The 72089-nt window shown below is 33.8% G+C and overlaps 3 protein-coding genes and 1 long non-coding RNA gene across 5 annotated transcripts in view; all 4 read right to left on the minus strand.

Moving 5' to 3' along the window:
- Positions 1-17079: 17079 nt before the first annotated feature.
- On the minus strand, positions 17080-17557 carry LOC142229688 (uncharacterized). The gene is made up of 2 exons (XR_012720462.1): positions 17335-17557; positions 17080-17272 (listed from the first exon to the last, which is right to left on the minus strand). It is a non-coding gene; the product is annotated as an uncharacterized LOC142229688 (long non-coding RNA).
- Positions 17558-30013: 12456 nt separating this feature from the next.
- LOC142229038 (uncharacterized) lies at positions 30014-49399 on the minus strand. 2 transcript variants are annotated; one of them, XM_075299574.1, is made up of 6 exons: positions 49056-49399; positions 48376-48988; positions 35937-36366; positions 35698-35876; positions 30401-30555; positions 30014-30308 (listed from the first exon to the last, which is right to left on the minus strand). In XM_075299574.1, the coding sequence occupies exons 1-6, from the start codon at positions 49234-49236 to the stop codon at positions 30133-30135; spliced, it is 1734 nt and encodes a 577-aa protein (XP_075155689.1). In that variant the 5' UTR covers positions 49237-49399; the 3' UTR covers positions 30014-30132. The 2 variants fall into 2 exon arrangements, with proteins under 2 accessions (XP_075155689.1, XP_075155690.1); XM_075299575.1 differs by having other exon boundaries at positions 30175-30308; positions 30371-30555.
- A 9563-nt stretch (positions 49400-58962) lies between these two features.
- lobo (coiled-coil domain-containing protein lost boys) overlaps positions 58963-72089 on the minus strand; it is a 103966-nt gene continuing 90839 nt past the window's right edge. Inside the window, exon 9 of the mRNA XM_075299669.1 lies at positions 58963-59207. Coding sequence (XP_075155784.1) covers positions 59187-59207 — 21 coding nt within the window. The 3' untranslated portion in view covers positions 58963-59186. The remainder of the gene's footprint in view (positions 59208-72089) is intronic.
- On the minus strand, positions 60515-65084 carry LOC142228881 (uncharacterized). Its single transcript, XM_075299416.1, has 4 exons — positions 64574-65084; positions 64454-64516; positions 62887-63147; positions 60515-60564 (listed from the first exon to the last, which is right to left on the minus strand). Exons 1-4 carry the CDS (start codon positions 65082-65084, stop codon positions 60515-60517), a joined length of 885 nt encoding a protein of 294 aa, XP_075155531.1.

Below are 72089 nucleotides of genomic sequence, written 5' to 3' on the forward strand. Positions count from 1 at the left end.
CTTGTCCATCCAATTTGGAGCCATCAGTGTAGAAATCTATATATTCTTTATTCCCCGGGGTCTGTGTGCACCACGCCTCACTGTTGGGGATTAGAGTCTCAAACTTTTTGTCGAAAAGTGGACTCGCCAAAGTGTAATCCACTACGTTAGGCACATCTGGCATTGTTTTGAGGACAGAACTGTGACCGTAACCTTTTTCCGACCACAGCGATACCTCGCGCAACCGCACAGCCGTTGTTGCAGCTGACTGTTTGGCCAAAATGTCTAAAGGCAATAGATGCAGCACGACATTAAGGGAATTTGTTCCTGTCTTGCTGAATGCGCCTGAAATACACAAACACGCCATACGCTGAACTTTATCTAAACAAGTCGGTTTCTGAAGTGCCGGCCACCAGACAACAACACCATACACCCAGAGAAGGAATATGATCACCTCAAACATGTTTTAAGAGCAAAATGTTATTTTTGGGTGGTGATCATGTAACATGGTTTTCGCAACCATGTTATTTTCTCGGAAATCATGTATCTGATTTCGGCAAGTAGGTAATATTTGACGAGAAAATAACATTTTATTGACAAACATGTTACATGGTCACCATACAAAAATAACATTTTGCTCTTGAAACATGTTTGAGGTGATCATATTCCTTCTCTGAGTGTATAGCATTATAGGTCTAACCACTGCCGTGTATAGCCAATGCACAATTTTTGGTTTCAGTCCCCACTTTTTTCCTATTGCCTTTTTGCACGAGTACAAAGCTACAGTTGCCTTTCTCGCCCTTTCTTCAATATTAAGCTTAAAGTTCAGCTTCCTGTCCAAAATAACGCCAAGGTATTTTGCACATTCACCAAAGGGAATTTCAATACCCCTAAGGAAATAGGCCTAACCGTGGGAGTTTTGCGATCGTTGCAGTACATGACTAATTCTGTCTTTGCAGGATTTACCCCAAGACCATTGTCTTTCGCCCATTTCTCAGTCATCCGGAGGGCCCTCTGAATAATATCTCTGATTGTGGATGGGAATTTTCCCCCGACTGCCAGAGCCACATCATCTGCGTATGCCACCACTTTTATCCTTTCTTTTTCTAGAGTAACCAGAAGGCTATTTATAGCAACATTCCAAAGAAGAGGTGATAGAACTCCTCCTTGGGGAGTGCCTCTGTTCACATACCTTTGTATGTTTGCTTGACCTAGTGTGGCTGAAATACGTCTCTTCATTAGCAGTTCGTCTAACAGCCTGAGTATACATGGATCAACATTCAGAGTTGTCAGTCCATTTAATATCGAGCTCGGATGGACATTATTGAACGCCCCTTCGATGTCTAGAAACGCCACGATTGTGTATTCTTTGACAGATAGTGAGCTCTCAATAAAGCTGACTAGTTCATGTAGTGCGGTCTCAGTAGACCTGCCCTTCGAGTATGCATGCTGTCCTTTCGAGAACAACCTTGAATCGATGCTAGTTCTAAGATAAATATCTATCATCCTCTCCAGAGTCTTAAGTAGGAATGAGGATAAGCTGATTGGTCGGAAATCCTTCGCCCTCGAGTGAGAGGCTTTTCCCGCTTTAGGTATGAAAACGACTTTTGTTTCCCTCCACTTTCCTGGGATATATGATAAGTTGATACATCCTTTATATATCACTGACAACCAGGGGATAATTTTGTCAGTTACAGCTTGTAACTCCGCCGGAGTAATTCCATCAGGTCCGGGGGATTTGAATGGTCCAAAGCTATTTAGCGCCCATCTTTTTCTAGTTTCCGATACAATTTCCTCGACAGGAAACGACCGCTGAGCAACTGTGGCACCGCCAGTACATGGTTCAACCGTCTGATTTCCAGGAAAATGTGTGTCCAATAGTACCTCCAGCGTCTCCTCACTGGACGTTGTCCAATTTCCCTCCGATGTTTTAATGAAACCTGGAGCGGAGTTGGTGGATGCTAGAACCTTCCGTAGTCTGGAAGCCTCGGACGTATTCTCAATACTGCTGCAGTAGTCATTCCAAGAGTTATGCTGAGCCTTTCTCAGTTCTCGCTTGTATCCTCTCAGATTCCTCTTGTAAGCGTCCCAGTCCTCAGGGGCTCTGGTGGACTTTGCCTTGTTAAAGAGCTTCCTGCAGGATTTCCTCATATTACTTAATTCCGTAGACCACCATGGTGGTCGATGTTTCCCCCTTGGCTTTCCTCTAGGGCATGCAGCTTTCAGTGAGATGTTGAAGGCCTTAGTAATCCGCTCCACTGCGTGTTCGATATCTTGCACATTTCTCATATTTGTCTCTGTTATTTCCGGTATCATCATATTGAACGATTCCCTATACCTATTCCAGTCAGCTTTCCTAACATTTGGCGAAAATATGGTCTTGGTGATATGAACATCAAATTTGAAACTGATGTAGCGATGATCTGAGAAGCTGTGTTCACTTAAAACATGCCACTCAGATATCATTTCATTCAGTTCTTGCGAGGCCAAGGTGATGTCCAAAACCTCTTGCCTGTTTTTAGTGACAAAGGTTGGGCCATCTCCCTTGTTGCAAACTACCAGATTAGTACGCAAAATAAACTCTATTAGCGACTCTCCCCTTGCATTAGTATCACTACTTCCCCATATACTATGATGCGCATTCGCATCGCATCCCATAATGAGTTTCGTCTTTGTTTTCAGTGACTCCTCAACTAAGGTCTTAACGGCACATGGAGGCATCTCCCTGTCATGTCCCATATAGACCGAAGATACCCAATATTTGCATTTGGCTATTTCTAAATTGGCAACGACAGTGTCTGCATTGCACATTGAAGGAAGCAGAAACAAGTTAAGCTCGTTTTTAGCAATTATACAGGCTCGAATTACATCATTACCAGTATACTGCAATAGTTTGTACCCCGGAGTACTTAATTCACATATTTTGTTTCTATAAACATATGGTTCTTGAATAAGAACTATGTCTATGTCCCCTTTCATCAGGAGAACTTTTAAGGCAGCACATGCAGCCTTACAATGATGAAGATTTATCTGGAGGATCCGTAGGACCATCGAGATTTTCAACAACCGTCACATCAGCCGCTTCGATCGAGTCATCAAGAATGTCCTCTTCAGAGATATCGGTGACTCTCGCAATAACCATAGGTTCGACCTTGGTGAGTTCTGAGGCAATAGAAGCCTCCTCACGCATACGGTATCTATCCATGTCTTCAACTTTGGTATCTCCCTCGACTTCGCAAGAGGATCCGCTTACTTCACTTGCAACCCATGCAATTCTCCTATCGGACGTTCGCCATCATAACAGCCTTCTCACGCATTAAGAGCTTACAGGTAGCCAGAGGCACACCAACAGATTCTACTTCCCCTGGAATATGCCTTGTTAACTAATCCGCTTCGCAGTTCCCCGGAATGTCCCTGCTTAGCTATCTCATTGAGAGATTTGCAGCAGTCGATGGCGATGGAGTTAAGGAACACAGAGTCCAAGGATTTTGAGTATATACATACAAAAAAAATAAAAAATGAATTTGTACATAAATTTGTACATTTTTAAAAATTTATGGACTTTTTCATAATAAATATGCACACTTACATAATATATTATTTTCGTAAATACTTGTTGTGAAATAATGAATTTTTAATAATATATATGAACGGTTTCATAAAATTAATGAAACTTTACTTAATATATATAAAAAATACTGGTTTTCTCTTAGCGTGAGAGAGCCACAACATAGAGTTACTCTCATATGTAAAAATACAAGCATATAATATGAGAAAAAAGGAAACATAACGTTTTGAAGGCAATACGTGTGTTTAAGTTCTTCAGTACGGTTTAAGTCGCCGTCGCGATTCGAAGATTATTTATTGCTGTAAAACAGATAAGACAGATATTAAATGGAAGCGTTGGCGATCATAAGTAATATAAAATATGATAAAATTATGTTCTTTACTGGCTGGACTTGCGATTTTTCGTAAATGGGTTGATACATTTTGACCAATTATGCAGGCATGAAGAATCAGGGGAAAATCTAAAAGAAAAGTTACATGTAATGCATGACGTTTTTAGTAAATATTATGTAAAAGTATATATTTTTCAATGACGAAAAATATGTATACTTCATTTATAATATTAAAAACTCCATTCATATTATGTACACATTCTTGGTACACCCTCACAAAAAATCGCTTCTGTAACATATACTCCCAAACATATTTTGCTTCAAGCATATACATTTTTGGGTATTGCCCAAACATTTATATGTTTGATCTCTACCAATATATAATTTGTTTGAAAGCATATTGGTCTAAACAATATATGTTTGGGTAGTCTAAGTTCCAAACATTTTGTATTTTTGCATCCAAATTCAATAATGTTGTCTTCCAAAAAACAATATGTTATTATGTGACCATATAATATGTTTGGAAGCATTTTGCACCCAAAAATATTATATGCTTAAAAAAAATCTCCCAAACAATATTGTGCGCAAAATTTTATTTATTTATTTATATATTTATAATCATAATGAATTATGAAAATAAACAGGTAATATAGATGCTAACAACATAGGTTTTCGACCTGAATGCTCAAAATTTTGTTTCTGCCCAATTGTATATTCCCCGACATCTTTCTCACTTCCACGAGATTTTTTAGTTCTTAGCACCTTTTTCTGTAATACAAACATTGTAGAAGAAATTATTCAATTGTATGATTTTTTTTTATTTTAATTTTACCTTTTGCCGGACGGGGATTCGAACAGCGGACCACACAGTTTGTAAGGATCAAAGAAGTAGCTGATCAATTGCCCAAGGAAAAATAAAATGTTAATTTTGTAATAACAAGCAACAACCACCAACTTAATTCAATATCGCTCCCTGTTAAATAGCGCTCCAAGCTACTAAACACATATATGTTTATAGGCTATTTCTAAATTAATATATGTTTGCATCCACGCATATTATATTTACAAACATTTTATGTCCCAAACATAATATGTTCTAACATATTAACATATATGTCCCAAACATGTTATGCTAGTTTATGAACATTATATGCTTGCACTCAAAAATATTGTGTTTAAAAATTTGTGTTCCAAACATTATATATAGCCAAACATATGAAAAACAGTCTTTTTCATCCGTGTAATTGAAAACCTGTATTTTTTATTTTATGAATTGTTTTCATATAATTTATGAATTCCGTGTTTCGAAAATTTTTGTGAACACTATTCATAAAATAAATGTACTATTTTTTTGTGTGCACACAAAAAATAAAATATGAATTTGTACATAAAGTGGTACATTTTTAAAAATTTATGGACTCTTCCATAAAATAGATGTACGTTTACGTAATATATTTTTGCGTAAATACTTGTTATTAAATTATTTACTTTTTAATAATGTACATGGACTCTTTCATACAATGCATGACACTTTACATAACATGCCAACATACTGGTTTTCTCTTAGCGTGAGAGAGCCACAACATAGTGTTACTCTCATATGTATACAATACAAGCATACCATACCAAAAAACAGAAAAACAACATTTTTGAAGGTAACACGTGTCTTTAATGTTTTTGTTCAGTCCAGTTTGGGTCTCCGTCGTAATCAGAACCCAGCATTATTAAAAATTAATAACCACTTATTAATTGGCATCGCTTCGGATTACATTTACATACGCATGTCGTAGGAGGAAAGTACTTTTCCCCAGGCATACTTTCGGCCATAAAATAAGTAGTGCATTTAAAGCATATAATCACCTAATATGTAATGACTTATTCGTAGATACACCAAAGCTTGCAAAATAGCCACTTATTGTCTCAGGCAACCAAATCTCGAAAATATTGATTTCTATCGCCGATTACAATGGATCAAAATATGGCGAGTGGTGCTGTAATAGGAGAACTACTTGAATAGAAACGAATATTGTATAAATAAACAAAAATGCTAATAAATAATCTAAATAAGATTACACTCAAATTAATTTCACACTTAAAATAGAACTAAATGTAGGTTGTTTAAGGTAGTTGGATTCGTGAATTACGATATAATATATCCAATAGCCAATTCACATAAGGTTCGAAATCTACTAAAAGTGGATTTTGAGTCTCTTTTTTATAAGGCAAATGGCATTTGAAATTTAGTTTAAGCGCATTCCGGAAGTGTAATGTGAAAGAGGTATAAGAAAGCATTTATTTAAAACATAATATGATAATGTCATTAAACACAATTATTATGAAATATTTGTGAAAAAATCTTAACGGAAAAATCTTCAGAATTACCGTTACATTACATATTATTTTTGATTTTTTATGTAAGTGCTCGATTATGTGAATAATTATATTAACTACAACTGCCTAAAAATTTGAGAATAACAATTACCGAGAAGTATTTATTTTTGTCATTACAAGTTAGTCATTATAACTCGCCGCAATGTAATGCAACGTGTAATGACAGCTTTACTCCTCGTAATGTCAATTGTAATGAGATGTGGTTACCTACACGCTCACAAAAAATCGCTTCTGTAACATATACTCCCAAACATATTTTGCTTCAAGCATATACATTTTTGGCTATTGCCCAAACATTTATATGTTTGATCTCTTCCAATATATAATATGTTTGAAAGCATATTGGTCTAAACAATATATGTTTGGGTAGTCAATTTCCAAACATTTTGTATTTTTGCATCCAAATTCAATAATGTTGTCTTCCAAAAAACAATATGTTATTATGTGAACATATAATATGTTTGGAAGCATTTTGCACCCAAAAATATTATATGCTTAAAAAAAATTCTCCCAAACAATATTGTGCTCAAAATTTTATTTATTTATTTATATATTTACAATCATAATGAATTATGAAAATAAACAGGTAATATAGGTGCTAACAACATAGGTTTTCGACCTGAATGCTCAAAATTTTGTTTCTGCCCAATTGTATATTCCCCCACATCTTTCTCACTTCCACGAAATTTTTTAGTTCTTAGCACCTTTTTCTGTAATACAAACATTGTATAAGAAATTATTCAATTGTATGATTTTTTTATTTATTTTAATTTTACCTTTTGCCGGACGGGGATTCGAACAGCGGACCACACAGTTTGTAAGGATCAAAGAAGTAGCTGATCAATTGCCCAAGGAAAAATAAAATGTTAATTTTGTAATAACAAGCAACAACCACCAACTTAATTCAATATCGCTCCCTGTTAAATAGCGCTCCAAGCTACTAAACACATATATGTTTATAGGCTATTTCTAAATTAATATATGTTTGAATCCAAGCATATTATATTTAAAAACATTTTATGTCCCAAACATAATATGTTCTAACATATTAACATATATGTCCCAAACATGTTATGCTAGTTTATGAACATTATATGCTTGCACTCAAAAATATTGTGTTTAAAAATTTGTGTTCCAAACATATAATGTTTATAGCCAAACATATGAAAAACAGTCTGTTTCATCCGTGTAGTTTTTGCTGGGGAAGATTATTTATTACTGGAAAGGTTGATGAAATAAGACAACATAAACGACGCTTCAGTTGCTCATGTTTATAAGTAAAATAAAATACTACACAATTATGGTTTTTGTTGTGGGACTTTAATGGTTTGTTTTAAATGTATGGGCCTATTATATATTCTAACAATTAAGGCAAACAAAATTCAAAAGAAAAAAGGAAAAGTTACATTTAATGTATGACGTTTTTAATATGTATTATGTAAAAGTTTTTTCAGTATCGAAAAATATGTTGGATTCATTTATAATATACACATTTTCACATATATAATGGATTCATTCGCAGTCATTCAAAACCAGTATTTTTTAAATTATGAACATTTTTCTAACAAATTATGAATGCCGTGTTTGGAAAATTTTTGGGAACAGTATTAATAAAATAAATGTATTATGGTTTTGTGTGTAGGAATCCCATCAGGCCCTGGCAAAATAGACATTTTATCTTGTCAATATTACTCAGCACACAGTATTAGGAGATAAAAAAAGGAGTTGAGAACCTACACTCAAAAAAATTTGAACTCTCTATTTCATTAAAGCCAAATTAACTTTGTTTTAGTTCATGGAATTATTATGTTTGCAGAAAGTTTCCTTTACTCTAATAATTTTTTGCGCACGTTAGTTAACTTAACTAAAAAACTGGAAAAAATTATACACAAATTAAGCATAAATAAAGATTTACTAAATTCGTATTTCCCACCAAATAGATCTTTATTTCTTTAAATTTGTAAATTTTACTACAAATGCCTGTATCATGAACTTCGTATGTCACTAAAGACATTCTTGCAATTTTTAACTCCAATTTTTTCCTTCAAACTACAAAATTTTCTTTAACAAGTGAAAAAATTAATTATGTCTAAAAAATTTTCTTGGATTTGTCGAAAAATATTTACTTATTTTTGTGATATCGGCGTGATACCATCGGTTGTAATACTGTTTAGTTAAAATTTACTTAAAATATTCAAAATTTTCTAAAATTACCCAAAAGTTTTCTTCCTGGTGGGTTCACTATTTTTTCAGTGTAACCTAACATTTATCACAATGGACTGAATAGTCTAAGTGAGCCTGATACATCGGGCTGCCAACTAACCTAAGGAGTTGAGAATGTCGAATATTCCATCCACGGCAGATGACCCATCAAATCGATGATTTGAGTGCTCGAAAATGCAGTCGTTTTAGGCAATATTTGAGAGCTCGCATTGTCGTGACGAAGGTTGATGACAATCGACTGATATTTACTTTCGGGCTCATATCAAGGCCGTAGCCAGGATTTTAATTCGGGGGGGGGGGGGGGGTTCAACTTTAAAAAAAAATATTCATATAATCTCATGTGTAAAAAATTTTATTTATGCATAGGTATGTATACAATATTTTTATACCCACCACCATAGAATGGTACTGAAATTTTGCACAAACTCGTCTTTTGTCTGCAGGCAGGTCAAGTTAGAAGATGGGCTATATCGGTCCAGGTTTTGATATAGTCCCCATATAAACCGACCTCTCGATTTGGGGTCTTGGGCTTATAGAAATCGTAATTTTTATCCAATTTGCCTGAAATTTGAAACCTGGAGGTATTTTATGACCATAAAGAGGTGTGCCAAAAATATTTTGGTATAGCCCCCATATAGACCGATCTCCCGATTTTACTTCTTGGGCTTATAGAAACCGCAGTTTTTATTCAATTTACATGAAATTGGAAATTTAGAGGTATTGTAGGACCTCAAATACGTGTGCCAAAAATTGTGAGTATCGATCCATATTTTGGTATAGCCCCCATATAGACCGATCTTCCGATTTTACTTCTTGGGATTATAGAAACCGCAGTTTTTATTCAATTTACCTGAAATTGGAAATCTAGAGGTATTGTAGGACCACAAATACGTGTGCCACAAATTGTGAGTATCGGTCCATGTTTTGGTATGGTCTCCAATAAAACGACCTCCCGATTTGGGGTCTTGGGCTTATAGAAACCGTAGTTTTTATCCAATTTGTCTGAAATTGGAAATCTAGAAGTATTTTAGGACCATAAAGAGGTGTGCCGAAAATGGTGAGTATCGGTCCATATTTTGGTATAGCCCCCATATAGACCGATTTCAAGATTTTACTTCTTGGGCTTCTAAAATCCGAAGTTTTTATCTTATTTGCCTGAAATCTAGAGGTATTTTCGGGTCAATAAGAGGTGTGCCGAAAACGGTGAGTATCGGTCCATATTTTGGTATAGCCCCCATAAGAACGATCTCCCGATTTAACTCCTTGGGTTTCTAGAAACCGTAGTTTTTATCTGATTTGCCTGAAATTGTAAATGTTCTGGTATTTTAAGCTCACAAAAACGTGTATCGGATTAAGTTTTTATCGGTCCATTTGGTAATGCCTCCATATAGACCGACTTCACTTCTTGAGGGTGCAGAAGGCGCACTGATCATGAAAATTGCTTGAAACTCAATGTAAAATTTCCAAATTTTACTTCTACAGATTTAAGATTTCAAATCAAGACTTTATTTTATAATTTTCTTGTACACTTACAAGAGATGTTAATGATTCCTTTAAAACTCAAACAAAAATGGTTCTTATAAATCCAGAATCTGATATAGTCCTCATAGGTGAAATCTTTAAATTTATCTTCGGGAATATCCTCAAGTCCTCAAGCCCTCCTGAAATTTCAAAGGAAACCGTAATATTTGGTTCATGGTGGTGGTGGTTCACCTCATAGGTGAAATCTTTAAATTTATCTTCGGGAATATCCTCAAGTCCTCAAGCTCTCCTGAAATTTCAAAGGAAACCGTAATATTTGGTTCATGGTGGTGGGTATTTATGATTCGGCCCGGCCGAACTTAGTGCTGTATATACTTGTTATAATATTAAATTGAGCCGACGGGCTTTTTGGGCAGCAAATAAATCAATGACTTCTTCAGTCGGCACATTTATTCGGCGATGAACCGACATTAATGCTAATCCTTTGAGTCTACTCTCGCTAGTCGAATTTCTAAGATACGTCTTTAATCTCTTCATTGTTGAAAATGAACGTTCGGATGAGCACGTAGTAACTGCAGGGATGGAAAATGCAGTACTATAGTACTTTTTTCAAACCTTTTTCAGTACCGTAGAACCCCCGCGAATGATTTTGTACCTTTTGTGTAGACATTTTTGAGTCGATATCAGATTTATGGTACAATAGCTTTGACAAAATATTTTAATATTTTGAGAATGTCTTTATCAACCTTATTTGCTAATAGTCTTTTACAAATATGGCAAAACAGACATGTTCATGTGGGAAGAAAATCTCGATTTTGTAAGAGACATAGTCAAAAACAGGATTTTATTGAACTTCAAGAAAGTTTTAGTCGAAAAAAGAATGCGATTCTATATAATCGATTTTTTATTTTATTTATTTTTATTTTTTTATTTTGTAAATTTTATTTCAATTGAAAATTTTGTAAAAATTTTATTTCTATAGGAAATTTTTGCAAAATTTTATTTCTATAGAAAATTTTGTCAAAATTTTATTTTCTTTAAAATTCAGTCTCTTGGCAATAATCTTCCAGTGAAATTTTTGTTGAAATTTAGTAAAAAGTACCTTTCCGCTCAAAAAATACCTTTTTTGTACTTTCTTAAAAATTGTATTTTCCATCCCTGAGTAACTGCCAAAGTGACCAAAATTTTTAAAAGAATATGCACGTTTGGAAAAATCTCTTTATTGCTACCATCGCGGATTTAGGCAGGTTCTTTTCGCAGGTTTTGCGCCATTTCATTTACACATGTGTGTTTGGCTGTTTCGTTGTTGTTGCTATGGCCAAACAAAGCGAGTCATGTTCACAAAAAGAACAACAAACACACATAAAAAGCAGAAATACATTTTCAAAAAATGAAATTTGTGGTGCGAGAACAAAAATCGTCGTTTGACGGGCTTTTCAACTAGTATTCTATGATTTGTGCAAGTTTTATAGGCAAGCGTTTTTCAAAATAAAACCTCCAGCTTTTCTTCAACATCTTCGATAAGATTTTTCTATGCAGCTAAAAATATATATTTATTTATATAAAAATATTCATTCATTTCGGGGGGGTTTGATCCCCCTCATCCCCCCCCCCTGAATACGGCCTTGGCTGAAATCCACGTAAATGAAAGCGATAACCTGTCAAGATGCCATAGTAGTTTTTGTAAGCACGGCTGTCGTATTTTTGGAGCATTTCTTTCGACCAATCGACACGAGTCATTTTTTGAGCGATTGACAAATTTTTAACATTCAAACGTTCATGCAATATTGAATGTACACAGAAAAACATTTCCGTAGTTAAACTAACGTTAAATTTAACTTATTTTTATTGGAAAAAAAATTATTTGCTTGTAGTTAAATTTTATTATTTTTATCGAAATTTTCCACAGCTTAATGAACTCTTACTTTTTTTAAGTATATCTCAAACATTTTATGAACTAAACGTGAGTATAAAGTTCAATGACCGTACACATAAGTTCAATATGAACTAAAACAAATGAAAATTTTCGTACGATTCCCAAAAATAGAAAGAATGAACTACTGTATGGTTAAAATGGTCATGATTTGGCGCCAATGATTTTCTTCTTTACTTTTAGTTAATTTTTTCTTCTATGAGATTATGTAATTTCGTGAACTGCAGTTAAAAAGTACAACAGGGCATTAAAATTTCCTGGTTTTAACAACGCTTTGTGGAAATTTTAAAATGTGGAGTAAAATTTAGTTCAATTTTCGTGCGTGGTAGTTCATTCTTCCCATAAAACAGTTCACTTTTTTTCGGTGTAACATATGCTGGCCCACTAATGCCTAAGATAGTCACAATCTCACTATAGGTCACATGACGATCTTGCAAATCAGTTGGGGCACAGCATCAATGGTTTCCGGGACAATAACTGTTTTTGGACGAACGTGGAGTGAATAACGATCTCGGTTGAATTTACCATACATTGAAAAATCAGGTCCAAAGAAGATAAATTACAGAATTAAAGGAAAAGTAAATATCTTTTTATTTTTAATTAAAAGCAAATTTTCTGCAAGCACAGGCAATTTGTTATACAGTAATCCCTCGATTTACGTCGTGATTGGTTCCGGAATTTGACGACGTTAATCCAAACGACGTAAACCGAATTAAAAATTGCTCATAGTTACTCCTAAGTCCATTTATGTATGTATGTGCGTGTACATAAGAAAAAACTTCAAAAATAAAGGTAATTTAGTAATTTCGGTAAGAATTTCAGAAAACATGTTTCGATTCCATCATTATCGTTGATACTTATTTTACATATGGAAGGCGTTTCTCATAAAGTGGGCAAAAAATCGACGACGTAAATCGAATGGTGACGTAAATCGAAGTTTGATGGAACAAACAATTTGACGACGTAAATCGAAACAACGTAAATCGAGACGACGTAAATCGAGGGATTACTGTAAAACTTATGATGAAAGTTCTTTACCCATTGCTTTTTGTGAATAAAAACTATGGAGTAATTAGTCTAAGTATTATTTTAACACGCTTGTTGTCTATAGTTGCCCACTGCTCATTTTTTGCATAAACGTTAACAGTTTTTAGTTTAATTTTCTTATTTTTTCGAAATTTACCACTGCCCAATGCAAATTTTCTTATCTCAAGTATGTTTTACACATTTTATGAAGTAACCGTACGATTTGTTTTTCGTACGATTCTCAAAAATATGCTCAAAATGGTCATGGTTTAATGCCAATGATTTTTTCTTTTTCTTTATTTAATTTTTGAGAAGGGAGGTAATTATTTTTTCCCTTTCTTTAACAACGCATTGTAGAAATCTCAAAATTGGAGTAAAATTTAAGTCAATTTTCGCACGATTTTTCCCATACAACAGTTTACTTTTTTCTGTGCACGATACTTACGTCAAAATTAAATTCAGTATCTCTGTTAACAAACCGCCATTTGTTCCAAATGGATTAACTGCGTTTTCGCATATAGTACGCAGTAAACATGCATGGCCATTCATTGAAAAACTGAAAGGAAAATAATAATTATTGAAAATTGAAATTATATCATACGAGTATATAGATTTAAATAAAATTTCTTGAGAAAAATATACTCAGTGTTATCATAATGGACTTAATGCACTCAAAACAAAGTGAACTAAAGCCAATTTAACTTTATTTTAGTTCATCGAAGTGTTATTGTGTTTGGAGAAAGTTTCCTTTTCTCCAAAACTTTTTTTCTTACGTTAGTTAAATGAACTAAAAACGTAAAAAAATACACAAACGAAGCATAGAAATTTGTTACATTCGTACTTCTAACAAAATAGTTCATTGTTTCTTTACAATTGCAAAAAAAATAAATAAAAATAAAAAATAATAAAAAATAAAAAATAAACACAAAAAAATAAAATATGAATTTGTACATAAATTTGTACATTTTTATAAATTTATGGACTGTTGCATAAAAAATGTGTACACTTACATAAGGTATTGTTTTTATAAATACTTGTTATGAAATTATGAATTTTTTAATAATACATAGAGACGGTTTCATAAAATTAATGAAATTTTACTTAATATATCAAAAAAATACTGGTTTTCTCTTAGCGTGAGAGAAGCCACAACATAACATAGAGTTACTCTCATATGTATACAATTAAAGCATATAATACGAGACAAAAAAAAACGAAACATAACGTTTTGAAGGTAACACGTGTATTTGATGTGTATGAGTTTTTTCAGTACAGTTTGAGTCGTCGTCGCGATTCGAAGATCTTTTATTGCTGTAACAAAAATTGACGAAAAACAATATTAACTGGAAGCGTTGGTGCTCATGTTTATCAAGAATATAAAATATTATAAAATTATGTTCTTTGCTGGCTGAACTTTATTGCTGGTTTTAATAAATGGGCTCATACATTTTGACCAATTATGCAGGCATTAAGAATCAGGGGAAAAATGTAAAAAAAAAATACATATAATTCATGACGTTTTTAGTATATATTATGTAAAATTACATATTTTTCAATGAGTAAAATACTTATACTTCATTTATAATATTAAAAATTCCATTCATATTATGTACACATTCATAGTCAATGAAAACCTGTATTTTTTATTTTATGAATTGTTTTCATATAATTTATGAATCCCGTGTTTGGAAAATTTTTGTGAACACTATTCATAAAATAAATGTATTATTTTTTTGTGTATACAATTGCGCCCATCTTGAACTTCGTATGACACTAAAGACATTCTTGCAATTTTGAACTCCAATTTTTTTTTAACAAGTGAAAAAATTAATTATGTCTAATAATTTACAGAGAACATGCGGGGAGGTTGTGAAATTAATATAGATTACCTGATTGTTTTTTGATATTTGGAAGGGGAAGGTTCCATTCCTTTGCCCCACTTTTTAAAAATTAAGCTTAAATTCTCCGACATTCTTAAATGTTTGGGTGTCACCTAAACAAACATTCATTGCTTCATTTTCCTAAATATCCCTATTTACTTAAAGTTTACAGAAAACGTGGGGGAAGGTTGGGAAAATAATATAGAGGACTTGCGTTTTTGGTAAGTAAGTTCTGCCCGATTTTGTTTTTTTTTGCGTTTTGTTCGCCCGTAACCATTGTATGTTACGAGGGCTTTATCTTCTTCCTTAACCTCAAAGAAAAAAAGTAATCAATCCACCAAAAGAATAAAATCCGTATTCATGTAAATTTCGGAAAAAACTTCAAATCCTTTGAAATTTTTTTCAGAACGATTATCTCATGCTTCGAAATGTTTGTGAGGGCTATGCATTTTACGCATTTTACCTTTTACCTTTTGCATTTTACCTTTTTGTAAATCAAAGTCCTTCATAAACATGGTAACCACTATTTAAAATTTACACTTTGTTTCAAATAAAAATTGTGTCATTTTCTATTTAAAATTACTTTTTAATATAAAGTTTGTAAAGATGTCTCCTAGCTCTACTTTAAACAACAAGTTTGAACTTTGCAAGGAAAACGAAGATTCTGTAACAAAAGAACAGGGTGAACTACTGTATGGTTAAAAGGGTTATGATTCGGCGCCAATGATTTTCTTCTTATTTTTTATGCTTAGATTATAGATTTGAGGAAGTTGGGAGATTGGCTTGCGTCATACCAAATGTTGGATTTACCAGATTAGTTTAATACATGTTTGTAATCTTTTAGTTGTTTTTAGTTTTTATTTTTTAATTGAAAAATGTAATTTTCTTAATGAAACAATGTTAAATTTTAGGCAACAACAAAAAAAATTACATTTTCCCCTTTATGGAAATTTATTTCGTGCTCTTAATTTCTTTTTATTTGCATTTTAATGCTATGTTAATACTTGTCGTATACGCGTTTGGTTCGAGTATTAAACTAATCTGGTAAATGGTTTGATGTGCTCAGTAGCCAATCTCCCATCTTCCTCTTCTATAATCTTTGATATAGAATAGGTAATTGCCGCGAAACCATGTATTTTGTCTTTGTAAAAATTATTTTCGAGTGGAGAAAAATATATGGTGGCAATAAGCATTTAAATGGTTCTCAAATACCGCAAACATGTTCTATCATTTAAATGATAGAATTTGAGACCATTACATGGTCGGAAAAATCAAGTACATGACCACTCAATTTTTTTTACTTTTTTGCAGAGAAAAAGGTATTTTTATAGGTTACGTATAGACATGTCTAAAACCATTACATGGCAAATAAGACCATTTCATTTTTTAATTTTTTTTGCAGCGAAAAGAAAAACATTGGGCAAGTACACACGATTTTCATTTTGCGCGTCATTCGTGTGTTGATTGTTTCTTGGAATGGACGGAGAATACGGAATTACTGTGTTTTGTGTTTATTTATTTATTCAGAAGTGGCACGTGGTTTTATGTGAACACAAAAAAGGAAAGTGTAGATGAAAAAATGTACCTGGTTTTTGTTCTGCATTTTGATATATGGTATAATTTATTTTTATTTGCAATTACATGATATCTGCGTTTGTTTATTTGCACGACGCAAATATGGAATGATTGCTTATTATTGAAATAGAGCCAAAATAGAGTGTATAAATATATGTGATGTTTCTTTGCACAACATTATAAATACAAATAAACAATGAAGTAGTTTATAAATAGATAAAAATAAATAAATAAAGTTAATTTTGTGTTTTCTTTTCTCAAGTGGCGTCCTTTTTTCGACGACGAAAACAGTTTTTTCATAAAGATCAAAACATTTTACACCCAGAAAAAAGTGACCCCTTCTTTAAGTTAAAATGAACTCATTGTGAAGAAAGTTGAACTTCGTATAGCGCCAAAGCCATTTTTATATGTTTGAACGATGTGATTTTCGTAGAAATTAGGAATAATGTATTCCATATATTAGTTAACATTTTCCTATATTTATGTACCACTATACATACTACAGAATGACAAAATTTTACTGAATTGAATTCATATATGGAATGATTTTATTGAACTTCTTTTATTCATTTGGACAAATCTTACATATTTGTGGTAAACCTTTTACTTCAAAATTAGAACTGCTTACCTTCGTTTTTAAATACAGTTTTATTTATTTATATAAGCAACTTTATCTTCAATAAAAGACATGTTTTATTAATATATTGAATATATTTATTAAGAATCAACAGCATCGAATCTCTTTGAAATATTAGTTTATTATTCCACTATTTCCAATTTCCGTGTGATATTATCAACTGTAAAACGCACTTTTTCTTCTTGTACTTTTCACTTTTAATAAGTTGCTGCCTAACGATTTTGTCCTCCTTTTACAATTTCAATACCTACAAATATAAAAAATCATAAAACATTTTTGTTCCAAAAGGTTAGCGTCACTGAATATTACCTGATAATTGAAGATTCCAAAATGAAGACAAATGAAAGGGTTGTTATTCTGCTGGTGTTTTCTTCCTTTATACACTATCACGAACATTGATAGATTTATTTTTAAAAACGAAAATTTTTCTCACTAATTTAAAATAACAAATATTTTATATATTTTATTTGTTATTTATTATATTATTTTACCATATTATTTTTTAACAATCTCTCCGTATACCAAAACAACGCGATTCCAACTAGAAAAAACAACCGACGCGCAAACATATCGATTACACCCACGCGCAAACACATCGATTACGATGACAGATATCGATTACAGGTAGACAATAGAAATTTAGGAAAATTTCCTATATTCTATCAAGTGTGTTTCCTTAAGTTTTGAAAGGATTGCATACTTCTTAGTACGAATGAACTAAAATATTTTTCTATGCCAAGTGTTGTTCGTATGTATGAAAAACTTTCTATTATAAAGGAAGTCGCAATTATCATTTTATAAGAAATTTTACTAATTTTGAGGAAACTTGGTTTTAGTTCGGTTTTTGTTTATTTTTACGAATGCTTTGTTATCGGTGAATAAAATTTTCTTTTTCAGTAGTAAATTCTTATACCCAGCGAAGAAAATAGTATGAGTAAAATTCCATGCCTTATTCTAGTTAATGAACTATTCCTAACTGCTTACAGTTTAGGATTTTTTACTGAAACGAGTAAATTTTATTATTTTTCACAAAAATTTACCTTGATGGAAATAAAATGGATAAACTATATTGATGAAAATTTTTTCCTTTAGTTTCGAAGGCACTGGAAGGAACACATTTCTGACTAATACCATAAAATTTTAGATCGTGACCATTGTCTTTTAATGGAAACAAAATTCTTTTTATCAATATAATAACATTTTAGATGAGGACAATTTTATTTTTCTTAGAACCATGTTCACTGAGCCAACAGGTTGTAGGCGAAAATGTTACATGGTTGCCGCAAAAAAAGCTCCTATCATATTATTTTGCTCTTGGAATATGATTGTGACAATCATGTTTCTTCTCTGCGTGTGCAATTTGAAACCGTTGTCTTGAGAGAAGGGTATATTCCATCAAATTCACTTGAAATTCTATTATTAAATAAATGACCTCTTGGAGTATTTAAGATTTGACCCGGCCGTATGTACTTGTTTGGCTTGAGAATACATAATAACGGCTGGAATTATTGTTAATATTTAAATTGAGCTTTGAAGTATGTGGAAAGCCTTATACAGGCAGCAGGCGTTAGATAAAGCCACATTTTTGTCCATATTTCAATAGGAATAAAAAACGCTTTAACCCGATAAAAGTGTCACGAAATACACGCAAAGAAAAAAAACGTTTGGAAAACGTGTACCGAAAACGTTTTTCTTTTGTTAGAGTTTTTTGAATTGCTTCCAAAATTTTAAACTTTTATCACCAAAAAAATTCGTTTGTTACAAAATTTTTATTTTTTCAATCAAAAAAGTTATTTTTGGAACAACAACACAGTCCATTTCGTTTATATCAAACACTGTTCTTTTCTGACTTTAGGTCTTTAATAAGACACATTTTACAGTTCAAAATTTAATATACTACAATGAAATGTTGAACATTTTTTCGGAATCTTCCGAACATATCTGGAATATATGTAAAAAAAAAAAAACAAAAAAAAACTTTGGTCGAAGCAGGGATCGAACCCATGACCCTTGGCATGCAAGTCGGACGTAGCAACCACTGCACCACGGTGCCAAACTAAATGTTTGTTTCTGTTAAATAAACTTCGTGGGCGCCGCAAGCTATGCTATATAAATGTAACTTATATGGATATTTATCTATTGATGACCATAACAGGTACATAGCTCAGTGGTTAGTGTGTTGGCTTACAAAGTGCATGGTCCGCGGTTCGATTCTCCGTCCAGGCGAAAGGTAAACAAAATTTTAAAAATTTATAAAATCGTATAATTTCTTCTACAATGTTGGTATTACAGGAAAAGGTGTTAAGAACTAAAAAACATCGTGGGTGTGAGAAAGATATGAGGGAAATGCAATTAGCAAGAAAACAATGTTTTTATACCCTCCATCATAGGATGGGGGTATATTAACTTTGTCATTCCGTTTGTAACACATCGAAATATTGCTCTAAGACCCCATAAAGTATATATATTCTGGGTCGTGGTGAAATTCTGAGTCGATCTAAGCATGTCCGTCCGTCCGTCCGTCCGTCCGTCCGTCCGTCCGTCCGTCCGTCTGTTGAAATCACGCTAACTTCCGAACGAAACAAGCTATCGACTTGAAACTTGGCACAAGTAGTTGTTATCGATGTAGGTCGGATGGTATTGAAAATGGGCCATATCGGTCCACTTTTACGTATAGCCCCCATATAAAGGGACCCTCAGATTTGGCTTGTGGAGCCTCTAACAGAAGCATATTTCATCCGATCCGGCTGAAATTTGGTATATGGTGTTGGTATATGGTCTCTAACAACCATGTAAAAATTGGTCCACATCGGTCCATAATTATATATAGCCTCCATATAAACCGATCCCCAGATTTGGCTTGTGGAGCCTCTAAGAGAAGCATATTTCATCCGATCCGGCTGAAATTTGGTACATGGTGTTGGTAGATGGTCTCTAACAATCATGCACAAATTGGTCCACATCGGTCCATAATTATATATAGCCCCCATATAAACCGATCCCCAGATTTGGCTTGTGGAGCCTCTAAGAGAAGCATATTTCATCCGATCCGGCTGAAATTTGGTACCTGGTGTTGGTAGATGGTCTCTAACAATCGTGCAAAAATTGGTCCACATCGGTCCATAATTATATATAGCCCCCATACAAACCGATCCCCAGATTTGGCTTGTGGAGCCTCTAAGAGAAGCATATTTCATCCGATCCGGCTGAAATTTGGTACATGGTGTTGGTAGATGGTCTCTAACAATCATGCAAAAATTGGTGCACATCGGTCCATAATTATATATAGCCCCCATATAAACCGATCCCCAGATTTGGCTTGCGGAGCCTCAAAGAGAAGCAAATTTCATCCGATCCGGCTGAAATTTGGTACATGATGTTGGTATATGGTCTCTAATAACCATGCAAAAATTGGTCCACATCGGTCCATAATTATATATGGACCCCATATAAACCGATCTCCAGATTTGGCTTGCGAAGCCCCAAAGAGAAGCAAATTGCATCCGATCCGGCTGAAATTTGGTACTTGGTATTGTTATATGGTCTCTAATAACCATGCAAAAATTGGTCCACATAGGTTCATAATTATATATAGCCCCCATATAAGCTGATCCCCAGATTTGGCTTGCGAAGTCTCCAAGAGAAGCAAATTTCACCCAATCCGGTTGTACTTTGAACATGGTGTTAGTACATGATCTTTAACAACCGTGCCAGAATTGGTCCAGATCGTTCCATAATTATATATAGCCCCCATATAAAACGTTCTCCATATTTGACCTCCGGAGCCTCTTGGAGGAGCAAAATCATCCGATCCGGTTCAAATTAGGAACGTGGTGTTAGTATATGGTCGCTAACAACCATACAACAATTGGTCCAATCACTCAAAAATTGGTCCATATCGGTTCATAACCATGGTTGCCACTAGAGCCAAAATTAATCTACCAAAATTTTATTTATATAGAAAATTTTGTCAAAATTTTATTTCTATAGAAAATGTTGTCAAAATTTTATTTCTAGAGAATATTTTGTTAAAATTTTATTCGGTTCATAATCATGGTTGCCACTCGAGCCAAAAATAATCTACCAAGATTTTATTTCTATAGAATATTTTGTCAAAAGTCTATTTCTATAGAAAATTTTGTTAAAATTTTATTTCTGTAGAAAATTTTGTCAAAATGTTATGTTTACTTTGTCAAACTGAATTATATACGTATTGGATCGATCTTTTTTGATTTAATATATACCACGTATGGACTTACATACAATTTAGAAGATGGTGTTAGGAGGTTTTAAGATACCTTGCCATCGGCAAGCGTTACCGCAACTTAAGTAATTCGATTGTGGATGGCAGTGTTTAGAAAAAGTTTCTACGCAATCCATGATGGAGGGTACATAAGCTTCGGCCTGGCCGAACTTACGGCCGTACATACTTGTTTTTTTTTGAGTTTGTCCTTATGAAATTGTTTCTACATCCTGGAAAAGAATAAACGCTTATCACAAAAAGTATATACTTTTCTCCCAAATACACTTCCTTACATCGAAAAGCAAATGAGAAACGAACTTTGTTTGTCTAAAATTTCGTTTGGGAGGAAAGAATTATTTTTTTGCGTGTATAGTCAAACAAAAAGCTAAATGCATGTTTTTGCCACTAAACGACTTCAAAAAGCCCAATATAACGAGAAAGAAAACCAAGCTGGCAACGCTGCAAAACAACAACGTTTGTGACACCCATTTTCCAAATGTTTTTTGCCTTTTATTGCGTGCATACTAATTAATTCATGAACATTTGAAATATCTTGAGTGTTGAGTTATACAAAAATTAAACTTACTCACTTATCCAGTATCATCTCAATAGTCCTATATAAAATCCAGCGATACGATCCCAAGTTGTTTTTCCATTTCTCGTCAAGTGCTCCGTAATCCCCCCTTACAAAGTTCTCTGCATCGTCAACGGTTCCAAAATTACTTACGTTGACACGAACAAAAGGCTCATCAATAAATGATCTACGACGTTTTTGATGAATATTCAGTGGATTTATTTTCTGTCTATAATTTTCGGCCGTGACAGGCATAAAGTATTGAGCTCTAAAAAAATATCCAGATATAACAGATTCAGGAATCAAATCATCCACTGGTACACCAACGCTTCCAATAAACTGCCAAATAAAATATAAGTGGTGTTGTACATAAATATCTCCGATATATGGATAATCTGAATATATTTTATAAGAGGATTTGAAAAACACACATCATCATCTAAAACTGATTCGTATTTATAGCAAAAGCATTCTCTGTACCAAATTTCATTTTCCGATACATTGGCGAACATTTTGGTTTTAGATTTTCACAAGTAAGGTACTATTACCCTTATATGCCTCATATGTGCTGATTCACTTGTTTGGCTTTTCTTGATAAAAATAAAAATGGGTTTCCTCTAATTTGTGCACTGTCCACATACATATTTTCAAATATTAACTAATTAAAAAGACAATTTCCGAGAAGACACTTACACTCAAAATTCGAAAGGCTTCACTACCGTGCCGAACAGAAGTGAATAAGGCCAAAATCTTAAGTATCAATACAATATTATCGTTCATTCTCTTGACGTTGAGTTAATCGAACATTACAGAAATCTTTTGCTCCTGATAATCACGCACTCAAAAGACTACATTCTTGTTTATATGATAGGCCACTATCTTTAGAATTATTCTGATTTTAAAGACGTCTAATAGAATTAACGTTTACCTAACAATCAATTAACAACTAAGTGATATATACATACAATATTCGATATCAATTTATTCAAAATTCCATCAAATAATGATGGGCATGTGTCTCTGTTCTAAATTTCGGTGCGGGATTTTCTCATTTGACAAACCGTATTGTGTGACCAATGGCTAATTATTCTAACTGCATTTACGGCTGTGGTGAAAAACATATCACAAAAATATTTCCATTAAAAAGTGAAAACGTAATCATTAAAAACCTAACTAATACAATTAAATAACTAACAATTTACATTTCTAGATTTTCTCTATTTTAAATTTGAACAATGTGTTAAACAAGTGGGAAATTTAAATCAATTTGCCAGACAATCAAAGATTCAATATGGCGACTGACATTTTGTTTTTGTAATACTAATACTAAAGGGTGATTTGTTAAGAGCTTGATACCTTTTTTTTTTTAAAAAAACGCCTAAAATTTGCAAAATCTCATCGGTTCTTTATTTGAAACGTTAGATTGGTCCATGACATTTACTTTTTGAAGATAATTTCATTTAAATGTTGACCGCGGCTGCGTCTTAGGTGGTCCATTCGGAAAGTCCAATTTTGGGCAACTTTTTCGAGCATTTCGGCCGGAATAGCCCGAATTTCTTCGGAAATGTTGTCTTCCAAAGCTGGAATAGTTGCTGGCTTATTTCTGTAGACTTTAGACTTGACGTAGCCCCACAAAAAATAGTCTAAAGGCGTCAAATCGCATGATCTTGGTGGCCAACTTACCGGTCCATTTCTTGAGATGAATTGTTCTCCGAAGTTTTCCCTCAAAATGGCCATAGAATCGCGAGCTGTGTGGCATGTAGCGCCATCTTGTTGAAACCACATGTCAACCAAGTTCAGTTCTTCCATTTTTGGCAACAAAAAGTTTGTTAGCATCGAACGATAGCGATCGCCATTCACCGTAACGTTGCGTCCAACAGCATCTTTGAAAAAATACGGTCCAATGATTCCACCAGCGTACAAACCACACCAAACAGTGCATTTTTCGGGATGCATGGGCAGTTCTTGAACGGCTTCTGGTTGCTCTTCACTCCAAATGCGGCAATTTTGCTTATTTACGTAGCCATTCAACCAGAAATGAGCCTCATCGCTGAACAAAATTTGTCGATAAAAAAGCGGATTTTCTGCCAACTTTTCTAGGGCCCATTCACTGAAAATTCGACGTTGTGGCTCGTTAGTAAGTCTATTCATGATGAAATGTCAAAGCATACTGAGCATCTTTCTCTTTGACACCATGTCTGAAATCCCACGTGATCTGTCAAATACTAATGTATGAAAATCCTAACCTCAAAAGAATCACCCTTTACCTCACTGAATATGCCTTGGCTCAAGTCCAATGATAAATCCAATTATAATTATGATCGGAAAACACATAAGGAAGTGCTAAAACGTTTTCACTCTTATAAAGATGTGTGCAATTTTTTTAATTGAATAAAAAATTAATTGATAAAGGAGGTGAGTTCACCTAAATAATTAATAGCTTCAATTAAAGAGCTAATTGAGTTTTGCGATCACAACTAATCCAATCTATAAATGAATCATTTAAAAAACTAAATGAATTTCGTAACAGTAATTTAGTAATCATCACTTACATATTGTAACCACGATAAAATACCATTTGATTATACCTTCGTATCTCTGTATATATATATACACAGTCTCACATAAGTTTACATACCCTTGAGCTTTTTACCTTACAACTAAACATGTTTCTTGTTGTTGTTTATAATCCAGACTACAAAATTCTTCTTGAAAATTGACAAATACTTTGTTTTTCAAATTAATTTACAAAATCTAAAGCATATATATATGCATATTTTTTATATTTTATTAATTAAAGAAAATACAATTTCTTAAACCGTATGTAAACTTGTGTGAGACTGTGTATATATATATATATATATATATATATATATATATATATATATATATATATATATATATATATATATATATATATATATATATATATATATATATATATATATATATATATATATATATATATATATATATATATATATATATATATATATATATATATATATATATATGTGTATATGAAATCCGATTTATGTTTGTTTATTTGCTTATTTGTATATTACGTAATCCTGAAAACAGATGAACCGATTTACTTGAAATTTTCAGAGAACGTACGAGGTACGAGGTAATCAATTTTTAATATCTGGTCGTAGAGGGAAGCCTCCCCTTACCATACATTTTTCAAATTGGATCAAAGTTTTTCGATTTGCTTGAAATTTTATTGACGTTTGGGGGTGACGATTTTTCGATTTTTGATCGGGGCGGGGGACCTTCCCTTTTTCCGTCTTTTTATGCCCACCACCATAGAATGGTGATGGAGGTATAATAAGTCTGCCATTCCGTTTGTAAAATATCGAAATATCGATTTCCGACTATATAAAGAATATATTTTCTTGAACAGGGAGAAATTGTAAGACGACATAAGCATGTCCGCCTGGCAGCCCCCAGGTTTGGGGTCTTGAGCACCTATACACAACAATTTGCATGCAATTTGCCAGAAATTGGAAATCTAGAAATACTTTAGGTTCAACAAGTATATACTGCCGTAAGTTCGGCCAGGCCGAAGCTTATGTACCCTCCATCATGGATTGCGTAGAAACTTCTTCTAAACACTGCCATCCACAATCGAATTACTTAAGCTGCGGTAACGCTTGCCGATGGCAAGGTATCTTAAAACCTCCTAACACCATCTTCTAAATTGTATGTAAGTCCATACGTGGTATATATTAAATCAAAACAAGTATATACTGCCGTAAGTTCGGCCAGGCCGAAGCTTATGTACCCTCCATCATGGATTGCGTAGAAACTTCTTCTAAACACTGCCATCCACAATCGAATTACTTAAGCTGCGGTAACGCTTGCCGATGGCAAGGTATCTTAAAACCTCCTAACACCATCTTCTAAATTGTATGTAAGTCCATACGTGGTATATATTAAATCAAAAAAAAAGATCGATCCAATACGTATATAATTCAGTTTGACAAAGTAGACATACAATTTTGACAAAATTTTCTACAGAAATAAAATTTTGACAAAATTTTCTACAGAAATAAAATTTTAACAAAATTTTCTATAGAAATAAACTTTTGACAAAATTTTCTATAGAAATAAAATCTTGGTAGATTATTTTTGGCTCGAGTGGCAACCATAATCATGGAACCGAATAAAATTTGAACAAAATTTTCTATAGAAATAAAATTTTGACAATGATGAAAATTTTATTATGAACCGAATAAAATTTTAACAAAATTTTCTCTAGAAATAAAATTTTCACAAAATTTTCTATAGAAATAAACATTTTCACAAAATTTTCTATAGAAAGAAAATTTTGACAAAAATGTCTACAGAAATAAAATTTTAACAAAATTTTCTATAGAAATAAACTTTTGACAAAATTTTCTATAGAAATAAAATCTTGGTAGATTATTTTTGGCTCGAGTGGCAACCATAATCATGGAACCGAATAAAATTTGAACAAAATTTTCTATAGAAATAAAATTTTGACAATGATGAAAATTTTATTATGAACCGAATAAAATTTTAACAAAATTTTCTCTAGAAATAAAATTTTGACAAAATTTTCTATAGAAATAAAATTTTGGTAGATTATTTTTGGCTCTAGTGGCAACCATGATTATGAACCGATATGGACCAATTTTTGTGTGATTGGACCAATTTTGGTATGGTTGTTAGCGACCATATACTAACACCACTTTCCTAATTTGAACCGCATCGGATGAATTCTGCTCCTCCAAGAGGCTCCGGAGGTCAAATCTGGAGAACGTTTTATATGGGGGCTATATATAATTATGGACCGATATGGACCAATTTTTGCACGATTGCTAGAGACCATATACCAATACCATGTACCAAATTCCAGCCGGATCGGATGAAATTTGCTTCTCTTAGAGGCTCCGCAACCCAAATCTGGGGATCGGTTTATATGTGCGCTATATATAATTATGGACCGATGTGGACCAATTTTTGCACGGTTGCTAGAGACCATATACCAACACAATGTACCAAATTTCAGCCGGATCGGATGAAATATGCTTCTCTTAGAGGCTCCACAAGCCAAATCTGGGGATCGGTTTATATGGGGGCTATATATAATTATGGACCGATATGGACCAATTTTTGCATGGTTGTTAGAGACCATATACCAACACCATGTACCAAATTTCAGCCGGATCGGATGAAATATGCTTCTCTTAGAGGCTCCAAAAACCAAATCTGGGGATCGGTTTATATGGGGGCTATATATAATTATGGACCGATGTGGACCAATTTTTGCATGGTTGTTAGAGACCATATACCAACACCATGTACCAAATTTCAGCCGGATCGGATGAAATTTGCTTCTCTTTGAGGCTCCGCAAGCCAAATCTGGGGATCGGTTTATATGGGGGCTATATATAATTATGGACCGATGTCGACCAATTTTTGCATGGTTGTTAGAGACCATATACTAACATCATGTACCAAATTTCAGCCGGATCGGATTAAATATGCTTCTGTTAGAGGCTCCACAAGCCAAATCTGGGGGTCGGTTTATATGGGGGCTATATATAATTATGGACCGATATGGACCAATTTTTGCATGGTTGTTAGAGACCATATACCAACACCATGTACCGAATTTCAGCCGGATCGGATTAAATATGCTTCTGTTAGAGGCTCCACAAGCCAAATCTGAGGGTCCCTTTATATGGGGGCTATACGTAAAAGTGGACCGATATGGCCCATTTTCAATACCATCCGACCTACATCGATAACAACTACTTGTGCCAAGTTTCAAGTCGATAGCTTGTTTCGTTCGGAAGTTAGCGTGATTTCAACAGACGGACGGACGGACGGACGGACGGACGGACGGACTGACGGACGGACGGACGGACGGACATGCTTAGATCGACTCAGAATTTCACCACGACCCAGAATATATATACTTTATGGGGTCTTAGAGCAATATTTCGATGTGTTACAAACGGAATGACAAAGTTAATATACCCCCATCCTATGATGGAGGGTATAAAAAAAGATCGATCCAATACGTATATAATTCAGTTTGACAAAGTAGACATAAAATTTTGACAAAATTTTCTACAGAAATAAAATTTTAACAAAATTTTCTATAGAAATAAACTTTTGACAAAATTTTCTATAGAAATAAAATCTTGGTAGATTATTTTTGGCTCGAGTGGCAACCATAATCATGGAACCGAATAAAATTTGAACAAAATTTTCTATAGAAATAAAATTTTGACAATGATGAAAATTTTATTATGAACCGAATAAAATTTTAACAAAATTTTCTCTAGAAATAAAATTTTCACAAAATTTTCTATAGAAATAAACATTTTCACAAAATTTTCTATAGAAAGAAAATTTTGACAAAAATGTCTACAGAAATAAAATTTTAACAAAATTTTCTATAGAAATAAACTTTTGACAAAATTTTCTATAGAAATAAAATCTTGGTAGATTATTTTTGGCTCGAGTGGCAACCATAATCATGGAACCGAATAAAATTTGAACAAAATTTTCTATAGAAATAAAATTTTGACAATGATGAAAATTTTATTATGAACCGAATAAAATTTTAACAAAATTTTCTCTAGAAATAAAATTTTGACAAAATTTTCTATAGAAATAAAATTTTGGTAGATTATTTTTGGCTCTAGTGGCAACCATGATTATGAACCGATATGGACCAATTTTTGTGTGATTGGACCAATTTTGGTATGGTTGTTAGCGACCATATACTAACACCACTTTCCTAATTTGAACCGCATCGGATGAATTCTGCTCCTCCAAGAGGCTCCGGAGGTCAAATCTGGAGAACGTTTTATATGGGGGCTATATATAATTATGGACCGATATGGACCAATTTTTGCACGATTGCTAGAGACCATATACCAATACCATGTACCAAATTCCAGCCGGATCGGATGAAATTTGCTTCTCTTAGAGGCTCCGCAACCCAAATCTGGGGATCGGTTTATATGTGCGCTATATATAATTATGGACCGATGTGGACCAATTTTTGCACGGTTGCTAGAGACCATATACCAACACAATGTACCAAATTTCAGCCGGATCGGATGAAATATGCTTCTCTTAGAGGCTCCACAAACCAAATCTGGGGATCGGTTTATATGGGGTTTATCTGGGGATCGGTTTATATGGGGGCTATATATAATTATGGACCGATGTGGACCAATTTTTGCATGGTTGTTAGAGACCATATACCAACACCATGTACCAAATTTCAGCCGGATCGGATGAAATTTGCTTCTCTTTGAGGCTCCGCAAGCCAAATCTGGGGATCGGTTTATATGGGGGCTATATATAATTATGGACCGATGTCGACCAATTTTTGCATGGTTGTTAGAGACCATATACTAACATCATGTACCAAATTTCAGCCGGATCGGATTAAATATGCTTCTGTTAGAGGCTCCACAAGCCAAATCTGGGGATTGGTTTATATGGGGGCTATATATAATTATGGACCGATATGGACCAATTTTTGCATGGTTGTTAGAGACCATATACCAACACCATGTACCAAATTTCAGCCGGATCGGATTAAATATGCTTCTGTTAGAGGCTCCACAAGCCAAATCTGAGGGTCCCTTTATATGGGGGCTATACGTAAAAGTGGACCGATATGGCCCATTTTCAATACCATCCGACCTACATCGATAACAACTACTTGTGCCAAGTTTCAAGTCGATAGCTTGTTTCGTTCGGAAGTTAGCGTGATTTCAACAGACGGACGGACGGACGGACATGCTTAGATCGACTCAGAATTTCACCACGACCCAGAATATATATACTTTATGGGGTCTTAGAGCAATATTTCGATGTGTTACAAACGGAATGACAAAGTTAATATACCCCCATCCTATGATGGAGGGTATAAAAATATATCCACACAAAAATAATGTCATTAAATTTTTTTCTACCAATGTATGCCCTAAGGTGAAACATAATATGTTTGAACAATACAAACAATATTTTGTTTGGACCAATCCTTAAAATATATATGTTTGAAGCAAAATGTGTTTGGGGTATATGTTACAGAAGCGATTTTTTGAGGGTGTACGTAATGATTTTAATTATATCTATACATAAACATGTAAACGATAAATAAAGTATCAATACAATGTTTTTAAATGAGTATGTTTTCTATAGATGTTTTAGAGTTTTAACATTTGTCTGCAGGCAAGAGTACTGTTTCATCAAAAATCTTAAGAATAATCTGTTATTGATTGTTTATTTTAGCTCATGTGGGAGATACTGGTCGACCTGGAAGTTCCAAGGGATCCGCAGATGAAAGATTGTGTCTTGCACTCAAATTCCTTCGGCGATAGAAAAACGTCCCAATAACCACTCCTAAAACAAGAACAACGACAACTGTTAGGCCAATGCCCAGACCAACTGATGTGGCATGTGCAGTATCTGCAATTAAAAAAAATTGCAAATTATTCAAATAATTCAAAAGATGATAATTTTGTTTAAACCTTAAAGTTTTCTTTTGAAACGGAGCCTACCCGATTCTTTAAGATCCATTGTAAAAGATGACTTCATATTGCCAGGTCGAATAATGAACTCGCATTTCCATTTTCCATAATCATCTCGATTCAGGTCTTTGATTGTAATTCCACATTCTCCTTTGTTGATACCCCTACCATAATATTGAATGCGTCTGCAAGTAATATAGAAAGATTTAAGAAAGTGCTAAGGCCAGTCCAAGAAGACTATAAAGCACTAGAAACCAACGTAGGTTAGGTTAGGTTAGGTTAGGTGGCAGCCCGATGTATCAGGCTCACTTAGACTATTCAGTCCATTGTGATACCACATTGGTGAACTTCTCTCTTATCACTGAGTGCTGCCCGATTCCATGTTAAGCTCTATGACAAGGGACCTCCTTTTTATAGCCGCGTCCGAACGGCGTTCCACATTGCAGTGAAACCACTTAGAGAAGCTTTGAAACCCTCAGAAATGTCACCAGCATTACTGAGGTGGGATAATCCACCGCTGAAAAACTTTTTGGTGTTCGGTCGAAGCAGGAATCGAACCCACGACCTTGTGTATGCAAGGCGGGCATGCTAACCATTGCACCACGGTGGCTCCCAACGTACCAACGTAACACCCAGAGAAGAAATATTATTACCTCAAACGCAAGAGTAAATTTTGCAAAGAAAAACTAAATTAAGTTACGCGTTCAATTTTAAAATAGAATTTGTGATTGAATTTTCGAAATAATCATTTTGCAGATAAAGGTTAACGGCGTTTATCAGATAAATCTGAAATCAGAATCCGTCGTTTTACCAAATTAAGTGCTGATATTCATTCATCACAAATCTTAACTGAGTCCATCATTTACTTTATTTTTCATAAGGAACAAGTAAGTAAAGTAGAAAGTCGGGCGGGGCCGACTATATCATACCCTAAACCACCATTACAGAATTAGTAATCATAAGCATTTGTGGGGTAACATATAGGACTGGGAGATAAACCGCAGTTGCATATTTAAGAAAATTAAGGGGTACATGTCTATGGGTGCTTTGTGTCAATCTGACTATAGCTCATAGTCAATGTTGCCTGGGAAAATATTCGGTTTACCCTACAAGGACAAAAAAAGTTCCCTACTTTCCCATACATTCCCAAACAATTTTCCCTACTATATTTTTCGTTAAATTTAAAAAATTTTACAAAACAAAAATGGTTCTAAGTAAAGGGTGATTTGTTAAGAGCTTGATAACTTTTAAAAAAAAAAAAAACGCATAAAATTTGCAAAATCTCATCGGTTCTTTATTTGAAACGTTAGATTGGTCCATGACATTTACTTTTTGAAGATAATTTCATTTAAATGTTGACCGCGGCTGCGTCTTAGGTGGTCCATTCGGAAAGTCCAATTTTGGGCAACTTTTTCGAGCATTTCGGCCGGAATAGCCCGAATTTCTTCGGAAATGTTGTCTTCCAAAGCTGGAATAGTTGCTGGCTTATTTCTGTAGACTTTAGACTTGACGTAGCCCCACAAAAAATAGTCTAAAGGCGTCAAATCGCATGATCTTGGTGGCCAACTTACCGGTCCATTTCTTGAGATGAATTGTTCTCCGAAGTTTTCCCTCAAAATGGCCATAGAATCGCGAGCTGTGTGGCATGTAGCGCCATCTTGTTGAAACCACATGTCAACCAAGTTCAGTTCTTCCATTTTTGGCAACAAAAAGTTTGTTAGCATCGAACGATAGCGATCGCCATTCACCGTAACGTTGCGTCCAACAGCATCTTTGAAAAAATACGGTCCAATGATTCCACCAGCGTACAAACCACACCAAACAGTGCATTTTTCGGGATGCATGGGCAGTTCTTGAACGGCTTCTGGTTGCTCTTCACTCCAAATGCGGCAATTTTGCTTATTTACGTAGCCATTCAACCAGAAATGAGCCTCATCGCTGAACAAAATTTGTCGATAAACACATTTCGAACCGAACACTGATTTTGGTAATAAAATTCAATGATTTGCAAGCGTTGCTCGTTAGTAAGTCTATTCATGATGAAATGTCAAAGCATACTGAGCATCTTTCTCTTTGACACCATGTCTGAAATCCCACGTGATCTGTCAAATACTAATGCATGAAAATCCTAACCTCAAAAGAATCACCCTTTACTTTATTATCTTAAAACATGAATATGCAACGTATACAACTTAGAATATAAATTTGTATCAAAGATAATTGAGAAGAAGATGCAGTCTTGTCGTAGCAAAACTGAAGCAGCAGATGGCTCTGCCAACAAAATATCATAAAGTTTGCGTCGACGTGTCTCTTAAATGTACTGCCGTTTGCGTCGGAAAATATCATAACATTTGTGTTTTCCATACATTTCTGAATAAAAACCCACAAAAGCACTACCAAAACGATTGCAGAAAATTAAAATAAAACGTAATTGTATTTTAAAACGAATATTCATTATGGTTTTATGTGAATATTGCCATTTAAATTTATTTCTGGACAGAGCTGCTTTGGAAAAAATTTACAAACAAAACAATTTTTTTCTCATAGCCCTCTACACCTTGACATTTATTTTCTCTTTATAAGAGCACAATGCTTAATCTTGTTATGCTCAATTATCTTTGTTTGTATTACCACCACGGTTGCCACAGTTGGTAGAATTCTGCCCAAATTAGTAATCTTTTTTGTTAAATCTCTACAAAAAAAAATTTTGGAAAAAGTTTCTATAAACAAATTTTTGTGAGAAATTTTTCTATAGAAATAAAATTTTGACAATAAATTTTATAGAAATAATATTTTAAGAAAAAATTCCACAGAAATAAAATTTTGAGAAAATGTTTTATAGAAATAATATTTTGAAAAAAATTTCTATAGAAATACAATTTTGACAAAATGTTCTATAGAAATAACATGTTGACAAAATTTTCTACAGAAATAAAGTTTACCACACATTGTTAAAGATCAAGCCTTGCCGGCTTCTAATTTCCTACTCTAGAGCCACCAAAATGTAAAAATTATTGCAAATTGTGTTGAGTGAAAATGTCCTATGTTGTGGCCATACGTCCCTACAAGACGCTAAATATTAGAAAAACCCTACATATAGGAAATTTTCCCTACTTCTAGCAACACTGGCTGTGTTGATATTGCACCTACGGAGTTAGTATGCCACTAATATTGAGCCCATTATTAAAAAAGAGAGAAATCGTTAGATTAGTGTGAGTAATAATTACAAATTTGTAAAAATCGAGCAATATTCTTATGTAAGAGCTACAAGTACGATCGGCTAGTAGATCAAAATTTGAAATTTGAGTAACATTGGTTAATAAATAAGAGTACTATGGCCAAATTTGGGAAAATCGAGCGATGCATATATATGGAAGCTATATCTAAATCTGAACCAATTTGCATAATATTTTGCGGGTTTGATTAATACCACAAAAGGTTACCTTGTGCAAGATTTGAGTAAAATCAGTTAAGAAATGAGGCCTGTATGGTCAAACATAAGGTTATTAGGGGCGAATTTTTCAAAATCGGGTGATACATATATGGGAGCTATATCTACATCTGAACCGATTTCGATGAAATTTTGCACATATAGTTAGTACTATAGAGGACTGGATCTAGCCAACTTTTATTAAGATCGGTTAATAAATAAGGGTTCTATGGCCAAATTTGGGAAAATCGGGCTATACATATATATGGGAGCTATATCTAAATCTGAACCGATTTCGATGATTTTTTGCACATATAGTTAGTGCTATAGATGACTACATTTAGCCAAATTTGAGTAAGATCGGTTGATAAATACAGTCTGTCAAGAAAGTGTTTTGACAATAAGATTAAAATTATGTTTTGTTCCAAAATTAAATATAATGAAATTTTAAAAAATATTTTATTATGTAGTTTGCAAAGTATACATACGTACACAGCATTGCTGCAAAAAATATAAAATATTTCAAATGCAATTATTTCTGGAATTTGAAATATTTGGCAATGTCAAAATACTTTCTTGACATACTGTAAGTGTTTTATGGCCAAATTTAGAAAAATCGGGCGAACATATATATGGGAGCTATAACTAAATCTGAACCGATTTCGATGAAATTTTTCAGACTTGAAGGGCGATGGAAAAGATTACCTTTTGCCAAATTTGGTGACGATCCGTTTGAAAAAAAGCGCAACGTGACCCCATTTGTCGAAATCGGGCGATACATATATATGGAAGCTATATCTAAATTTGATCCGATTTCTTCCAATTTCAATAGCGTTCGTCCTTGTGCCCAAAAAACTCCCTGTACCAAATTTCATCAAAATCGGTTAATAATTGCGACCGGAATCCTGTGAACAACAAATACATGGACAGACGGACGGACGGACACCAAGCTCTAGATCGACTCAGGAGGTGATTCTGAGTCGATCGGTATATATTTTATGGGATCTAAAATCAATATTTCTGGTAGGCACATTTTTTGGCCGATCAAACTTATTATACCCTGACCACTATGTGGTTTAGGGTATAAAAAGCAAGCTCCGCAAAAGCATTGTTCTGCGTGTTAGGGTTTCAGAATTTTTTTTAATACATCAAACATCGTATCACAAATTGGCGTTGTGAACTTTCGAAATATGTAGACAAATTTCGTTGTAGTTGTTCGACGTCATCGGGTATGCATTTAAAGAGGCTCTTAACTATATTCATAGAATGACAAACTCATCGAAATGGAACAGATTAGGATTTTATTCTATAACATATTTGCTACACCAAATTCCGATCCAACTTCACATGCTTGCTTCACATTTTCTTTGTCATTTTAATGAGGAAAAACCTAAAAATGAGACAAAAAAAAGTTCTGCAAATTTTTAATGTATACCCTGTGCCAAAATTCAATAAGGTCGGTTGATACATGAGGATATTGTAGAAAGTTTCTTGATAATTTGGTGGCACATATGTGGGATCTATATCTAAATCCGACGCGATATGAATTTTGCAAAGGTTTCTTATGTAAAACTTGAGATACTTCGGTTAATAGGTGAGAAAATCGGTAATGTAGCTATATTCATACAAATCTTGTCATATACATAAAACAATAATAACTCCTTGTGTCCAGTTTCAAGCATATAGCATGTTTCGTTCGGAAGCTTGTATAATTTCAGTGGATCTGAGTCCAATATTTCGATGTGTTACAATCGGAATTATACTGTTAGTCCATATGGTGGACGGTAGACAGTCTCTACATATGGGATAAAATTAATTCTGAAAATGTTGCATCCTAAGTTTACCTATATTTTATGTAAATATCTTTTTTCGTGATTCACCTTACAGTAATACTTACCCCTTAGATTTGATGCTGTTTACTGTGCCCACTAAAAACACTCCTCCACTTGGGTCAATAAACGCACAATGAGATATAGGCTCGTCGAAAGGACTTTTACACATAAGTTCCACCGTGTCGCCACGTTTTGCCTGTACTTTATCGGTTAAAGCCTCGCCATTTTTTGGTTTTACTATGACCTAAGGAATAAAACAAATACATTCATAACAGATTTTAAATTAACCATGGATATCGATTACCTGAATATTTTGTACAATTTCTTTATCATAATCACGACCTCGGGCTCCGCAAATCCAAATGCCATCTATTATGGGCATGTTGGAAAATGAACATTTACCATATAAACGATGTCGTTCAAACCTTATGTCGTCGGTGAAATGCAATGTGTTGTTTGGATCTCTCAAATAGCAATCGTGGACGATAAATGGCACCGAACATGATATCTCATCTATCCACTTGTCAGTATTTGCCTCTGGTTGGTAAACCTTGACGGTAGTTAACTCGGGTAATTTGGATAGCTCGGAAAGAATAATGTCGGACTTCGATTTGCCTACATAAAAAAGACAGCCCGAGGGCGTACTGGAGTCGTAGTTCATAATTCTCCATAATCCTATTTCGGAATCTTTCAATGGCTTTGGTATCTCTAAATTACATTTAGATTTTGATGTGCTGTAGGTGATACGAATTAGTTTTTAATACCCAAAAATTTTATTGGCATGGTCTTTAAATTCTATCATTTTAGTAACTTGACTTTATTTTAAAGTGTCTTTCATGACTTTAAAGACACTTTTTGCTTAATTTCTACTTAAGGTAGAGTCTGAATTTAGAAATTTACATTGTGGTGAATTCGAAATCAATATCAAAATTGTTAGTGTAAATCAGGGATTCGTAGCGGAGCGAACCTTTTTTAACGGATCGGGAGCGGTATTTTTAAAACCCAGAGCGGAACGTTTTCCAAAAGAAAGAAAATACAACAAGTCATTCTTGAAATTCCAAAACCGAGGAAAGGCATAACATTTTAAACATGACGATGATATTTTCTTTTTATTTCGTTTGTTCTATAAGTTTGTGCATTTTCATGTAAAGGTGGGTATTAAGTTCGAGTTTAGTCGCTAAAGTGAAAACTAAATCAGTAAAAACAAGTATATACGGCCGTAAGTTCGGCCAGGCCGAATCTTATGTACCCTCCACCATGGATTGCGTAGGAACTTCTACTAAAGGCTGTCATCCACAATCGAATTACTTGGGTTGCGATAACACTTGCCGATGGCAAGGTATCGTAAAACTTTTTAACACTGTCTTCTAAATTGTAAGTTAGCCCATACGGGGTATATATTAAACAAAAAAAGGCCGATTAAATACGTATATAATCTAGTTTGACAAAATTTTCTATAGAAATAAAATTTTGACAAAATTTTCTATAGAAATGAAACCTTGACAAAATTTTCTATAGAAATAAAATTTTGACAAAATTTTCTATAGAAATAAAAATTTGACAAAATTTTCTATAGAAATAAAAACTTGACAAAATTTTCTATAGAAATAAAATGTTGACAAAATTTTCTATGGAAATAAAGTTTTGTTAGATTACAAAATTTTCTATAGAAATAAAATTTTGACAAAATTTTCTATGGAAATAAAATTTTGACAAACATTTGTATAGAAATAAACTTTTGACAAAACTTTCTATAGAAATGAAATTTTGACAAAACTTTCTAAAGTACTAAAATTTGACAAAATTTTCTATGGAAATAATGTTTTGGTAGATTATTTTTGGCGATATGGACCAATTTTTGTGTAATAAGTCATCGGATATATATAACTAAAGACCGATATGGACCAATTTTTACATGGCTGTTAGAGGCCATATATTGACAAAATGTACCAAATTTCAACCGTATCGGATGACTTTTGCTCCTCCAAGAGTTTCCGGACGTCAAATCTGGGGACGGTTTATATGGAATTATGTATAATTATGGACCGATATGGACCAATTTTTGCATGGTTGTTAGAGACCATATACTAACACCATGTACCAAATTTCAACCGGATCGGATGAATTTTGCTCTTCCAAGAGGCTCCGGAGGTCAAATCTGGGGATCGGTTTATATGGGGGCTATATATAATTATGGACCGATATGGACCAATTTCTGCATGGTTATTAGAGGCCGTAAACTAACATCAGGTACCAAATTTCAAACGGATCGGATGAATTTTGCCCCTCCAAGAGGCTCCGGAGGTCAAATCTGGGGATCGGTTTATATGGGGGCTATATATAATTATGGACCGATATGGACCAATTTTTGCATGGTTGTTAAAAACCGTATACTAAGACCACGTACTAAATTTCAACCGGATCGGATGAATTTTGCTCCTCCAAGAGGCTCCGGTGGTCAAATCTGGGGATCGGTTTATATGGGAGCTATATATAATTATGGACCGATATGGACCAATTTTTGCATGGTTGTTAGAGGCCGTATACTAACATCAGGTAGCAAATTTCAACCGGATTGGATGAATTTTGCCCCTCCAAAAGTCTCCGGAGGTCAAATCTGGGGATCGGTTTATATGGGGGCTATATATAATTATGGACCGATATGGACCAATTTTTGCATGGTTGTTAGAGACCATATACTTAGACCACGTACCAAATTACAACCGTATCGGATTAATTTTGCTGCTCCGGGAGGCTCCCCAAGCCAAATTTGGGGATCGGTTTATATGGGGGCTATACGTAAACGTGGTCCGATATGGCCCATTTTCAATACCATCCGACCTACATCAATAACAACTACTTGTGCCAAGTTTCAAGTCGATAGCTTGTTTCGTTCGGAAGTTAGCGTGATTTCCACAGACGGACGGACAGCCGGACAGACGGACAGACGGACGGACGGACGGACATGCTTAGATCGACTCAGAATTTCACCACGACCCAGAATATATATACTTTATGGGGTCTTAGAGCAATATTTCGATGTGTTACAAACGGAATGACAAAGTTAATATACCCCCATCCTATGGTGGAGGGTATAATAAAGCATAAAATTATACATATTTGTTACAAATTTTATTATAACTTAATGGGGAATAGCCCAAAGCAAATTTTCACAAAGATTGTAGTCCTTAAAGTGGATTAATTAAGAAAAGTAATAGTGAAAAAATGGCGATTTTAGCGGCTAAGCTCGAACTTAATACCAACCTTAACGCCAAGAAGGATCACTCTGGGACCCATCATTTAGTATAGCAATCGTTTGTCGGTCTGTCTGTTCATGTATTTTTGTACGCAATACAGCTCGAAGTTTAAGTCCGATCGTCCACAATTCGGCATGGGGTCTTACTTCCGCTCAAAGACAACCGCTATTGGTTTTGACAAAAATCGGGTTAAATGTAGATATCTGATTATAATCGATTCAGTTTAAGATGTAGCTCCCATAAATATTGCACAAGGAGTACAATTAATAGTATCGTCTAGTGTGCAAAATTTGGTCAAAATCGGCTCAGATTTAGATATACAGAGTTTCGCCATGTTGTCTATCCTGCATACTGTAATTGCAGACTTTCCACAGATCGGCTAAGATTTCGAAAAGGCCCCGACTTATCCCCGACCTATCTTGGCGAGATCTTGACCATATCCTTGTAAAATTGTCACTTCTAGGTAGCAAAAATTTTAAAACTTGCTCAAATTTACATATACCTCTAATACGTTTGTATCGCTCGGTAAATCATAAATAAACTTTTACGAATTTGGTATGGTCCATTTATTTGTCAGATTGACCCAGAAAAAAAAACATCGCCATAAAAGTAGTGAAAATGTTCCTTTTGGATCCGGATGTGATGCAAAATTGTCACTGAGGCAATGAATTTATGTGCTTGTCATTTGCATCATTCCTTACAGGGTGATCAAAATACAGTGTTCTGTATGTAAATTATAAAATTCTGTGAGATTTTACCAAATAAATAACTTGAATTTTAACACATGCCAACGCTTATTGGGAACGTTCAACGTATCAAAAATTCGCAATTTTTCGATTTAGCAATTTCTTCTACAAAATTTTAACAATTGTTAGCGTTTTATTAATTCTTACTCTTTTTTCAAAATATTTGAAGTAAACAAAAAAGTTAATACTTCAAAATAAGAAACAAGAGAGTTATACAAAATAGAATGAAAAATTATACGTTTGGAACTCAATTTTTTTAACACAATATTTTTAAGTGCAAGCATATAATGATCATAAATTAGCATAATGCGCTTTACAGACTATCAGTTATTCTGGACGACAGTGCTCATGTCGAACATATCCCATATATTGTGCACATTATCAGTTAAGTCCGAAGGCATAATCGATACTCCTGCATGTTTATGGGATCGATAACACATTTACCGATTATTTAGTCATCGCCGACAAGTCGTATCGATCCGACACACTGTAAGATTCTTTACAAACACCGACATTCCGTGAGGAATAACTGATAGTCTGTAAAGCGCATACCATGTTTGGGAGATTGCGAAAGACATCAACATTTCAATGAGGTGCATTAAACCCATATTTCTTTTTCATTTCTTCATAACTAATAGACTAATTTATAAATTATATAAAAAACAAGTATATACAGTAGCAAGTTCGGCCGGGCCGAATCTTAAATACCCACCATCATGAATCAAATATTATATTTTCCTCTGTTTGAATTTTAGAGGAATCATTAACATCTCTTGTAAGTAAATTTTACATTCAGTTTCAAGCAATTTTCATGATCAGTGCGCCTTATATACCCTCAAGAAGTGAAATCGGTCTATATGGAGGCCTTACCAAATGACCCGATAAAAACTAAATCCTGTACACGTTTTTGTTAGTCTAAAATACCAGTATGATTCAAATTTCAGGCAAATTGGGCAACAACTACGGTTTCTACAAGCCCAAAAAGTAAAATCGGGAGATCGGTCTATATGGGGGCTATACTAAAACGTTTGTCCTAAAATACTTCTAGATTTTAAATTTCATGCATATTGGATAAAAACTACGGTTTCTATAAGTCCAAGAAGTAAAATCGGAAGATCGGTCTATATGGTATATACCAAAACATGGACCGATACGCACAATTTTCGGCACACATCTTTGTGGTCCGAACATACCTCTAAATAGATTTCCAATTTCAAGCAATTTTGATAAAAACTACGGACTCTACAAGCCCATGAAGAAAAATCGGGGAATCGGTCTATATGGGAGCTTTCTAAAATACCTCTAGATTTTCAATTTCAGGCAAATTGGATAAAAACTACGACTTCTATAAACCCAAGAAGTAAAATCGGGAGATCGGTCTATATGGGAGCTACACCAAAACATGGATACTCACCATTTTTGACACACCTCTTTATGGTTCTAAAATACCCTTAGATTTCCAATTTCAGGTAAATTGGATAAAAACTACGGTTTCTATAAGACCAAGACCCCAAATCGGAAGGTCGGTTTATATGGGGACTATATCAAACCTTGGCCTTGCATACAGACGGACATGGTTATATCGTCTTAGAATTTCTCCCTGGCCAAGAATATATATCACATCGATATTTCGATGTGTTATAAACCGAATGACAAACTTATTATACCCCCGTTACCATTCTATGGTGATGGGTATAAATATAAGAAAAATTTAAACCTGAAGTAATTTTTAGGCAACATCAAAAAGTGTATTTATGATTTATCGGTCGATAGATATGTATTAGAAATGTAGGAAAAGGAAAAAGTTGTCGATTTAGCAGCGCCGATTTTACAAAAAAAATTTTGGTATTTTGCCATTTTTGCCGAAATCAGAAAAATATATATATATGAGAGATATATCTAAATCTTAACCGATTTCAACCAAATTTGACATGCATAGTTACAATGTCAATTATATTTCACGTATGTTAAATCGGATGACACCTCTGACCTCTGTGGTCATATGTGCGAAAATCGGAGGAAAGATATCTATATCTAAATCTGAACCAATTTTAATCAAATTTGGCATGCATATACAGAACCTTTATTCTACTCCCTGTACAAAATTTAAAGAAAATCAAGACAAAACTCTGGCTTCTGGGGCCATATAAGTGCATATCGGCCGAAAGATATACATATATGGGAGCTATATCTAAAAAAAATGATTTCAACCAAATTCACACACATTTTACGACACTATCAATTGCACTCCTTGTGCAAAATTTAAAGAAAATCAAGGCATATGGGAGCTATACCTAAAACTGAACCGATTTGTTCCAAAACCAATAGGGTTCTATTCTGATCCAAAACACATACATGGGCCCAATTTGAAGTCAATTGGACTTAAATATGTTCACAGACAGACGGACGGACATGGCTAGATCGACTCAGGAGCATTAACGTAGCTCGACAATTTTCCTAGCTGGAGGGGGGGATATAGCCCCCCTAACAAAAAAATAATAGACTGAAGTTATACGTTCAATTAATGTTTTATTTTACAAAAAAATTAATAAAAAATCAGACTTCAACATAACTAGACAATTAGTTTATAAAAAGCAACTATAAGTAGTTCAAGACTTTTTCCCAGCAAAAAATTTGGGTGTTGTTCTAAAAGAACAACTTTAAAAACACTTTCAAAAATGTCCTCACAAAGAAGTTAATTATTTTAACTGCGCAGGAAGTTGTTTTAATTCAATGTTTTATAACTCGTTGTTTCGAATTTTTAATGGGTAATTTGTTTTAGGTTAATAGTTTAAAAAAGAGTAAGAGTTTATAAAATGGTACAAATTTTTCAAATTTTATCGCAAAAATGCGAAATTTTTAATATTTTAATAATTTTTGAAAATATTCGAAGTCAAATGTTTCAGACAAGCGTCGGGCGGGGCCGACTATATCATACCCTAAACCACCATTACAGAATTAGCAATCATAAGCATTTGTGGGGTAACATATAGGTCTGGGAGATAAACCGCAGTTGCATACTTAAGAAAATTAAGGAGTACATGTCTATGGGTGCTTTGTGTCAATCTGACTATATCTATTAGTAAATGTTGCCACGGAAAATGTTCGGTTACCCTACAAGGACAAAAAAGTTCCCTACTTTCCCATACATTCCCAAACAATTTTCCCTACTATATTTTTCGTTAAATTTAAAAAATTTTACAAAACAAAAATGGTTCTAAGTACTTTATTATCTTAAAACATGAATATGCAACGTATATAACTTAGAATATAAATTTGTATTACCACCACGGTTGCCACAGTTGGTAGAATTCTACCCAAATTAGTAATCTTTTTTGTTAAATCTCTATAAAAATAAAATTTTGGAAAAAGTTTCTATAAACAAATTTTTGTGAGAAATTTTTCTATAGAAATAAAATTTTGACAATAAATTCTATAGAAATAACATTTTGAGAAAAAATTCCACAGAAATAAAATTTTGAGAAAATTTTTTATGGAAATAATATTTTGAAAAAAATTTCTATAGAAATACAATTTTGACAAAGTGTTCTATAGAAATAAAATGTTGACAAAATTCTCTACAGGAATAAAGTTTACCACACATTGTTAAAGATCAAGCCTTGCCGGCTTCTAATTTCCTCCTCTAGAGTCACCAAAATGTAAAAATTATTACAAATTGTGTTGAGTGAAAATGTTCTACATTGTGGCCCTACGTCCCTCAAGACGCTATATATTAGAAAACCCCTACTTATAGGGAATTTCCCCTACTTCTAGCAACATTGGCTGTGTTGATATTGCGCCTACGGAGTTAGTATGTCACTAATATTGAGCCCATTATTAAAAAAGAGAAAATCGTTAAATTAGTGTGGGTAATAAATACAAATTTTGTAAAAATCGAGCAATATTCTTATGTAAGAGCTACAAGTACGTATAAGTACGATCGGCTAGTACATCAAAATTTGAAATTTGAGTAACATTGGTTAATAAATAAGAGTACTATGGCCAAATTTGGGAAAATCGAGCGATGCATATATATGGAAGCTATATCTAAATCTGAACCAATTTGCATAATATTTTGCATGTTTGATTAATACCACAAAAGGTTACCTTGTGCAAGATTTGAGTAAGATCAGTTAAGAAATGAGGCCAGAATGGTCAAACATAAGGTTATTAGGGGCGAATTTTTCAAAATCGGGTGATACATATATGGGAGCTATATCTACATCTGAACCGATTTCGATGAAATTTTGCACATATAGTTAGTACTATAGAGGACTGGATCTAGCCAACTTTTAGTAAGATCGGTTAATAAATAAGGGTTCTATGGCCAAATTTGGGAAAATCGGGCTATACATATATATGGGAGCTATATCTAAATCTGAACCGATTTCGATGATTTTTTGCACATATAGTTAGTGCTGTAGAAGACTACATTTAGCCAAATTTGGGTAAGATCGGTTGATAAATAAGGGTTTTATGGCCAAATTTAGAAAAATTGGGCGGTACATATATATGGGAGCTATAGCTAAATCTGAACCGATTTCGATGATTTTTTGCACATATAGTTAGTGCTATAGAAGATTATATTTAGCCAACTTTGAGTAAGATCGGTTGATAAATAAAGGTTTTGTGGTCAAATTTGGGAAAATCGGGCGATACATATATATGAGAGCTATATCTAAATCTGAACCGATTTGGATGAAATTTTGCAGAAGCGCGATGGAAAAGATTACCTTTTGCCAAATTTGGTGACGATCCGTTTGAAAAAACGTGCAACGTGTCGAAATCGGGCGATACATATATATGGGAGCTATATCTATATTTGATCCGATTTCTTCCAAATTCAATAGCGTTCGTCCTTGTGCCCAAAAAACTGCCTGTACCAAATTTCATCAAAATCGGTTAATAATTGCGACCGGAATCCTGTGAACAACAAATACATGGACAGACGGACGGACGGACACCAATCGCTAGATCGACTCAGGAGTTGATTCTGAGTCGATCGGTATATATTTTATGGGGTCTAAAATCAATATTTCTGGTAGGCACATTTTTTGGCCGATCAAACTTATTATACCCTGACCACTATGCGGTTTAGGGTATACAAATTATACGGGAAACTATCACAAGTTTTCCCCTCCCCAGAGGCCTTCCTACGCTTATGCTCAGGAGCCGGCCCCGAGCAATATTGACAAAGACACCATATGTCTACCTCGTCTCCTTCTGTACTGAAAAAAATATGTACGTGATATTAAAGATTACGCAATCTCAATTTTAGGATGCGCAATTGACACACTATTAAGGACAAATTTCTTTAAAATAATGAAATTTTAATTAAAAGAAAGTTTATAATCTTTGCTTCAAAAAATTCTTTCATTAAATTTAAGACACAAATTTTGAAAATTTGGGTCCCTTCGTTATAGTTGCATGACTTTAAACTAAGGCATATTTTCGTTAAAGTAAAGAAACAAATTTTTGATTTAAAGAATTCGTCCTTAAATTAAGTGAAATATTGAATCTTTAGATTTAAGATAAAAACGCTTCAAATATCAGCTAAGACTTATTTTGAGAATCTAGCATCTTTCGTTTAAAGTTATTTTGGAATTAAGAAAATATTTTTTACTTCGAAATATCTGTCATAATTTGGATTTTTAAACTGGCATTTGTTTGTACGTGAATAGCTTTATTAATATACCGGAAAAATAGAATGAAAATTCAATGAATGAGATCTTTATCCTAATTTTAATTTTATAGATCCTAGATTTAAAGCCAGATAGGTCGCAAAAAATGTCCTTATTTTAAAGAATCGCATCTTTGGCTCGGAATCAATACCAAAATCCTTAAACGATGGTAAAAATCTTTGGATCCAAGTAAACTTTTTTTTTTTGAGTGTGCGTGTTGCAAACATATGCACTAACTTATAATAACCTGTTCCACAGTGTGGCGCAGGGTATTACGGAGATCAGCGCGGAGATTAACATACACTGAAAAAACAGGAAGAAAAGTTTCGGTTAATTTTAGAAAATTTTGAATATTTGTAGAAAATTTTAACTAAACAGTATTACAAACGTTGGCATCACGCCGATGTCATAAAAATAAGTAAATATTTTTCGACAAATTCAAGAAAATTTATTAGACATAACTAAGAATTTTCACTTGTTAAAGAAAATTTTGTAGTTTGAAGGAAAAACTTGGAGTTCAAAATTGCAAGAATGTCTTTTATGATATACGAAGTTCATGATGAACACATTTTTGGTAAAATTTACAAATTTAAAGAAATTCTGAACGATTTTGTGGAAGGTACGAATTTACTTAATCATTATGCTTCATTCGAGTTTATTTTTTCCTCGATTTTAGTTAATTTAACTAACGTAAACAAAAAATTATTAGAGCAAAGGAAACTTTTTCCAAACATAATAATTCCATGAACTAAAATAAAGTTAAATTGGCTTTAGTGAAATAGAGAGTTCAAATTTTTTTGAGTGTAGGTACGAAGATTAGCGCGATAACCCCATGCTCTAGTTCCCTGAAAGCGTTGGGTGCTTAATCGGTATGTAGAAGCGTTAATTACACTGAAAAAATATTGACCTAATATGGAAGATTATGCAACTTAAATTTTAGGACTAGAAATTTACGTAATGTTAATGACAAAATTCTTTAAAATAATGACATTTTAATTAAATTAAAGTTTATAATTCTTGCTTCAAAATTTTTTTTCATTAAATTTAGGACACAGATCTTGAAATTTTGCGTCTCTCTGCTAAAGTTGTAGATCGTTGAAGTAAGGCAAATTTTCCTTAAAATAAAGAAAAACATTTTTAATTTAAAGAAATCGTCTTTAACTCAACTGACATATTGAATTTTTAAATTTAAGATAAGATCTCTTCAAATATAGGCTAACACTTATTTTAAGGATTTGCATCTTTGGTTTAAAGTTTTTTTAGCATTAAGAAAACTGTTTTCACTTTGAAGTATTTGGCAAAATTTAGATTTTGAAATTGGAATTTGTTTGTACATAAATACCTTTATTAATATATCACAAAAAAGAGGATAAAAATTCGATGAATGAGATCTGTATCCAATTTTAATTTTATTGATCCTAGATTTAAAGCCAGGGAGTTCCGTCAAAAATGTCTTTATTTTATAGAAGCCGCATCTTTGGTCCGAAATCAATACCAAAATCTTTAAGGCAAGGTCAAAATCTTTGGATCCAAGTGAACTTTTTTTTGAGTGTAGGTGAAGTTACTGTTGTAATTGTTGGCGATCATTTCGAGCCAAGACATAATTTTACATTAAATAAATGATCAATTGGTTATATGTCGGGTTTTCCCAGACTTTTTCCATTCCCGGGAAAGCGGGAATTTTTTTTCGAATTTCCCGGGATCCCGGTCAAAGGGAATCCTGTTTCGATGTAGCATATATTTAGACATTTGAATAATTTAGAAATCTTCTGGACAATTACGAATGTATATTATCTCTTACATCTGCCATAAATCACACTAAAGTAAGAAATATTTTCTAATACACAAAATTCAAAAAAAAATTGACAATGGTTACAATGGAAAAACTCTTTCGGTATTGTTGGACTTCTTTGTAACATTTAAAATTGTATGAAGTGAAGGAAACTTATTTGGATTTTACCATCGTAAAACAGTCACTATATATGCACATCCCAGCAAACAAAGCGTCGCCAAAAAAGTAGTGAAAATGTTCTTTTTGGATTCGGAAGTGATGCAAAATTGGCGCAGAAGCGATGAATTTGACATGGGCTTGTCATAAGACGGATGTCCACCATTTCAACAGCCGTTGCACTGAATATGCACCACTTCTTTAAATGTGATCCGAATTCAGTGTTTTGGATGTGAATTAAAAAATTTTGTGGTATTTTGACAAATAAATAATTTTTATAATTTTTTATGATTTTTAATGCAAAATAACAGATGTCTGAAACCCTTGACCTCAAATATTTTTAAAATTTCGCAATTTTTCTAGAATGAATTTAGAAATTTTTTTTCGACAAAATTTTAATAATTTATACCATTTTATTAATCCTTACCCTGTTTTTAACATATTTAAAACAAGAAATGTTAAAATTGCCCTTTAAAAGTATGAAAAAAGCGAGTTATAAAAATTGAATTAAAAGAACTTCCTGAGTAGTTAAAATAAAGAACATCTCTGGATGGACATATTTGGAAGTGCTTTTAATGTCGTGCCTTTAGAAGTACATCCAAATTTTTTTGCTGGGATGTTCAGCCTATATTCCCAAAAGGAATACAGCATCTAAATTTGAATTTGAACTGTCATAATAAAAGTTTCCATTTTCAAAGTTCATAAACACAGCCTTTCAATAATTATGAAAATATTTCGAAGTTATGCAATTCCTAGAAATCCCGGGATCCCGTTCCCGGGGAAAAACCTACTTTTATGCTACGCTCCAAACAATACTGTAATGAGAAGATGGCAACCATTTTTAATTTTCTTCGGGAGTTAAGAAAAAATTTTGACGCGAGCCAGCTAATAGAATATTCATATAGAATTACCTTGAGTACAAGTGGCTTTGTGAGCGTAATATTTCTTACATGCACATCTCTACTCTATCATTTCTTACAACCGTACATTTTTGGTCGTGACACTAACATCGCTGCTTTTTTTTGGGCTAATCTTCGATTTGCAAACAGGAGCTCAAACAGTTAGTGTTATCTTATGATATTCTAGATTAGAATTTATGTTATCAACTTACACAGTGTCATATGCTGAATAGTGGCCATTGTAGACTCCATCCATTATCAATAATTCAGTCCGATGATCAGGCATCATAGCTTGGCATGAGTATACTTTATCCCGAAACTCACAACCTAATACAAAAGCGTCCGATGAATCCATCAAGGTTGCGTTGGTATATGGAATTGAACTGTTGATAGCATCTACATATATCCTCTCGTGACTTGGTTCCATGCGACCCCAATTTGAGATATAGCAATCAAAACTACTACTCGGATGGATTGTTGTATACAGAGTACATTCGCGATATGTTCCACCATAATAAACGTCCACAATTTTGCAATGTTTTGCTGAGTCTGGGCTAGAGCATTTGATTGTACCTTTGCCCACTTCCATCTGTACTCGGGTTTCGAAATTGGTCTTCTGCAAAGGTAGACTATGAATAGTTATAGTATCCTGTTCGTAGTCTCCAAACAAGTTCTCGGCTTCTAAAGTCCAAATAGCAGCAGACGCTGCTGTTACGCCCTTCACACGAATACCACAGACATTTTCTGTATATGGTAAAATTTTTTCTCCACGCTCAGTTTCAATTGGTGTGGTAGTATTTAGGTCGATCCTCATCTTGTCATCACCTGAACCAAATTATATGTATTTCACTTATTTTCCGGCCGTATTTGGGTATACGAGCGAATACCTTACCTCTAAACTTAAACCAACAGTTTTTTATTTGGCCAAAACTCTTTGGAACTTCCAAATATGCTACAAACCCCTCGCCTTCCATTAAATGCAGAGAGGATGACGGTTTTATTCCAGCCTCGCTTTCGCACATAAATAATACGAATAGTGTCCAAAGAAGAAGCACATATTGTTGCGATATCATAGTGAACTAATTACCGCCCCTATCTCTCGAATAGATACAACTAACTAACTGATCGCGATTCGAATTTGATCTGAACTAATGTTCTTTTCCAACTCAAGTACCAACAAAACAGTAGATAATTGGGTACTACTCCTCCAAATCGCAGGTGATAATCACAAATGGTTCCCGGCACGAATACCTTCTCGAAGCTATCAGCCGACTATTCTTAGCATTGGTGTCAATCATACCGAACAATGACAATAAACAAAGCATTTGGAACAAACAAAGCCCAACGCACAGTGGCTCACTGGTGTTAATGCGTTAATCCCACAGTAATCAGCAAACAATGGCTACTTGAAATTAGTTTATTTGGTTAGCACTTTATCGATATAACACCATATCCCCCTATTTCGGCATAGACCTAGACCCAAGTTATTAATATGAATTATTCATATTAGTTTCATGTTGAGATAATGTAGCGTAACATTGTGCATAATCGGAAACTTAACATGTGAACGTAGTAGCATTCGAGCAAGAAATACAAGGGCCCATCGAATTGAGTTACTCCGGTCATAGTCAACAGCAAGAGTGCTAATGAATGTGAATACCATTGCTCACAAAAGTAATCAAACAGACAAAGTTTATTAATTCATGAGATATGAAAAATTGAAACAATAAACAGTTTTTGTCAAAATAAAAATAATAATCCCATCAATGGTATACACCCAATATTGAGAATTATCAACGTAAGAAAAATTTTGTATTTTGTTTGCTGCCATACACCGGAAAATCCCTTGTTTAACAGGTCCAGAAATTATTTTATGTTGATTGCAAAATGATTTTGTTATAGCTTATTTTTTTTTTTTAATTTTCCCAGCCCAATAAAATTTTTACATTCGAAGTATGTATAGAACGTTATATGGGCGTATGTTCCGATATTCGGAATCGAAAATCGCAAAATTTTCTCTTGGCGATATTTTCTTAACCCTAAAACATACAAATTTAATTTTTGGCAACATAGAATTTTATATACAAAGTGAATTTAAATCCGATAGTATCTCAATTTCTTTCTTTACAAGAAAACAAAATTCTTGCGATTTGCGATTCCGAATATCGGAACGTGGAGGATGAACTATTACACACTCCAAAAAAAAATATACTCCCAACCACATACTTGTTAAAGCACATATATTTTTAGAATTTGTTCAAACCAAAAATTGTTGATACTGTCCAAACCTATTGTGTTTTACCCCAAGCATATCTTTCAGTAAAAACCCAAATGCACACAAAAAATTACAATCGACATTTTTTTAATTAAACACTGGATTTAATTTGAAAACGGATTCAATTAATTACACAGGGAACAGTGGTTATGTTGATTAAGAACTGCATATCGGTTTTAAGGTTATTTGGTACGCAGAATTTTTTTCTATCAGCTCGATTTTTTCAAGATATACCGTTATGTTCAAAATTGAGACATTTCCGCTAATTAATTTTCCAAGTAGTTTTAGCGACATCGTTCAATTTTTGAATAAAATTGAAATTTTTAACAATAACAATTTGTTTTCTTCTTGAAAAATTCCTAAAAAATCAAAATGGGACACAAATCAAATTTTTGTCCCAGAAAAAGTTAGTTAAGTATATTTCGAATGAAATTAGCTTTATTTCATTATAATCTGTGCATAGGGATGCCAGACGTGCTGTTTTAAAGAGCACATGTGCTCTTTTTTACAAAATGTGCTCTTAAAACAAGACAGGCCAAAAGAGCACGCAAAAGTGCTCTTTTTTTTGCATCACAACAAATATTAATCAAGCGCGATTCAATAAATGGTAAAAGTAACTGTATTTTCAGTAAATGTCGCACTAATGATTTCCTAGCCGTTATTTTCTAATTAAATAGTGTTATTTTCTAATTAAATAGTTACTTTATATATCAGAGTTGTAGAAGATGTTGCTTTTTCACTTTGTACTCAGTTCTAAATGTAAACAAACTTCTTCAATAACGTTTTTCACAAAAACACCAAAAAATGACTTAAAAAGTATTGTAAGAAAATTAGCTTGAGTTGAAAGTGGGTTATTTTATGTTTATGGTATGAACCTTTTTGCTATGTTTAAATGAATTACATATATTTCAATAAATTGGAAATAAATGTTTTTCTTTTATTTGAAAAAGTGTGCTCTATTCTTTTCGTATGTGCTCTTTTTATAAGCTGTATGTGCTCTTTTTGCCTCTTCAAAATCTGGCATCCCTATCTGTGCACAACTTTTGATTTTGTTCACGATTTACTGAATTGATATAAATCGCGATTTCCGTACAAAAATTATATTTTCTAATGGGTAAGTGTTTGTATGTAATAAGTTAGTTTTTTTATGGTTCTGTTGAGTAAGAACTGAATATCGTTTTTAAGGTTACATATTTGGGACGCTGCCATCAGCTCGACTTTTCGAGATATACCGTTATCTTCAAAATTAAGAAGCTTCCGCTACATATATTGGAATAACTTCAAAACGGTTCACCATATTAAATTTAACAAGTATATACGGCCGTAAGTTCGGCCAGGCCGAAGCTTATGTACCCTCCATCATGGATTGCGTAGAAACTTCTTCTAAACACTGCCATCCACAATCGAATTACTTAAGTTGCGGTAACGCTTGCCGATGGCAAGGTATCTTAAAACCTCCTAACACCATCTTCTAAATTGTATGTAAGTCCATACGTGGTATATATTAAATCAAAAAAGATCGATCCAATACGTATATAATTCAGTTTGACAAAGTAGACATAAAATTTTTACAAAATTTTCTACAGAAATAAAATTTTAACAAAATTTTCTATAGAAATAAAATTTTCACAAAATTTTCTATAGAAATAAAAATTTTGACAAAATTTTCTATAGAAAGAAAATTTTGACAAAAATTTCTACAGAAATAAAATTTTAACAAAATTTTCTATAGAAATAAAATTTTGACAAAATTTTCTATAGAAATAAAATCTTGGTAGATTATTTTTGGCTCGAGTGGCAACTATGATTATGAACCGAATAAAATTTGAACAAAATTTTCTATAGAAATAAAATTTTGACAAAATTTTCTATAGAAATAAAATTTTGACAAAATTTTCTATAGAAATAAAATTCTGACAATGATGAAAATTTTATTATGAACCGAATAAAATTTTAATAAAATTTTCTCTAGAAATAAAATTTTGACAAAATTTTCTATAGAAATAAAATGTTGGTAGATTATTTTTGGCTCTAGTGGCAACCATAATTAAAGGGTGATTCTTTTGAGGTTAGGATTTTCATGCATTAGTATTTGACAGATCACGTGGGATTTCAGACATGGTGTCAAAGAGAAAGATGCTCAGTATGCTTTGACATTTCATCATGAATAGACTTACGATCTGCCACAACGTCGAATTTTCAGTGAATGGGCCCTAGAAAAGTTGGCAGAAAATCCGCTTTTTTATCGACAAATTTTGTTCAGCGATGAGGCTCATTTCTGGTTGAATGGCTACGTAAATAAGCAAAATTGCCGCATTTGGAGTGAAGAGCAACCAGAAGCCGTTCAAGAACTGCCCATGCATCCCGAAAAATGCACTGTTTGGTGTGGTTTGTATGCTGGTGGAATCATTGGACCGTATTTTTTCAAAGATGCTGTTGGACGCAACGTTACGGTGAATGGCGATCGCTATCGTTCGATGCTAACAAACTTTTTGTTGCCAAAAATGGAAGAACTGAACTTGGTTGACATGTGGTTTCAACAAGATGGCGCTACATGCCACACAGCTCGCGATTCTATGGCCATTTTGAGGGAAAACTTCGGAGAACAATTCATCTCAAGAAATGGACCGGTAAGTTGGCCACCAAGATCATGCGATCTGACGCCTTTAGACTATTTTTTGTGGGGCTACGTCAAGTCTAAAGTCTACAGAAATAAGCCAGCAACTATTCCAGCTTTGAAAGACAACATTTCCGAAGAAATTCGGGCTATTCCGGCCGAAATGCTCGAAAAAGTTGCCCAAAATTGGACTTTCCGAATGGACCACCTAAGACGCAGCCGCGGTCAACATTTAACTGAAATTATCTTCAAAAAGTAAATGTCATGGACTAATCTAACGTTTCAAATAAAGAACCGATGAGATTTTGCAAATTTTATGCGTTTTTATACCCTTCACCACTACTGTGGTACAGGGTATAATAAGTTTGTGCATTTGTATGTAACGCCAAGAAGGAAAAGTCTGAGACCCATCGTTTAGTATACCGATCGTCTTAGAATTAAATTCTGAGTCGATTTAGCGATGTCCGTCTGTCTGTCTGTCTGTCTGTCTGTCTGTCTGTCTGTCTGTCCGTCTGTCTGTCTGTCTGTTGATGTATTTTTGTGTGCAAAGTACAGCTCGCAGTTTTAGTCCGATTGTCCTAAAATTTGGTATAGGGTCCTGTTTCGGCTCAAAGACGATCCCTATTGATTTTGGAAAAAATCGGTTCAGATTTAGATATAGCTGCCATATATATTTTTCACCGATCTGGTCATAATTGTCGTGTATATCAACCGATCTTCCTCAAATTCCGTACATCCGAATATTTTATGAGTCTCGAAAAACTTGCAAAATATCAGCCAAATCGGTTCAGATTTAGATATAGCTCCCATATATAGCTTTCACCCGATTTACACTCATTTGCCCACAGAGGCCAATTTTTTGCTCCGATTTAGTTGAAATTTTGCACAGGGAGTAGAATTAGCATTGTAGCTATGCGTGTCAAATTTGGTTGAAATCGGTTCAGATTTAGATATAGCTCCCATATATAGCTTTCGCCCGATTTACACTCATATGACCACAGAGGCCAATTTTTTGCTCCGATTTAGTTGAAATTTTGCACAGGGAGTATAATTAGCATTGTAGCTATGCGTGCCAAATTTGGTTGAAATCGGTTCAGATTTAGATATATCTCCCATATATAGCTTTCGCCCGATTTACACTCATATGACCGTAGAGGCCAATTTTCAACTCCGATTTAGTTGAAATTTTACACAGGGAGTAGAATTAGCATTGTAGCTATGCGTGCCAAATTTGGTTGAAATCGGTTCAGATTTAGATATAGCTCCCATATATATGTTTTTCTTATTTCGACAAAAATGGTCAAAATACCAACATTTTCCTTGTAAAATCGCCACAGCTTAGTCGAAAAGTTGTAAAAATGACTCTAATTTTCCTAAACTTCTAATGCATATATATCGAGCGATAAATCATAAATAAACTTTTGCGAAGTTTTCTTAAAATTGCTCCAGATTTAAATGTTTCCCATATTTTTTTAATAACATTGTGTTCCACCCTAGTGCATTAGCCGACTTAAATTTTGAGCCTATAGATTTTGTAGAAGTCTATCAAATTCTGTCCAGATCGAGTGATATTTAAACGTATGTATTTGGGACAAACCTTTATATATAGCCCCCAACACATTTGACGGATGTGATATGGTATCGAAAATTTAGATCTACAAAGTGGTGCAGGGTATAATATAGTCGGCCCCGCCCGACTTTAGACTTTCCTTACTGGTTTTTAAAAAAAAAAGTTATCAAGCTCTTAACAAATCACCCTTTATGAACTGATATGGACCAATTTTTGTGTGATTGGACCAATTTTGGTATGGTTGTTAGCGACCATATACTAACACCACGTTCCTAATTTGAACCGGATCGGATGAATTTTGCTCCTCCAAGAGGCTCCGGAGGTCAAATCTGGAGAACGTTTTATATGGGGGCTATGGACCAATTGGACCGATATGGACCAATTCTACCACGGTTGTTAAAGTTCATATACTAACACGATGTTCCAAATTACAACCGGATTGGATGAAATTTGCTTCTCTTGGAGACTTCGCAAGCCAAATCTGGGGATCGGTTTATATGGGGGCTATATATAATTATGAACCGATGTGGACCAATTTTTGCATGGTTGTTAGAGACCATATACCAACATCATGTACCAAATTTCAGCCGGATCGGAAGAAAATTTGCTTCTCTTTTATATGGGGGCTATACGTAAAAGTGGACCGATATGGCCCATTTTCAATACCATCCGACCTACATCGATAACAACTACTTGTGCCAAGTTTCAAGTCGATAGCTTGTTTCGTTCGGAAGTTAGCGTGATTTCAACAGACGGACGGACGGACGGACATGCTTAGATCAACTCAGAATTTCACCACGACCCAGAATATATATACTTTATGGGGTCTTAGAGCAATATTTCGATGTGTTACAAACGGAATGACAAAGTTAATATACCCCCATCCTATGATGGAGGGTATAAAAAAATATCAATCCCTTAAATTATTCTCTTTAAGTGTTTTTTAAATTGTTTTTCAATTTTCCAAGTAATTTTGGAGATATCGTTCAATTTTTGAACAAAAAATTGAAATTTTTAACCAACAAAAAATGTTTTTGTTCTTTAAAAATATATTTAACTAACTGTTTATTACACACAAAAAAAAATTTTTCTGATTCAATCACGAAATTAATTGATCCAATTAATTTTTTAATTGAAATGTCTTCAATCACAGAAATGATAATAGCAATTAAAAAATTAATTGACAGTCAATTAAAAAATTAATTGATCCAATTAAAAACTTAATTGATACTATTAATTTGTGTGATTGATTTTTGTTTCAATTAAAAAATTTGTTGAATCAATTAAATTTTTAATTGAATATTTCTTAAAACTCAATTAAGATTTTAATTGGAAAAATTTTCGTGAAATTTTTTTCTGTGTAGTTAAATATATTTATAGCCTTCACCACTACTGTGGTACAGGGTATAATAAGTTTGTGCATTTGTATGTAACGCCAAGAAGGAGTAATCATAGACCAACCTTTTAGTATACGGATCGGCTAAGAAGGTTAGGTTAGGTTAGAATTAAATTCTGAGTCGATTTAGCGATGTCCGTCTGTCTGTCTGTCTGTTGATGTATTTTTGTGTGCAAAGTGCAGCTCGCAGTTTTAGTCCGATTGTCCTAAAATTTGGTATATGGTCCTGTTTCCGCTCAAAGATGATCCCTATTGATTTTGGAAAAAATCGATTCAGATTTAGATATAGCTCCCATATATAGCTTTCGCCCGAGTTACACTCATTTGCCCATGGAGGCCAATTTTTAACTCCGATTTCGTTGAAATTTTGCACAGGGAGTAGAATTAGCATTGTAGCTATGCGTGCCAAATTTGGTTGACATCGGTTCAGATTCAGATATAGCTCCCATATATAGCATTCGCCCGATTTACACTCATATGACCACAGAGGCCAATTTTGTGCTCCGATTTAGTTGAAATTTTGCACAGGGAGTAGAATTAGTATTGTAGCTATGCGTGCCAAATTTGGTTGAAATCGGTTCAGATTTAGATATATCTCCCATATATAGCTTTCGCCCGATTTACACTCATATGACCACAGAGGCCAATTTTTAACTCCGATTTAGTTGAAATTTTGCACAGGGAATAGAATTAGCATTGTAGCTATGCGTGCCAAATTTGGTTGAAATCAGTTCAGATTTAGATATAGCTGCCATATATATTTTTCACCGATCTGGTCATAAATGGCGTGTATATCAACCGATCTTCCTCAAATTCCGTACATCCGAATATTTTATGAGTCTCGAAAAACTTGCAAAATATCAGCAAAATCGGTTCAGATTTAGATATAGCTCCCATTTATAGCTTTCGCCCGATTTACACTCATTTGCCCACAGAGGCCAATTTTTTGCTCCGATTTAGTTGAAATTTTGCATAGGGAGTAGAATTAGCGTTGTAACTATACGTGCCAAATTTGCTTGAAATCGGTTCAGATTTGGATATATCTCCCATATAAAGCTTTCGCCCGATTTACACTCATATGACCACAGAGGCCAATTTTTAACTCCGATTTAGTTGAAATTTTGCACAGGGAGTAGAATTAGCATTGTAGCTATGCGTGCCAAATTTGGTTGAAATGCGTGCCAAATTTGGTTGAAATATATGTTTTTCTGTTTTCGACAAAAATGGTCAAAATACCAACATTTTCCTTGTAAAATCGCCACTGCTTATGCGAAAAGTTGTAAAAATGACTCTAATTTTCCTAAACTTCTAATACATATATATCGAGCGATAAATCATAAATAAACTTTTGCGAAGTTTCCTTAAAATTACTTCAGATTTAAATGTTTCCAATATTTTTATACCCTTCACCACTACTGTGGTACAGGGTATAATAAGTTTGTGCATTTGTATGTAACGCCAAGAAGGAGTAATCATAGACCAACCTTTTAGTATACGGATCGGCTTAGAATTAAATTCTGAGTCGATTTAGCGATGTCCGTCTGTCTGTCTGTCCGTCTGTCTGTCCGTCCGTCTGTCCGTCTGTCTGTTGATGTATTTTTGTGTGCAAAGTACAGCTCGCAGTTTTAGTCCGATTGTCCTAAAATTTGGTATAGGGTCCTGTTTCGGCTCAAAGACGATCCCTATTGATTTTGGAAAAAATCGGTTCAGATTTAGATATAGCTGCCATATATATTTTTCACCGATCTGGTCATAATTGGCGTGTATATCAACCGATCTTCCTCAAATTCCGTACATCCGAATATTTTATGAGTCTCGAAAAACTTGCAAAATATCAGCAAAATCGGTTCAGATTTAGATATAGCTCCCATATATAGCTTTCGCCCGATTTACACTCATTTGCCCACAGAGGCCAATTTTTTGCTCCGATTTAGTTGAAATTTTGCATAGGGAGTAGAATTAGCATTGTAACTATGCGTGCCAAATTTGGTTGAAATCGGTTCAGATTTGGATATATCTCCCATATAAAGCTTTCGCCCGATTTACACTCATATGACCACAGAGGCCAATTTTTAACTCCGATTTAGTTGAAATTTTGCACAGGGAGTAGAATTAGCATTGTATCTATGCGTGCCAAATTTGGTTGAAATCGGTTCAGATTTAGATATAGCTCCCATATATATGTTTTTCTGATTTCGACAAAAATGGTCAAAATACCAACATTTTCCTTGTAAAATCGCCACTGCTTAGTCGAAAAGTTATAAAAATGACTCTAATTTTCCTAAACTTCTAATACATATATATCGAGCGATAAATCATAAATAAACTTTTTCGAAGTTTCCTTAAAATTGCTTCAGATTTAAACGTTTCCCATATTTTTTTACTAACATTGTGTTCCACCCTAGTGCATAAGCCGACTTAAATTTTGAGTCTATAGATTTTGTAGAAGTCTATCAAATTCTTCCAGATCGAGTGATATTTAAATGTATGTATTTGGGACAAACCTTTATATATAGCCCCCAACACATTTGACTGATGTGATATGGTATCGAAAATTTAGATCTACAAAGTGGTGCAGGGTATAATATAGTCGGCCCGGCCCGACTTTAGACTTTCCTTGCTTGTTTTATATTCTCTTTCTTCTACTTCGCTTTAAGTAAACTTGTGCTACGAGAATTGAGAGAAACCGTTTTGTTAATATTTTTACGGAAACAAACACAGCAGTTTTAGCGTACGTCTACTCGCGATCAGAGACAGCAATAGACTGCCATACTGCATTTATCAGGAGTTCTCTGGTCTTAATCTGGTTCGGGTTCCATTAAGCCTACTTTTCTCCCTTTCGAACATCATGCCTTCCTTTCGGCCGACAAGGGCTCTATCGACCTTGCACTGTTGGAATTTACCTTCTGTTGCTTGTCAGCTTGTACCAGGTTACCTTAAATTTAAATCCAACCTTTTTCAAAAATTTATTTTCATAATTTCTCAAAACCGATACCAAAACAAACATTCTGCAAGACTAAGCAAATTATTTCATGTAATGGCTGGCAATGGAGAAATGTTTTGTTGAGGCGGCATATATAAAAAATAAATGGTATAAAAAATTTATTTATATTTAAGTTTCGAAACGCCTTAGAGAAAATTCCAGATGTAATGATAAACACTCATTCACGAAATTGACATTTCATCCTGCAAAAAAATAAAAGATAAGAATTAGCTAAAACTTTATCAAGTAATATTGTTTTCCATGTTCCGATATTGGGAATGGCAAATCGCGAAAATATCATTTGGTGATATTTTCTTAAACTTAACATTTACCCATATAATTTTCTTTAATGAAAATATCGAATTAAAAGTGTATTTAAGACCGAGATTATCACAAATTTTTCAGTTATAAGAAATATAAATTCTTGCGATTTCGAATATCGGAACATGGAGGGTCAAAAGTGGACACTAGAAAAAATATAGCGTATTTCTCTTTGCTAGTTTCCTACTTCACGCACAATTAAACAAAATTTAATCTGCCAACTGTAAAGCATGTTAGTACGAAATGTCATCTTTCCATATCCGGAATCCGATCGGAATTAGTTAACCTTTTGAAAAATAACATTGATTTTATTTATTACACCAATATGTGTATATATCATTTAAAGATACGGCCCCGGGAATTAAGTTAAATAAAGACTCGTTTTGGGTATGCAATAAATCGCAACAACAACATTATTATGAAAAAAGGCGCATGGGGATTTGTTTCATTATCAAAAATAACATTTAGTGACCGTGCATAAAAACGGATAACAACAATTTCAATTATGGCTTTAGTAAATATTTAATTATTGTAAACCTGTATTTACAGCATCATATAATACCAAAAACGTGAGCAGAATTGGGAGATATGTAACGATTCGATTTTGACCAATCACTTATGTACGCATAATTAAGTAAAAGGGTTAAAAAGAGACCCAAAAAATAGAAAATTTTATTTAATGTTTGTGTGTATAAAATTAAAAAAATCCCCCGAACTGTCAAGTAAAATATATAAATATATATATATATATATATATATATATATATATATATATATATATATATATATATATATATATATATATATATATATATATATATATATATATATATATATATATATATATATATATATATATATATATATATATATATATATATATATATATATATATATATATATATATATATATATATATATATATATAACTATATATATATATATATATATATATATATATATATATATATATATATATATATATATATATATATATATATATATATATATATATATATATATATATATATATATATATATACCACGAAGATTGACCGAAGTTATTAAAAATAAAGGTTATCCAACGAAATACTAAGTTTATTTATTATTCATTCTTGTTATATTAATTTAAATGTTTTATAATTCACAGAAAATTTGGAATAAAATTAATTTTTGTTTTTGTTTCTAATTATGTGACCACAACAATTTTGGATTTAAGACGAAACTGTAATAAGCCGTCTTCGGGAATAAGACAAAACATAGGATAAATAGCAAGGATATATATGATAAAGTACTAGCTATAATATGTATGGCATATTTACTTAAATTCTGCTCTATAGGAGCAAAGGTGATAAAAAAATTCAGTACACAAATAGCGTTTCTAATTGTATGACCACCACTGTATATATATATATATATATATATATATATATATATATATATATATATATATATATATATATATATATACGATCTGGAATATGTATAATATTTATGTGATAGACCTTTTCGATAGCTTATTTCTACACTGTTGGAAAAATATGTTTTTCATATGTTCCGATATAAAAAAATGTGTTTCGGGCACAATTTTTAAACACAATATATTTAAGTGCAAACATGTAATGTTCCTAAACTAACACTAAATGTTTGGAACACATATGTTAATATGTTAGAATATATTATGTCTGGGGCATGCATGTTTCATAAAAATAATATGTGTGAATGCAAACATATATATATTTACAAATTTCGAGTAAACATATATATGTGAAACGGTTGTATGTTGTTTCGGAAAACTGTTTCATGATAAGGCCAAAAATTTGATATGCTTAAGTTTAAATATTATTTAATTTGAATATTAGAATGAGTATTCGGAGTAAAGAGAATAGACATTCGGAACCAAGAGAATAGACATTTGAAAAAAAAACAAGTATATACGGCCGTAAGTTCGGCCAGGCCGAAGCTTATGTACCCTCCATCATGGATTGCGTAGAAACTTCATCTAAACACTGCCATCCACAATCGAATTACTTAAGTTGCGGTAACGCTTGCCGATGGCAAGGTATCTTAAAGCCTCCTAACACCATCTTCTAAATTGTATGTAAGTCCATACGTTCTATATATTAAATCAAAAAAGATCGATCCAATACGTATATAATTCAGTTTGACAAAGTAGATATAAAATTTTGACAAAATTTTCTACAGAAATAAAATTTTAACAAAATTTTCTATTTTCACAAAATTTTCTATAGAAATAAAAATTTTGACAAAATTTTCTATAGAAAGAAAATTTTGTCAAAAATTTCTACAGAAATAAAATTTTAACAATATTTTCTATAGAAATAAACTTTTGACAGAAATAAAATAAAAATAGAAATAAAATCTTGGTAGATTATTTTTGGCTCGAGTGGCAACCATGATTATGAACCGAATAAAATTTGAACAAAATTTTCTATAGAAATAAAATTTTGACAAAATTTTCTATTGAAATAAAATTTTGACAATGATGAAAATTTTATTATGAACCGAATAAAATTTTAACAAAATTTTCTCTAGAAATAAAATTTTGACAAAATTTTCTCTAGAAATAACATTTTGACAAAATTTTCTATAGAAATAAAATTTTGGTAGATTATTTTTGGCTCTAGTGGCAACCATGATTATGAACCGATATGGACCAATTTTTGTGTGATAAGACCAATTTTGGTATGGTTGTTAGCGACCATATACTAACACCACGTGCCCAATTTGAACCGGATCGGATGAATTTTGCACCTCCAAGAGGCTCCGGAGGTCAAATCTGGAGAATGTTTTATATGGGGGCTATATATAATTATGGACCGATATGGACCAATTCTGGCACGGTTGTTAAAGATCATATACTAACACCATGTTCCAAATTACAACCGGATTGGATGAAATTTGCTTCTCTTGGAGACTTCGCAATCAAATCTGGGGATCGGTTTATATGGGGGCTATATATAATTATGGACCGATGTGAACCAATTTTTGCATGGTTATTAGAGACCATATACCAACACCATATACCAAATTTCAGCCAGATCGGATGAAAAATGCTTCTGTTAGAGGCTTCACAAGCCAAATCTGGGGATCGGTTTATATGGGGGCTATATATAATTATGGACCGATGTGGACCAATTTTTGCATGGTTGTTAGAGACCATATACCAACACCATATACCAAATTTCAGCCGGATCGGATGAAATATGCTTCTGTTAGAGGCTCCACAAGCCAAATCTGAAGGTCCCTTTATATGGGGGCTATACGTAAAAGTGGACCGATATGGCCCATTTTCAATACCATCCGACCTACATCGATAACAACTACTTGTGCCAAGTTTCAAGTCGATAGCTTGTTTCGTTCGGAAGTTAGCGTGATTTCAACAGACGGACGGACGGACATGCTTAGATCGACTCAGAATTTCACCACGACCAAGAATATATATACTTTGTGGGGTCTTAGAGCAATATTTCGATGTGTTACAAACGGAATGACAAAGTTAATATACCCCCATCCTATGATGGAGGGTATAAAAACAACATGAGTTTTCGCCTTGAGAGCAGAATTTTATGTATGTGTGGACATGTGTATTGCTTATCATTTTATAAGGTAATTGTTCATAGAAGTGATGGCAGTCTTTTGGTAGTAAATTTTTTAAGTCTTGCAAATGGTCCCACTTCTTTTTGGATAGTTCAATTTTGTTACTATAAAGTGGACTAGGTTGGGCAGATTTATAAGTCGTCGCGCGTCTTTGTGGCAAAATCTCGTACTCGGCACATATATCTGTTTTGTAATATAAAGGGTGATTTGTTAAGAGCTTGATAACTTTTTTTAAAAAAAAAACGCATAAAATTTGCAAAATCTCATCGGTTCGTTATTTGAAACGTTAGATTGGTCCATGACATTTACTTTTTGAAGATAATTTCATTTAAATCTTGACCGCGGCTGCGTCTTAGGTGGTCCATTCGGAAAGTCCAATTTTGGGCAACTTTTTCGAGCATTTCGGCCCGAATAGCCCGAATTTCTTCGGAAATGTTGTCTTCCAAAGCTGGAATAGTTGCTGGCTTATTTCTGTAGACTTTAGACTTGACGTAGCCCCACAAAAAATAGTCTAAAGGCGTCAAATCGCATGATCTTGGTGGCCAACTTACCGGTCCATTTCTTGAGATGAATTGTTCTCCGAAGTTTTCCCTCAAAATGGCCATAGAATCGCGAGCTGTGTGGCATGTAGCGCCATCTTGTTGAAACCACATGTCAACCAAGTTCAGTTCTTCCATTTTTGGCAACAAAAAGTTTGTTAGCATCGAACGATAGCGATCGCCATTCACCGTAACGTTGCGTCCAACAGCATCTTTGAAAAAATACGGTCCAATGATTCCACCAGCGTACAAACCACACCAAACAGTGCATTTTTCGGGATGCATGGGCAGTTCTTGAACGGCTTCTGGTTGCTCTTCACTCCAAATGCGGCAATTTTGCTTATTTACGTAGCCATTCAACCAGAAATGAGCCTCATCGCTGAACAAAATTTGTCGATAAAAAAGCGGATTTTCTGCCAACTTTTCTAGGGCCCATTCACTGAAAATTCGACGTTGTGGCAGATCGTTCGGCTTCAGTTCTTGCACGAGCTGTATTTTATACGGTTTTACACCAAGATCTTTGCGTAAAATCTTCCATGTGGTCGAATAACACAAACCCAATTGCTGCGAACGGCGACGAATCGACATTTCACGGTCTTCAGCAACACTCTCAGAAACAGACGCAATATTCTCTTCTGTACGCACTGTACGCATTCGTGTGGTTGGTTTAATGTCCAATAAAGTAAACTGAGTGCGAAACTTGGTCACAATCGCATTAATTGTTTGCTCACTTGGTCGATTATGTAGACCATAAATCGGACGTAAAGCGCGAAACACATTTCGAACCGAACACTGATTTTGGTAATAAAATGCAATGATTTGCAAGCGTTGCTCGTTAGTAAGTCTATTCATGATGAAATGTCAAAGCATACTGAGCATCTTTCTCTTTGACACCATGTCTGAAATCCCACGTGATCTGTCAAATACTAATGCATGAAAATCCTAACCTCAAAAGAATCACCCTTTATATCCGGAGTTGTCATAACCCAATGCTCGTAGCTTGTTAAAAGTTGGGTCGCCACTGCTCCTACCTAATTTTAAAACTACAATTTGAATTACAAACAATTTTACGAAACAGTAATATTAACCTGGGCGAATTGATGTGTATCGCTTGGGAATGCTTTCGAAGTCTAAAAAAAAGTCATAATGAAGTTGGTGTGCTTTTAAAGATGAACGGGATTGTCGAGCCTCTTTTATGAGTTCCGTAAATTGAGAAGGTAAGTATATTTGCTTTCTTCGCACCTTTCTCTCAATAAGGGTGTGTGTGGAGTCGCATTCCATCTGTGTGTGTCCACTTACTATGTACTTCTGCTCTATTGATATATTTGTCTCCATACAAAAGGTAGGCAAGGCATTGGAGAAGGTAACATTTCGGTTTTGGTAGAAGCAGCCATCAGAATAAATGATTATGTGGTGGATTTCTGGACAATAAGCAACAAAGTTTCTTAAATGTTTTATAATACATGTCACAAAAACAGACGCTACGAGACTTCCATCAGTCTCATCCCACACGAAATTATTGTGAACTTGCAATTTCATTTTATAGTATGCAGAGCTTGCATTTAATTGAGGCACTAGTTTAACTGCTTGCATATCCATACGGCAACTCATCTAGCCATTTTTGAAGAAATGCTCGTCTTTCCTTATTGCGTTTGCCATTGTCGGAATATATTTAAGATTGTATGGAAGAAATTGAGTGCTTCTCTGGACTGATTACTGTGCCGTGTTTTTCACCAGAGCGAATCCAATTTCGAAGCATTTTTTCTTTCAATCCTAATGTTGAAAGAAACATTGGCCGGCACACTTGCAATCGGGTAGAATTCTAGAATTCTGTCTTAAGAAAAATGCTTTGGATTTCGTCCGTGTTGAATTTTCTGACAAAATTTGTTTTTTCAGCTCCAAATATACAAGACCTATTACATATAGACGTTTTTGCTCCCATGACATCTCACAAAACGATTTAAAAATTTCCTTTCACGTAGACTCCCTCAACCTCGAACAATGCCTTAAAGCACTTCTTTCGCAAAAATTTGATGTGCAAGTTGCACCTTACTGCCTTGGAGGCTTTTGGCAGAAACGATTGTCTGATATTCCAGAATAATCTTTAACTTTCATCCGATTCATTTGCTTCCATATATATATATATGGAATATATATATATATATATATATATATATATATATATATATATATATATATATATATATATATATATATATATATATATATATATATATATATATATATATATATATATATATATATATATATATATATATATATATATATATATATATATATATATATATATATATATATATATATATATATATATATATATATATATATATATATATATATATATATATATATCCATATCCATACGTGGTATATATTAAACTAAAAAAGGCCGATTAAATACGTATATAATAAAGTTTAAAGTTTCTATTGAAATAAAATTTTGACAAAATAAAATTTTGACAACATTTTCTATAGAAGTAAAATTTGGAAAAAAATTTCTATAGAAATAAAATTTGGATAAAATTTTCTATAGAAATAAAATTTTGACAAAATTTTCTATAGGAATAAAATTTTGACAAAATTTTCTATAGAAATAACATTTTGACAATATTTTCTATAACCTTTTCCGACCTATAGCCGATCCACGTGATAGATTTTCCTAAATTTTTGAATTCTGTTATTTATGTGTACATAGAAAATTTGAAATTATTAAGTTTGTTCAGTTTGATCCTGTATCCTGTTTTTTCATATGCGGGAAGTTTCTACAGGCTCAAGCCTCACCAAAGCTGAACCGCGGATTGTTGCGAGAGTCACCGAGATCTGTGAAGAGGAAGCCCTTGATGACTCAATTGAAGCGGCTGATGTGACGGTGGTTGAAAATTTGGATGGTTCTACGGTACCTCCAGATAAATCTTCACCATTGTAAGACCGCTTGTGCTGCCTTAAAAGTTCTCCTGATGAAAGGAGACATAGATATAGTTCTTATTCAAGAACCATACATATATAAGAACAAGATCTGTGAATTAAGCACTCCGGGTTTCAAACTTTTGCATAATACCGATAACGATATAAATCGAGCATGTATAATTGCTAAAAACGAACTAAACTTGTTTCTGCTTCCTTCATTGAGCAATGCAGACACTGTCGTAGCCAGTCTAGAGATATCCACATGCAAATATTGGGTATCTTCGGTCTACATGGGACATGATAGGGATATGCCACCCTGTGCCGTTAAGACCTTAGTTGAGGAGTCACTGAAAACAAAGACAAAACTCATTATGGGATGCGATGCAAATGCACATCATAGTATTTGGGGAAGTCGTGATACTAATGCAAAGGGAGAGTCGCTAATAGAGTTTATTTTGCGTACTAACCTGGTAGTTTGCAATAAGGGAGATGCACCAACCTTCGTCACCAGGAACAGACAAGAGATTTTGGATGTAACGTTGACCTCTCCGGAACTGAATGATAAGATATCTGAGTGGCAAGTTTTGAGGGAACATAGCTTCTCAGATCATCGCTACATCAGTTTCAGATTGGCTGTTCGTACTTCAAAGACCATATTTCCGCCAAATGTTAGGAAAGCTGATTGGAATAGGTATAGGGAATCGTTCAATTTGATGATACCGGAAATGCCGGAGACAAATATGAGCACTATGCAAGATATCGAACACGCAGTGGAGCGGATTACGAAGGCCTTCAACATTTCACTGAAAGCTGCTTGCCCTAGAGGTAAGCCAAGGGGAAAAAATCGGCCGCCATGGTGGACTACGGGGTTAAGTAATATGAGGAAATCCTGCAGGAAGCTCTTTAACAAAGCAAAGTCCACAAGAGCTCCGGAGGAGTGGGACACTTACAAGATGAATCTGAGAGAATATAAACGAGAACTGAGAAGGTCTCAACAAAACTCTTGGGATGACTACTGTAGCAGTATTGAGAATACGTCAGAGGCTTCCAGACTACGGAAGGTACTAGCATCCACTAACACAGCTCCAGGTTTCATTAAAACATCGGAGGGAAATTGGACAACGTCCAGTGAGGAGACGTTGGAGGTACTTTTGGACACACACTTCCCTGGAAATCAGACGGTTGAACCATGTTCCGGCGGTGTAACAGAGGCTCGGCGATCATTTCCTATCGAGGAAATTGTGTCGGAATCTAGAATAAAATGGGCTTTAAATAGCTTTGGACCATTCAAATCCCCCGGACCTGATGGAATTACTCCGGCGGAGTTACAGGCGGTGGCTGAAAGAATTATCCCCTGGTTGACGGTGATATATAAACAATGTGTAAACTTAGCATATATTCCAGAAAAGTATAAGGAAACAAAAGTCGTATTCATACCTAAAGCAGGAAAAGCCTCTCACTCGAGTGCGAAGGATTTCCGACCAATCAGTTTATCCTCATTCCTACTTAAGACCCTGGAGAGGATGATAGACATGTATCTTAGAACTAGCGTGGATTCAAGTTTGCTCTCGAAACGACAGCATGCATACTCGAAGGGCAGGTCTACTGAGACCGCATTGCATGAACTGGTCAGCTTTATTGAAAGCTCACTATCTGTCAAAGAATACACAATCGTGGCGTTTCTAGACATCGAAGGGGCGTTCAATAATGTCCATCCGAGCTCGATATTAAATGGACTGACAACTCTGAATGTTGATCCAGGTATACTTAGGCTGTTAGACGAACTTCTAATAAAGAGACGTATTTCAGCCACACTAGGGCAAGCAAACATACAAAGGTATGTGAACAGAGGCACTCCCCAAGGAGGAGTTCTATCACCTCTTCTTTGGAATGTTGCTATAAACAACCTTCTGGTTTCTCTAGAAAAAGAAAGGATAAAAGTGGTGGCATACGCAGATGATGTGGAGCTAGCAGTCAGGGGAAAATTCCTATCCACAATCAGAGATATTATACAGAGAGCTCTCCGGATGACCGAGAAATGGGCGAAAGATAATGGTCTTGGTGTAAATCCAGCAAAGGCAGAAATAGTCATGTACTGAAAAGATCGCAAAACTCCCACGGTTAGGCCCATTTCCTTAGGGGGTACTGAAATTCCCTTTGGTGAGTGTGCAAAATACCTTGGCGTTATTTTGGACAGGAAGCTGCATTTTAGGCTTAATATTGAAGAGAGGGCGAGAAAAGCCACGGTAGCTTTGTACTCCTAACGTAGTGGATTACACCCTGGCAAAACCACTTTTCGACAAAAAGTTTGAAACTCTAATTCCCAACAGTGAGGCGTGGTGTACACAGACCCCGGGGAATAAAAGATATATAGATTTCTATACTGATGGCTCCAAATTGAATGGACAAGTGGGGTTCGGAGTATATTCTAAAGATCTGGAAATTCGAATAGCCAAAAGATTACCTAATCACTGTAGTGTTTTTCAGGCTGAAATATTGGCAATAAGAGAGGTGGTGAATTGGCTGAGAAGTAATGTTCCAACAAATATTGGCATTAATATATACTCAGACAGTCAACCTGCAATAAAATCCTTGGACTCTGTGTTCCTTAACTCAAAGACGGCCATAGACTGCCGCAAATCTCTCAACGAGATGGCTGAGCAGTACAATATTCACCTAATATGGGTGCCTGGTCATAGGAACATACCGGGGAACTGTGAAGCAGATGTGTTAGCAAGGCTAGGAACTACCTTACATATTCCAGGGGAACTAGAATCTGTTGGTATGCCTCTGGCCACCTGCAAGCTCTTACTGCGTGAGAAGGCTGTTATGATGGCCAATATTCGATGGGAAAATTGCAAGGGTTGTAACGACACCAAGCAAATACGGCCCCATTTAAACTTAAACCGCACACTACATATGCTAGTGTTCTCAAGGCGTCAGATAGCACTCCTAATATCTGCTATAACGGGTCGCTGCCTGATAGGCGAATTTGCAAAAACTATAGGTGCGAAGTATAATGACTATTGTATAAGCTGTCATGACGTGGAGGAAAAGGAATCAATTAAACACCTCTTGTGTGAGTGTCCTGCTTTTTGTGTAAGGCGTAAGCGAATTTTAGGAGCATATAGCTTTAGATTACTGGCTGACCTGCAAAACGTTAACTTAAGCAGTTTGTTAATGTTTTTGGAGCAATCTGGTTGGTTCCACAAAAGTAAATAATAGAGAAGGTTCAGTGGTTAAGACTAGAAGTGCCCATATGTAATAGGTACTTTTAGTTAAATGTGGTATCACAATGGACTGAATAGTCTAAGTGAGCCTGAAATTTAATCGGGCTGCCACTTTAACCTAACCTAACCTAACCTAGTATATTGTCTCTAACAACCATGCCAAAATTGGTCCATATCGGTTCATAATTATATATAGCACCCATATAAGCCGATCCCCAGATTTGACCTCCGGAACCTCTTAGAGGAGCAAAATTCATCCGATCCGGTTGAAATTGGGTACGTGGTGTTAGTATATGGTCTCTAACAACCATGCAAGGATTGGTCCATATCGGCCCATAATTATATATAGCCCCCATATAAATCGATCTACAAATTTGTCCTCCGGAGCCTCTTGGAGGAGCAAAATTCATCCGATCCGGTTGAAATTTGGAACGTGGTGTTAGAATGTAGTCTCCAACAAACACGCAAGAATTGGTCCATATCGGTCCATAATTATATATGTAGCCCCCATAAAAACGGTTCCCAAGGTTTGATCTCTGGAGCCTCTTAGAGCAGTAAAATTCATCCGATCCAGTTGAAATTTGCAACGTGGTGTTAATATAAGGCCGCTAATAACCATGCCAAAATTGGTCCATATCGGTCTATAGTTATATATAGACGATCCCTAATCACACAAAAATTGGTCCTTATCGGTTCATAGTCATGGTTGCCACTCGAGCCAAAAATAATCTACCAAAATTTTATTTTTATCCCTTTCCGACCGTGTACGCACAATTGTACGGGTAACTTTAAGTCTCTATAATTTCTTTAATATTTGACGTACTGCGATAAGAGCGGCAAAAAAATAATTGTGTATGCTCTCTCTTTGTCTAAGAATGTGAAGAACCGTTATAAATATTTGCTTTTCATATTAATTTTGTAGTTTCAGCAGTGTACTTTGCGCATTTGTAAAAATGAGTGGAAGATGTAAGTTTGCAAATATATTAAAATTATTTAAATTGTGGAATATTTCATCAAATAAGTGTTTTCAATAAGAAAACATTTTAAATATTGTATGCAAACAGTAACTTCTTGATTATTTTGTGTTTTTTGATATTTTTACGTCCGGACTTTTACCGGACTGCAACAATTGTACGTATCCTGAAAAAACAGGATACAGGATCAAACTGAACAAACTTAATAATTTCAAATTTTCTATGTACACATAAATAACAGAATTCAAAAATTTAGGAAAATCTATCACGTGGATCGGCTATAGGTCGGAAAAGGTTATAGAAAACATTGTCAAAATGTTATTTCTATAGAAAATTTTGTCAAAATTTTATTCCTATAGAAAATTTTGTCAAAATTTTATTTCTATAGAAAATTTTATCCAAATTTTATTTCTATAGAAATTTTTTTCCAAATTTTACTTCTATAGAAAATGTTGTCAAAATTTTATTTTGTCAAAATTTTATTTCAATAGAAACTTTAAACTTTATTATATACGTATTTAATCGGCCTTTTTTAGTTTAATATATACCACGTATGGATATATATATATATATATATATATATATATATATATATATATATATATATATATATATATATATATATATATATATATATATATATATATATATCCATACGTGGTATATATTAAACTAAAAAAGGCCGATTAAATACGTATATAATAAAGTTTAAAGTTTCTATTGAAATAAAATTTTGACAACATTTTCTATAGAAGTAAAATTTGGAAAAAAATTTCTATAGAAATAAAATTTGGATAAAATTTTCTATAGAAATAAAATTTTGACAAAATTTTCTATAGGAATAAAATTTTGACAAAATTTTCTATAGAAATAACATTTTGACAATGTTTTCTATAACCTTTTCCGACCTATAGCCGATCCACGTGATAGATTTTCCTAAATTTTTGAATTCTGTTATTTATGTGTACATAGAAAATTTGAAATTATTAAGTTTGTTCAGTTTGATCCTGTATCCTGTTTTTTCAGGATACGTACAATTGTTGCAGTCCGGTAAAAGTCCGGACGTAAAAATATCAAAAAACAAAATAATCAAGAAGTTACTGTTTGCATACAATATTTAAAATGTTTTCTTATTGAAAACACTTATTTGATGAAATATTCCACAATTTAAATAATTTTAATATATTTGCAAACTTACATCTTCCACTCATTTTTACAAATGCGCAAAGTACACTGCTGAAACTACAAAATTAATATGAAAAGCAAATATTTATAACGGTTCTTCACATTCTTAGACAAAGAGAGAGCATACACAATTATTTTTTTGCCGCTCTTATCGCAGTACGTCAAATATTAAAGAAATTATAGAGACTTAAAGTTACCCGTACAATTGTGCGTACACGGTCGGAAAGGGATAAAAATAAAATTTTGGTAGATTATTTTTGGCTCGAGTGGCAACCATGACTATGAAC

This window comes from Haematobia irritans, chromosome 3 (genome assembly GCF_050003625.1).
Source record: "Haematobia irritans isolate KBUSLIRL chromosome 3, ASM5000362v1, whole genome shotgun sequence".
Lineage (NCBI taxonomy): Eukaryota > Metazoa > Arthropoda > Insecta > Diptera > Muscidae > Haematobia > Haematobia irritans.

Bases quoted from the DNA above. Each gene is read 5' to 3' on its own strand.
- LOC142229038 (XM_075299574.1), bottom strand. From the start codon at position 49,236: ATGATATCGCAACAATATGTGCTTCTTCTTTGGACACTATTCGTATTA. The intron at 36,367-48,375 runs GTAAGTTGATAA...TATCACCTACAG, and splicing joins TATTCAGCATATGACACTGT to CACATCAAAATCTAAATGTA. The intron at 35,877-35,936 runs GTAATCGATATC...TTTATTCCTTAG, and splicing joins AAATTGTACAAAATATTCAG to GTCATAGTAAAACCAAAAAA.
- LOC142228881 (XM_075299416.1), bottom strand. From the start codon at position 65,084: ATGGATATGCAAGCAGTTAAACTAGTGCCTCAATTAAATGCAAGCTCT. The intron at 64,517-64,573 runs GTTAATATTACT...TTTTAAAATTAG, and splicing joins ATACACATCAATTCGCCCAG to GTAGGAGCAGTGGCGACCCA. The intron at 63,148-64,453 runs ATAAAGGGTGAT...TAACAAATCACC, and splicing joins GGGTTATGACAACTCCGGAT to CTTTATATTACAAAACAGAT.